The following is a 72089-nucleotide window of genomic DNA, read 5'->3' on the forward strand; positions in this document are numbered from 1 at the left end:
TCCTGAGGTTCCTTGGAAGGACGACGTAAGGCTAAGCAATCGATGTCAGTACGGTTGTTATCCGCCAACTGAGGTCCCATCCGTACACTAGACTAGATTGTCAGTGCCGTACGGGAAAACCAATGTCATGAGCAATTGAAAGAGAGCAGAACAGATAAATTGAGAATGAAAGAAAGCTTGATTCCATTGAATGAAAGCTATTACAGAAAAACAAGACGGTGTCGGAGGGGAGACACCAGTACAGAGAATTGTTTGCTTGCTTGAAAGTTTTGATTCCCCCTTAATAATGCTTAAAAAAAAATAAACCAAAGTTACATGACTAGACCTATGAAAGCTGAAAAATCACACTTAAAGAAAATGCAGCAAAACTACTCTATATTTACAATGAAAAGGACTTAATCTTCTACAAAGCAGAAACAAGTCCGTTGGCAGCAACTTTGTCTTTAGCATCAGGGTCTGGGCACGCGGCATTGTCTACGTGCGCGGCGCTGCTGGCATCTGCCTGTGGCTGTGCGCTGGCAATGGCTATCGGTAGGGCGACAGAGTCACTTGTGCGCTTGTCACTTGGAGCTGCCGAGATCACGAGGCCGACCGTGGCGACGGACGTTGGGAAGCTGGCCAGGACGCCACGGGGCGCGTCCAAGGGGTCATGGGGCATGGTTGGAAAGCCGCCCATGACATTACACACGATCGAAAAAATATTTGCACGTAGTGGTCCAATCTCCTCCAAATCCAATTCTAGAGCTGCTTCAAACAGAACATCTTTTCAAGATGATCCCAAGCCAGAACATCTACCGCCAAAATATGGAAGAGTTGTTTGAGAATGTGCTCCCGTATCAGCTTCTTCCACTACAAAGCAACATCTACATTATGCATTCAGATCTCTGCACTTAATCTATGCGAATGCCAGAAAGACCCATAAGACAAAAATGGGCTTTGGCAGCAGCATACCCTTGAAAAAGCATAGCACAAGCATGGCTGCCTTGACCATTTTATCCTACACATCTGAAGGGAACAAGCAGCACTCCCACCCCATACCTTGAATAGAATAAGCAAATAAAATAACAAGAGATGGAGTGACCTTCTACAATAAGTCAATCAACAAACACATTCCTGTGAGATTTGAAGAAAAAAAAATACTGAAAAAACATTACACATGTAAAAGTAAAAGACAAACTGTCACGACATTAGACGCCTTCTGTGTGTCCGGGTAATTTGTACCTTAAACTGGCTATTCACAGGGATAGTCTGCTTTAACCCTGCTGCTGTTGATTGGGGCTGCAAGAAGTAGAGTAGTAACAAGTGTAAAGAGATCTACAGATCAACACAGAGATAGGAAATAATGGATCCTGCTCTCCTTTTGGTCCTTGGGCTCACTTTCCATTTCTCAACAAGAACTTTCTTCATATTTGAGCAGCTTGTGATCACTGTGGCTACTCCAGCAGCAGTAATACCGGGGCAATAGACCATGTGACAAGTTTCCAGCAAGGTACACTTGTTAACAAGATGACTTAAACCTACATCTGTTATTCGACGACAGTGGGACAGCACAATATCCCTCAACAAAGGACATCCTTCACCTAGCTCCACCATGGCCATATCCCCCAAATCCTGTCAAAATTTGGTAAGTCAGTGTCCTGTGCTGAATGAAGATTAGCAACAATTTTTGCTCCTTCAAACATCTTGTATAAGGAAGCAATATGTGCGTGTGCAGTGTGGGATATACATGGAGCTAATCAATAAAGATTCCTAATCCACTTATCAACTGGTGGTACTCGTAAGTAAGCAACCAACTTAGGCTAGACCTTTTAATATATTTTTGTTACCTAATCACCTTAAATCAATTTATATAGTTAACAAATGAACCTAGACATGTTAAACATACACATACGGTCTCTGCATCATATCCATTGTTTATCCCACTCTATAGAAGTATAAGTGGACATACCTGGAGAACACTCACATCCAAGTAACTAAGTTCAGGGCATCCTCTTGCTATGGCTATTATTCCAGCATCCCCAATTTGGTGGCAGCCACTTACATTCAAATGATGCAGAGAGCAACCTTCAGCAATAGCCACAAGTGCTTCATCCCCTACTCTGGTAATCAAACAGAGGTTAATGACTTATTTGACCCAAAACATCTGTAATCAGGTCGTTAAGTAGCGAGCCTTTGATCAAAAAGCAGTTTAAACTCTCTGCCGTAGAAGAATATAACAGATGAACAATAATGAAAGAGAAGTTGTGAAGGCAAGGACCAACTAAATATAATTATTTGCTGAACCTCGCAATGTGGAACATTTCCAAGGGACTCGGGGCCAGGAAGCATTAAAAGAAGATGAAAATTGTGCCTAGACAAACTTCATCTTCAATGGACAAGCAACCTCTTGCAGCACCAGAGCATCAATACAAACATTACCATGTCCAAAAGGATAAATGCTCATCTCAAAGAGCACTCAAGTACAGATTTATATGACAATTGAAGAAGAAAGTAGTGCAAGCAATGGAGAGGTTGTTCCCAATTTTATCAGCAGAACACTTGATTGAGAAACAAACTAAAACTAAGGCAACGTTAGTTGAGAAAGAAAAACTGACATACCTATCACAGAACCGAAGGCTAAGGTCTGTAAGAAATTTACAGTTCTCACCAACAGCTATAATTCCCTTATTTCCAACCTATCAAACCAGATGAAAAGACCAGTATTATCAAACAAAATAACTGAGTTCTGAGCATCAAGTGCAAAGGATACTGCACAAGCCAGATTTCACTAACAAAAGATTTAGGGACAATTAACAGTCGCTGAAAACAAAAACCGTTTTCCACATCGGATACTAATAATGCACATGCCTCTACAGGAAACCCCATTCCACAGCTAAAGTGAAAATATAATAAAAAAGCCTGTCTAAAAGATTCACCAGCTAATGACCAATTACAAGCATTAAATTATTTGAAAACATTACCAAGCGAACAAAAGAAAAGGATAGCTGTTAGATTCAACTCCAAACTCAGAATCGGATACTATTTTAAATTCATTGAGCAGAAAGCCCAATGTTTCAAAAGCATTGAGATACTTGCAAGAATATTAGTAGGTAAAAGTTGTCTATCTTCGCCAACTAAAAAGAAAGGGAGAACAAAACTTTAAGAACCAGTTTAAACCAGTAAGCAAATCTACAGACGCAGCAGAAACATGTCCGCTAACAAAAATCTGAATCTGATATGTTCATATTACCCTTTAGGCCTGGAGGAATGCTCTTGTTTCGTCTGCTGATGTAATTAATTAAAATGATTCTGATCTTGTTTCTGGGTCCCCAGTGTACATGTGCAGCACCATCTTGGTGCTGGTTATCAATGAAATCTTTTAACGTTTACTGATTAAAAGAATATATGCCTCCAGCAATATGCAACAATGCATATGTAAAGGTATCTTGTGATTTAAACAAGACTAAAGAGCAAGAAGGGAAGCCCTATCTAAGAGGAAATAATGAAGGAGAGCGAGATGATTAAAGTACCTCATAGCATCGACGGATGTGGAGCCTTTTGAGGTTACAGCATCCTCTAGCTATAGAACATATGGCTTCGTCCCCAATGCTCGCACAATCTACCAAATGCAAAGCTTGCAAGAACTTGCACCCTCTTCCGATCTCGGACAATGCGAAATTACCAATTCTTTGACAGTACAGCAGAGCCAACTCAGAGAGATGCCTAGTTGCATAGCCAAAACTCAAATTAGGACCTTCTCACATATAAAAAAATAAGAAAAAAGAACTCAAAATAGGGCCATGACAGAATTTTAAGAGGTAGAAACTATATGTCAAGTAATGAATAAGACTCATGAATGTCATAAGGTTTAATAATAAGATGCGTCAAGTACAATGCAAACAGCAGTGATCGGTCAATCTGCGGAACCAATCAACCACAATTCAACAGTTTTCTAGTCATAATAGATTAATTTTGTATCTTCATTTTAAAGAAAAAAGTGATGGAAAAGAAAGACATTCTACAATGAAAAAAAGACACAAGCTCATTAAAGACAGTGAAAATTCTGCCAACCGTTTATGAACACAAATATTTTTTACTGCCCACATACTGTAAGACAGTTTGAAGGTTGTGGAATGTATTTTCTTTCAGCATCAATTCTCCAAGTCAAGAGATTCAGAACCTAGCTGTAAACATGGATGAAACCATCCCTTGAAGTTCGGAAGAATATACACCCTATGAGGTACCTATTCTGATGGAAATAGAATAATATGATTATAGCATAAGCTTTTTTGAGATGTATGATTATTGCATAAGCTTTGGAATACCTGAAATCAATTTGGTCTAAATTGGGATAACAGCTTATGTAGAAAATAATTTCCAAAATACTGTTAAACAAAATGACACTCAAAATCTTATTTAAGCACTCCATAATTGATCTGCTATAACTGTTCTATGAAGCACTTTTTCGTTTAGTTTACAGAATTAAACTCAAGCAAGAATATTGCATTTCTATTTGATAGAATAGCAATTTTTTATTAAAATAGCGCCTACATTTTAGGTGCAAAAGTACCATAAGCACCATTTTTAGCTCCATCTAAAGTGCTTATTTTTTCAAAACTTCTAAGTGTACTTCTAAACATTTACCAAATACTCAAAGAAGGGTTTTTCATGATAAACACACTTATTCAGCAAAGCACAGCAAACATGACCTTCGAGAAACACAAAGGTTACAAGAATCTATCTTGATTTCAGTGAACAGAGATAAGGCAAACAAACACTCAACATTAGGTCTTTTCCCCCCTCTAAATAGCTAACATTCAACACTAAGGTTTAAAGAAACTCAAAATAAAGAGCTAGGCAAAAAGTGTACGTGCAAGATCTTGCAATAGACTCTAGTCCATATGTTCCTATATTGTGGCAGCCATTAACTTCAAGATGCGTGAGCCTGGAGCAACCAACTGCAACCGCCTCTAAGCCTTTGTCACTTAAGAAAGTACAATCATTCAAGGTAAGAGACTTTAACTGTTTGCATCCTTTACCAATAGCACACAGACTCCTGAAGGAATATAAAGAAAGATATAGGTCAGATTGTGAGAAAACCTCTCATCCCTCTAACACATACTTTGTTAAATTTCCCCTAGCAAGTATTGCCATAAAAAAAGATAGACATGCACACACACAATTTCATCCAAGTTACAGAGTTTCAAATGTAAAGACTAGATATTTAGATTGCATAAATCTGAGAAAAGCCAACAGTTAAAAAGAAATTATTTTTTAGGGCCTTGGATGCAGATATACATACAAAAGCTTACATGAAAATAGAAGTTATGATCAGGAGAATACTCAAGCTTGTAAACTTTTAGATATTTCAGTTGCTGATAAGTAAAAAAAAAATAAATCCAAATAGAAAAGATAATATAGAATAAACAACTAACTTGTCCGTAAATATTTGGAAACTGTAAAGAGCCAACAACTCCAATGATAAACAGCAAGTGCCAACGCCTTGCAGAGCATCATCTGTAACATTGATGCATTGTAGCTTCAGAAACTTCAACTGACGGCATCCTTGGGCAACAGCAAGTACACCTTTGTCATGGATAAACTCTGAGTCTAGTGACAAGGACTCCAAAGATTTACAATGAGATCCGACAGTTTCCAAGGAGGTGTCAGTTACTTTTGCACAGGCAGCCAGACTGATCGATTTCAATGTATTACCACAACCAGCAACCAATTTAATCAAGCCTGCATCAGTTAGGCCTTCACAGAATCGCAAATTCAAATCTTCAAGTTGCCTGGAGAACTCCCCAACAGCTGCTAAACCTTGATCACCAACATAACAGCCCTTTAAAAGGAACAGGAAAAGAAAGCTTCTAAGACCTTTGGTCCATCACGCACATCATATCATCCGATCCCAATACAGCTTGAAACAGATCAACAGATTGAACATGTGAAGAAACCAAAGTTCTAAAGACCGGATATTTACCTGTAAATCCAAAGACTTCAAGGATATACACCTCTCAGCTATAGACCTCAGCCCCACATGTGTCACATTAGAGCACCATATTAAGCTCAGATTTTCAAGCTTAGTAAAGCCAGCAGCAACAGCAGCCAACCCAGCATCTGACAAACAGTAAGATTCAGTTTCATTGTCTTCCGAGCCATTTGTTTCAGCCAGGGAGTGGATGCTGAGAGATGAAGCCACAGAATGATCAGTGCCACGTCTTCTTCCCTGCAACGGGCGTACAAAACAAACAGTAAGTTCGACGTTCATGATGAATGTAGCTTCCACTGAAGCACAAAAAAATATCTGCAGTACACAATGTCTAGCACCATCTGGAAAATATCCTAACAAGTGTGGAACAGGAGATACTAGGTGCTTGTCTCAAGATATACAGCACTCTGCTTGCTAGTAAAATCATTAGCAATTTAATACTCCCAATCAATGATATCAAGTACACACGACAATGAGATACCCAACTTCAATTTGAAGTTAATACACATCTTCAATTACAAGTTAATTTCACATATGGTAACTGATCTTTACCTTACCAGTAAAGTCATAAAACTATTTTATCACATGAAAATAACTAAACTTTACCCAATAGCAGTAAAGTCACGAAACTATCTTTTTGTCACATTAAATAACTGAAATACGGGTGAGTTACACAGAAAATACAAATGACTCGAAGGTCAAATTTTCTGTGTCGGGCAATCATTTTTTCTTCTTTCTTTTTTGTTTCATTTAAATATTTTTAATTGTCACATATTTCATGAAATATGTGGTAGTCAAAAATTTTACACGGTGGATTTTTTATTTCTGCCGTTTATATTTTCTGAACCAGAAATTTGATCTTCTACAACTTTTCATTAACAGGACTGATAGCTCTTCATCCTTTTGGAGATCTGTATGAAAGAATAAAGTTGTAACAACAACAACTATGCCTCAAATGTCAAGCTAGTCGGGATTGATTATATGAACCGTCATTGTCCATTCCGCTCCCACTTTAACACATTTCATTACAATATTCAATCGCTTGGGGCAATATCTTCGTTCCAATTGCTGGATTTGGGGGGAAATTGATATAGACAATCTGCATAAGATAGAAGGCTGGGTAAAAAATATTTGCGTGCATCACTGAAGTAGTTTTTATTGATCACCTCTTAATTCATTGTCATGCAGTGGGATTTCTCATCTATGTTTCTCTCTTTTTGACATTGGATCAGTAACTCTGTTCAGTTCAAGTATGCATGAGTCCAGGGGTAAGGACAAACAGCAGGAAAATTGGATATAAGCAGTAGACTATGGTCCCCTGACAGGCTTATTAGCTAAATGAAAATTGGCACAAACAATATGCCCAGTAACTTCTCGCTGCCTCGTGTGGACCTCGCTGAATGAGAGAAATTATAGATGCATTGAGAACTTGCCAGAACCAGTTCCTGAACTGAAATATCCTTGCCTCAGATAACTCTTTTTTCGGTATAACGAAGCCTGGGCAGAAGGAATTAATTGTACAGCTCATTGGTTCTTTTGATCCTAGCCAATTTTGTCCTATATCCTTCATTCTTTTGAGCGTCAAGCCATATGTTGACTCCGCACCTTGGTGGTGCCCATCTGGTATATAATATCCTGTCTCATTGATCAAAAGAATATTTGCATCGCATAGAACCAAGCATCAAAGGCTTGGTATGGAGCACCATAATTCAGCTACCATAATCTAATCTGATTTTATTTCATGTGAGAAAATGAGGATTGACATGAGAAATTGGGATCTCCACTTCCCAACTTCATTTAAACTTTAAATTCCTGAGCCAGATCTTGAGTTTCCATCCTCAAATACCAAAAACCTAGTCTTTTCACCAGTTATATTTAGAAAGGAATATACAGTAGCAACATAAATGAAAAATGTTGTCAGGCAAACAAAAAAAAAAATCTTTCCAAATCATTAAGAGTACAATCAGAATTCTTAAGCTCAATGTTCCCGATTGCAATGCAATACACATCTAACACCCATCAATTTCGGAGTAACACTCGAAATACCTATTCTAGATGTTGTATTAAAAGATAACAAAAAGTGATAAAGTGAAATCAAAGGCTTACAAGTTGAACCGGGAGAGAAATGGACAGTCTCTCGTCGATAAATACATTGCGTACATTGACGAAGCGGCGAGCGAGCAGCCTGACAAGGGCGTCGGGGCAGCCGGAAGCACCAATTCGTAAAGTGAGACGACTAAGGCGCTCGAGACGAAGCCAACGTTTGCAGACGAGTGCACATGCGTCGCGGCTTGATTTCGATTCCAGCTGCCGGAAAATCTCTATAATTATTTCATCCGGCAGGATTTGGATTTGATTGATCCGATCACGCCCTCTCATCTGAATCTAAGTGACGTTAGAAATGAAATTCGCAGCTGAATACATAATATACAGGTTTTGTTTAGATGCGTAAAGAGAGGAAATGAGAGATTCGATGAGTGAGGGTGAGGGTGAAGGTAGAGGATATGGCTTTGGTTTTCAGGTAGTCGGTGGATTTGCCCGTCGGTTGTTGACGTGGAGCGATCGGCGTAAACTAAATCCCCATTTTGGCCTTGGGAAAATTTATTCCCATCTTGGATAATTATTGCACGCATACGGGTTCTTTCCGTAATTGCAGAATACTACTCTGTACTACATGTTAAGATGAGATCGCAAATCAATCGTAAATACCAATACCGAATTGTACATGTTACAGCACTTTTTGATACTAATTTTACAGTAACAAAATTAATCTAAAAATTATACTTTGTTTGACAATAGAGCATGTCACACATAATATTAGAGCGACGGGATGAAATAGGGATTAGCATCCGGTGTTTTGTGTGTGTATATGGGTAAAATCGAGCTCGATATTCGATCGAGCTTCCGAATTCCTTGATTAGGCCAGGGCCGAAATATGTATGATCGTGTGAAGTCGAGCTCAAAGATCGGAACATGTTAATTATGATCGAACCCAAACCACTATCAAAATTAGCCATCGAAATCATCAGATTTACCCTCGAGTTTACCAAATGCGTGACCGATTTTGTTCCTAACGGTCTCGATTGCCAACTCATCTGATAGGGGTCCGTAATTGTCGCCATTAACCAATCATTATGGCGAAAATCACGGAACGGCTCAAAAAGGGGACCAACGGTCAGCAAATCAAATATTTTTGCCTTTTATAGAACAATAAAATAATATCTCAAAGGGTAGATCTCCACTAATATATAAGGGGGACTTGACAATTCATAAAACACATTGAAACTTATATCAAAAGGCAATATACTGTTGTTTCTATCTTTGTCATAGTCCATTGCACTTCAACATCAATAATATTATCAGTTATATTATTTCTGGCTCGGGGGAGATTAATCTCACAAGGTTAGGGTTGCTCAAACTTGTGTGGTTTGCATTTACCTTTCTATCTTTTATTTTCCATAATTGATGTGATTTATCACTCTGTATCAAATTATATCACGTGTCCTTAAAACCACGTACAAATTCAATTGTTATCCGATTTTTAGGGGAAACAGTTTGGCGCTCACCATGGGGCTAAGGATAATAGTGGTTATTTAATACAAATCTTCATAACACACACTACTTTACGCTTGCTCTTTGAAGTATCTTTGATTTCAGGAAAAAAAATGTCAAACTCTCAATTAGCACCCCTGCATATCGACAACGGGTCCAGTCATCAGGGTGAGAATAATAACATAGCGTCCGGTAATGTAGGGCCACCCACTGGTCCCGTTGGAATTTCGATCGCAAATTCGATTGATGTTAATTCATATGTGGCGATCTACACCAACTTGCCTACCGACCCCGAAAATAGCATTCGTGGTGGGACCCGATCGGCGACCCGAAACACACAAAAACAATGAAGAAGACGGGATCATCCTACGGATGATCTTCGAAATGCTGCAAGCTCAACAGGTAATGATAGCTCAGTTGTAGAGCCAAAGCCAGACGTCGAGCAGGGTTGAACCCGATCCGCCCCGTGAGGTCACCCTCATAAATGAATTGGTCATAGTAAGGTCAAATGAACAAGAATCGGGTACTAATCCCGAGATTATAAAGATGATCGAGGAGCTGACAAAGCGGATAGAATCAGGGAAAAAGAAAATCGAGGCGAACAACAAAAAGGTGAAAACCTAAAATTCCAGGGTGGATCAAATCCTAAGAGCACCTCCGATATTGAAATGACTGGATTCCAGGAAGTTAGTGCAAAAACCTTTTCCCCTGAATGCGGCTCTAAAGCCAATCCCCAAAAAATTTTGTATCCCTGAAATACCTAAGTATAACAGAACGACCGATCCAAACGAGCATGTAACTTCTTACACGTGAGCCATCAAAGGGAACGACTTGGAAGACGACGAGATAGAGTCGGTTCTACTGAAAAAATTTGGGGAAATCCTGTCAAAATGAGCTATGACATGGTATCACAACTTACCTCTTAATTCTATTGATTCATTTGTTATACTTGCAGACTCCTTCGTGAAAGCACATGTTGGTGCAATCAAGGTCGAAACTAGGCAATCGGACCTTTTCAAAGTTAAACAGAAGGATAACGAGATGCTCAGAGAATTCGTGTCCCGTTTCCAAATGGAATGAATGGATTTGCCGCCCGTCGCTGATGATTGGGCTGTTCAAGCTTTCACTCAGGGACTCAATATTTAGAGCTCAGTGGCTTTACACCAACTGAAGCAGAAAATCTGATAGAATACCATGCCGTTACCTGGGCAGATGTACATAACCGGTATCAATCAAAAATCAGAGTCGAAGATGACCAACTCGGGTTCCCCATCGGAGTCTATTTATCCCATCAGAACCCTCGACAGAGTCAAGAGAGATATTGATCATGAACCAAGATCAAACAGGGATCGATATCTACCATATAATGGAGATCGAAGGAGCAGTGGGTCGGGGCGGAACCCCTAAGAAACGACAGAAGAAATGATCAATGTCGAAGCAACCAGGGGCTCATGACGAAAAACAACTTTGACATGTCCATCGGGCCTAAAGAAGCATCGAGGCTATCAGAATACAACTTTAATATCGATGTTGCCGCCATCGTATCTGCTATCGGGCGCATCAGTGATACCAAATGTCCTTGACCTCTACAATTAGATCCATCTCAAAGGGACCCTAACCATATGTGCAAATATCATAGAACTCACGGTCATAGAACGGAACATTGTCGATAGCTAAGAGAAGAAGTAGCCTGTTTATTCAACAATGGGCACCTTTGAGAATTCTTGAGCGACCGAGCCAAGAACCACTTTAGAAACAGGGATTCTAACAAACAGACAGGACAAGAAGATACCGAACCTCAACACATCATAAATATGATCATCGGTGGAGTCAACATCCCACAAGGGACGATGTTAAAACGCACCAAAGTATCCATCACTGGGGAGAAACGAACTCGAGACTACATACCGGAAGGAATTTTATCTTTCAGCGACAAGGATGCGGAAGGGATCATACAACCTGACAATGATGCACTGGTAATATTTGTACTCGTAAATAAAACTCGAATTAAATGTGTGTTGATTGATCTAGGTAGCTCGGCCAATATCATTCGGTCGAGGGTCGTGGAACAGCTCGGTCTATGAGACAAAGTCGTGCATGTAGTTTGAATTCTAAACGGGTTCTAGATGGCATGTGAAACCACTAAGGGGAGATAACATTACCGGTCAATATCACTGGAACCATACGAGAGGTCAAATTTTATGTGATCGAAGGAGACATGAGGTACAACGCCCTTCTCGGAAGGCCGTGAATCCACAACATGAGGGCAGTGCCCTCAACTCTTCACCAAGTGTTAAAATTACCTACTCCGGAAGGGATTAAGACAGTTTATAGGGAACAACTGGCCGCAAAAGAGATGTTTGCAGTTGAAGAAGTTATTCTAATATCAGCACTTACAACATCGGGGGAACCAAATTCAGGCACAAACCAAGAGGCCAAATAGCAGTCACCGACACCGGCCACGACCCAATCAGATAAGCAGGGGACTTATGAAGACAATGATTACGGGGTCCCCCGATCTTTTATAATCCCCGATGACTCCGACACAACCAAATCAACAGTCGAAGAGCTGGATTAGGTTATATTGGACAAGCATCTGCCCGATCAGAAGGTATACCTGGGCACAGGGTTAACTTCTGAGCTCAGGAAAAAACTTATTTAATTCCTTGTAACTAATATATATCATTTCGCGTGGTCCCATCTTGATGTGACAGGGATCCCACCGGAGATAACCACTCACAAACGAAGCCTGGACCCGAAAATCAATCCGGTCAAGCAGAAGAGGAGGCCTCAGTCCGAGGTCAAACAAGCTTTCATCAAGGACAATGTATCTAAACTCCTTAAAATAGGGTCAATTCGGGAGGTTAAATACTCGAATTGGTTAGCAAACGTAGTGGTAGTCCCTAAAAAGGGAATAAACTAAGAATGTGTGAAGATTACAAAGATTTGAATAAAGCATGCCCCAAAGAGTCTTTTCCTTTGCCCAACATCAATCGTTTGATCGATACCACGGCCGGCTACGAGATCCTTAGTTTTCTCGATGCCAATTCCGGGTATGACCAAATACGGATGGACCTGGGTGATCAGGAAAAAACCTCCTTCATCACTTAATATGGCACATACTGTTATATTGTAATGTCGTTTGAATTAAAAAATGTTGGTGCCATATACCAACGCTTAGTAAATCGGATGTTCGAAGAACTAATAGGAAAATCAATGAAATTTTACATTGACGATATGTTGGTTAAGTCCCTATGAGTAGAGGATCATTTAAAACATTTGCAGGAAACCTTCAGCATATTGAAGAAATACAATATGAAGCTGAACCCGAAAAAATGTGCGTTCGGAGTTGGATCGGGTAAATTCCTCGGGTTCATGGTATCCAACTGAGCAATCGAGATCAACCCCGACAAGATCAAAGCCATACAAGATATCACGGCCGTAGACAACGTAAAGGTCATGCAAAGACTATCCGGGCGCATAGCCGCTCTAGGGCGATTTATCTCGAGGTCGTTCGATAAGAGCCACCGATTCTTCGCACTGTTGAAAAATAAGAATAACTTCTCATGGACTCCTTAATGTCAACGAGCTCTGGATGAGCTCAAAAGATACTTATCGAGCCCACCGCTGCTTCACACACCAAAGACAAACGAATAACTATTCTTGTACTTGGCGGTCTCGGAGATAGCAGTAAGTGGAGTCCTAGTTCGGGAAGAACGAGGTACGCAATTTTTGATCTATTATGTTAGTAGGACCTTAGGTGAGGCAGAAACTAGGTACCCTCACCTAGAAAAATGGGCGCTCGCCTTACTAAGCGCCTCCAGGAAATTAAAACCATACTTCCAATGTCACCCCATATGTGTCGTAACAGCTTACCCGTTAAGGAACGTTATGCATAAGCCCGAACTCTCAGGGCAATTGGCCAAATGGGCCGTGGAAGTAAGTAGTTACGATATTGAGTACCGGTCCCGGACTGCCGTTAAGTCATAAATTTTGGAAGATTTCGTGGTCGACTTTATGCCGACCTTAATACCCGAGGTCGAAAGAGAGTTATTGATTAACTCGGGGACTTCTTCGGGAATCTGGACCCTCTTCACGGACAGTGCCTCAAATGCGAAAAGGTCTGGGCTTGGCATCATACTAAAGCCACTGACAGGTAATATAATTAGACAATCTATTAAGACTGTAAAATTGACTAACAACGAGGCCGAATATGAGGCCATGATTGCAGGCCTCGAATTAGCCAAAAGCTTAGGGGCAGAGGTGATCGAAGCCAAGTGTGACTCACTCCTTGTGGTAAACCAGGTTAATGGGACATTCGAGGAGGTCAGAGAAGAACGAATGCAGAGATACTTGGACAAGTTACAAATGACATTACATCGATTCAAAGAATGAACTTTGCAACATGTACCTCGGGATCAAAACAACAAAGTTGATGCCCTCGCTAACTTGGGATCATCGGTCGAAGACAACGGGATCAACTCGAGAGAAATTGTGCAGCTTATGAGATCGGTGGTGGAAAAAGGCCACGCCGATATCAATTCAATGAGCTTAACTTGGGTCTGGAGGAATAAGTACGTGGTATATCTCAGGACCGGAAAACTGCCGTCGGACCCAAAACAATCGAGGGCCCTACGTACAAAGGCAGCCCAGTTTAGTTTATCCAAGGATGGAACCTTAGTCAAAAAAATGTTCGATGGACCGATGATGATATGTTTGGGACCAGGGGATACCGAATACGTTTTGAGGGAAATCCACGCAGGTACCTGAGGAAATCACTCGGGCACCGAATTATTGGTTCAAACAATAATCACAGCCGGTTACTACTGGATTGACATGGAAAAAGACGCAAATTAGTTCGTTCAAAAATGCGATGGATGCCAAAGGCATGCTATGATGATTCATCGAGCAGGAGAGCCGCTACATTCGGTCTTGTCACCATGGCCGTTCATGAAATGGGAGATGGACATCGTTGGTCCCCTTCCACGGGCACCCGGTAAGGCCCAGTTTATTTTATTTATGACTGACTATTTTTCTAAATGGGTGGAAGCACATGCATATGAAAAGGTCAAAGAAAAAGAAGTCATCGATTTTATCTGGGATCACATTATATGTCGATTCGGAATACCGGCCGATATTATGTGCGACAACGGAAAATAATTTATTGGTAGCAAAGTAAGCAAGTTTCTTGAAGACTATAAAATCAAAAGGATCTTATCCACTCCTTACCACCCCAGTGGGAACGGACAAGCAGAATCCACCAACAAAACCATAATCCAAAACCTCAAAAAGAGGTTGATCGACGCCAAAGGAAAATGGAAAGAAATGCTACCTAAGGTCCTATGGGCATACTATACAACCTCGAAGTCCAGTACCGGATCCACACCATTTTCTTTGGTTTATGGCACCGAAGATCTAATACCGGTCAAGGTTGGAGAACCAAGCATCAGATTCTGACATGCAACAAAGGAATCGAATGGCGAGGCTATGAATACGAGCCTAGAACTATTAGATGAAAGGCGCGAAGCCGCCCTTGTCAGGTTGGCCGCCCAAAAACAGCGGATCGAGAGATATTATAATCGAAGGGCCAACCTTCGATATTTCAATACTGGGACTTAGTATTAAGAAAAGTTACACTGAACACCCGAAATCCGAACGAAGAGAAATTGGGGCCAAACTGGGAAGGACCGTACCAAATTATCGAGATCACTGAAAAAGGATTCTACAAGCTCGGAACAATGAACGAAGAGCAATTACCGAATAGCTGGAATATATCTCACTTTAAATGATATTATTGTTAAGGTATGTCCTCTTCTATTTTTCTTTTTACATTTCAAATTGACACTTGCAGGCAACGTACAAAGGATGATATGAGATGCTAGGTCTGAAAGCACGCGTTGCACTCTTTTTCCCTTAAACTAGTTTTATCCCAGTTGGGTTTTCCGGCAAGATTTTTAACGAGGCAACAAGTAATCGTGCTAACTTAGAATCGAAGGCTGGCTACGAACCGGTTATAATGATCACGACAGCATTCGAGGCCTCTCTTCGGTCAACCTCGAATACTAGGGGCCAATATCCTCGGATATCGGATTTAACAAGGCATTTCGACTTCGTGATTGAAGGGTCTCGATCAACAGGATTTATTGTAAGGGCCAAACGGTCAAATGAACCGTGCCCGCTCAAATCACTCGAGCCCTAGCACAAAACGTGTATACATCTACAACTATTATGCACAAGAATAAAAAATGAGGCTCTTCTTTGCATATAAATATCTCGTCCTAAAAAACGTTACTTGCATTTCTCACGGAATTTCCTATACCTGATCCCCTAAAGATATCAAGCCTAAGGGCCAGCTTAATTTGAGTTCGAACATTCACTTCACTCGGGGACTATAGGCATTGCCTAACTTAAAAGGCTAAGGTCGTTCTGAGTTAATAAAACTTGAGGGCATAAAGCTTATTTGGCATTGCCCGAATTTAAAGGCTAAGGCCATTCCGAATTAAAAACACTCGAGGGCATGAAGCTTATTTGGCATTGCCCGAATTTAAAGGCTAAGGCCATTCCGAGTTAAAAACACTCGAGGGCATGAAACTTATTTGGCATTACCCGAATTAAAATGCTAATGCCATTACGAGTTAAAAATACTCGAGGGCATGAAACTCCAAATTTAAAGGCTAAGACCATTCTGAGTTAAAAATACTCGAGGGCATAAAAGCTTATTTGGCATTGCCCGACTTAAAAGGCTAAGGCCATTCCGAGTTAAAAATACTCGAGGGCATGAAGCTTATTTGGTATTGCCCGAATTTAAAGGCTAAGACCATTCCGAGTTAAAAACACTCGAGGGCATAAAAGCTTATTTGGCATTGCCCGACTTAAAAGGCTAAGGCCATTCCGAGTTAAAAACACTCGAGGGCATGAAGCTTATTTGGCATTGCCCGAATTTAAAGGCTAAGGCCATTCCGAGTTAAAAACACTCGAGGGCATAAAAGCTTATTTGGCATTGCCCGACTTAAAAGGCTAAGGCCGTTCCGAGTTAATAAAACTCGAGGACATGAAACTCATTTGGCATTGTCCGAATTTAAAGGCTAAGGCCATTCCGAGTTAAAAACACTCGAGGGCATGAAGCTTATTTGGCATTGACCGAATTAAAAGGCTAAGGCCATTCCGAGTTAAAAACACTTGAGGTCATAAATGCTTATTTGGCATTGCCCGAATTTAAAGGCTAAGGACATTCCGAGTTAAAAACACTCGAGGGCATGAAGCTTATTTGGCATGCCCGAATTAAAAGGCTAAGGCCGTTCCGAGTTAAAAACACTCGAGGGCATAAAAACTTATTTGGCAGCGCCCGAACTAAAAGGGATACGACCATATTAATACGGCTCGGAGACGTCCAAGACTCATAACAAAAATAAGGCCTTTGAAAATCTCTCATAACCGATTTTAAAAGCTATTCTTGACAAGCTATAAATCTAAATTATTATTAGGGGAAAGTTTTTAGTAACAACGAATCCCTACAATGCCTTAACACAAAGTAAAGGCAAGGTTTGATCGAACCTTCGAACATAACCTAACCATTTCATGCTAAGGCATTTCGACCTTTGCGAATACAAATAAAGCAAAGGAAAGATTCAAAAACTATGAAAAGGAAATGCCTTATATATATTTCAAAAATTTCTTTACAAGGGATGAATAGCCCCGATGAATATTTTTTACAACAGGCCGAACGGCCTCAACAAAAGACAGTACAAAAGGTAAAAAGACCCTAAATGGCCTAATCTTCATCGGGGGCTATATCATCGCCTACAGGGTCTTCGCCACCATCAGACCCACCCGACTCTTCAGACCCCTTAAAATCCTCCTTGGGATAAGCCAACTTCCGAGCCTTGGCTTCGCAGATCTTGGCATTCTCGATTTCAGCCAATATATCAAAACTCAGAGCATGGACTCCCTCGAGGGCCTCCCTTAGGGATTGCCACTTCGCATGTTTTACCATGTGTCTCGCTTGTTCCTGAATGGCCTCGGCATCGGCCTTGAACTTGGCCACTTTTTCATCAACCTCGGTCTTGGCCACGACAACCTCTGACTTGGCCGCCTCGAGCTCCTTGGCCAAATTCTCTTGACCAGAAACAGCCGAAGCCAACTGAGAATGGAGTCCCTCGATCGTATTGGCCTGCACCGAATATTTCTCCTTTATAGCCCAAAGTTGAACCTTAGCCGAAGCCAACTGCGCCCGAGCAGTCTCTTTTTCCGAGGCCAGGAGGTCCATATTTTTCTTCCATTTTTCGGCCTCAGCCTTCACCATGTCCACCTCCACCTGGAGCTGCCCGATCTGGTCAAGTTTCTGTTGAACCTGTGGGTTCGAGTTGTTAGCCAATATGTCTGAATCATCATCACTAAGTTCGAATATTCGTATTACCTGCTCGACCAAACCGGCGTGCTCCTTTCGAGCCGCTTCTAACTCGGCCTGGAGCTTCACACTAAGAAGCTTGTAAGCATCTTTCTTCTCGGCAAGCTCCCGACTCTCGGACTCGTGACGCTTGAACTCCTCCCGATATTGGAGAAAGGCCTCGTGATGAAGCACCGAGGCCTGCAAGCACAAAGAAAAATATTAGGATTAATCATTATTGAATCTAAGTACATAATGAAAGGACATTCGAAATTACCTGATTCAGCGCCTGTTGAGCTTCGTTGAACAGGCAGAGCGCTTCCACCTCGTTTATTCTAGCTTGATCCTCTTCGGTCACCAAGCACCGAAGGTAACTAGAAATCCCCATCGGGGCAGAGAGAACCCGGGCGTCCTCTGGAATAGACATAAAAATTACACGTCTCCGAGTAGGATCAACACTCGGAGCGGGGAACTGATTCACTAATTTTGGGCTCGAAGAAGACCCGACAGCTCCCGCGGACGATATCTTCTTTGGTGCCGGTAAGTCACACAATCCGGTTACATCCTCCGAAGTAGTAGAGTCCAGGCCATCGAAGAAATTGTGGAAAGAATCGGCTGCTACTTGGGCCCCTTCGCCGAGGTTACCTTTCAACGTCTGAGCCTCGTTTACCATAGAGTCGGTAAACGAAGGTGATCCAGAGAGATCGATCACCCCAAGCACCTCCTTAGGCACATTACCTTCCAACCGAGAAGTACCGGTCATAATCTCTTTTTCGACCTCCCTAGCCCGGGGCAACACGGTCTCGACCCTCCCTAGTTCGGAGACCTCAGCCACTGCTTCTTCTACGGCCTTCATGGCTTGAGGTAGTTTGGAACCGCTTCTCACGCGGGTCACCAATTCAGAATCTTCTTCTTCTTCGGACTCATCTCTCAACCGATGGATTTAGTCTGATGAGAGTTCTCGGGCACTGGCTTTCTTAGGTTTACGCGCCAGCCGCTTCCTCAGTCATTTCTTTTTAGGGATCGAGGAACTCAGAGCTTGTATTCTTTTCTTCTCTTTATCCTGCTTAGGAAGAGGGAGATCGGCGTATATATCATCATCAACTGATGGGGGCATCATTTCGACGTCTTTTGGTAGACCTACAAAAAGAAAATAAAACTATTCAGAAATTGATGATGCGAAAGTAAAATCAAATATAACTTAGAGAAGAAATTCTCACCATGATTACGGACCTCCCATCGACCCTTCGAGAGCTCACGTCATAAGCGCTCGGAATAAGGTCTCTGTGTCATAATGCCCTCGACCCACTCCTTGAGTCGAGGAACGACGTCCGGTATATGGGCAGCAACTGCATCATTAATTCATCACATAACATCGATGAGAAGGGATGAAAAAGAAAAGCAATAAAAGAAATCTTGAAGGCGAAGTTATACTTACGTTTCATATTCCGTTTCTCATGAAATGGCATATCCGCAGCCGGGATCAAGTCCGAGGTCCTCACTCGAACGAATCGGCTCAACCAGCCCCGGTCCCGATCCTCGTCGATGCTCGAGAATATAGCCTTAGTGGCTCGGCGTGCGAGCTTGATTAATCCCCCTCAGTAAAGTTGAGGGCTGTACAGGCGCATGAGGTGGTCGATAGTAAATGGACACCCCTCGATTTTTCTCACGAAGAAACGCAGAAGAATTACAATCCTCCAAAACGAGGGGTGGATCTTCCCGAGAGTTACCTCATACCTTTTGCAAAGGGCTATGATGACTGGGTCAAAGGGACCGAGCGTGAAAGGGTAAGTGTAAACACTTAGAATACCCTCCACGTAGGTGGTGATCGATTCCTCGGGGGTAGGGATCACAAAAAAATTATCTTCCCAGTGGTAGTCTTCTTTGACCTTATCGAGGATGCTAGCGATAATAGTGTATATATACCTCAAGACCGGCTCGCACCTACCCGGTACCAAGGGGGTGTTCTCGATCTTAAAGTCGGCCCCGATTGGGCATCCTGAAGGGACAAACCACTTTAGAGGGGGTTCCGGTGTTGGTTCCTCAGTAGCAGCAGGTGAAACATTTTCCGATGGTTCCGAGGAAGAAGGGTTTTCTTATTGAGGAACAGATTTTGAAATCTTTGCCATTTTTTCTAAATAGAAAGAAGAAGATGTTGGTAAAAGAGGAATTGTAATTAGCGGGTGACTTATGAAAAAATTTCAAAGAACTCACAAGGAAGGAAGTTCTTAAGCTTAAAACTAGAAAACCTGAAGATGAAGATGGTGAAGTTCTCTTAAAACGCAAGAGCAAGAGTTGGAATGGAAAAGGTTCTAATGAATGGATTAAAGGGTATTTATAGTATTTCCAAACAGCGGTTCACATCCCAAGATGGCCGACCATTAACTGATACACATTTAATGCCTCGAAGACTGGACCGACGGGATATTTTCACTATTCTTATTACTTACGTCATGAATTCATTGCCATGTTTTATCAAAGTAAGAATTGAAAGCTCAAATCGTTTCCCATCATTTGCTCTCCGAAAAATAAGGGGATTTTGACATCATATTTGTGTCACCTGCGTCGTGATACATAGAAGTAAGAATCTGAGGCTTATATCGTTTCTCGTCATCTACTCTCCAAAAAATGAGGGGACTATTTGTATACGGGTAAAACCAAGCTCGATATTCGATAGAGCTTCCGAACTCTTTGATTAGGCCAGGGCCGAAATATTTATGATCGGGTGAAGTCTAGCTCAAAGATCGGCCTATGGTAATTATGATTGAACCCAAAACACTATCAAAATTAACCATTAAAACCATCAGATTTGCCCTCGAGTTTGCCGAAGGCGTGACCGGTCATGTTCCTAACGGTCTCGAAGAAAGCTTTGCCAACTCATCCGACATGGGTCCGTAATTCTCGTCATTAACCAATAATTATGGCGAAAATCATGGAACGGGTCAAAAAGGGGACCAACGGTGAGCAAATCAAGGACTTTTGCCTTTTATAGAATAATAAAATAATATCTCAAAAGGTAGATCTCCCCTGATATATAAGGGGGACTTGACAATTCATAAAACACATTGTAACTTATATCAAAATGCAATATACTGTTGTTTCTATCTTTGTCATAGTGCATTGCACATCAACATAAATAATATTATCAGTTATATTATTTCTAGCTCGGGGGAGATTAATCTCACAAGGCTAGGGTTGCTCAAACTTGTGTGGTTTGCATTTACCTTTCTATCTTTTATTTTCCATAATTGATATGATTTATCACTTTGTATCAAATTATATCACTTATCCTTAAAATCACGTACAAATTCAATTGTTATCCGATTTTTAGGGTAAAAAGTGTGATAAGAACTTACTACCAAGACCTAAAGATAAGTTCTACAAAGTGGTGGTTAGACCGACTATAGTGTATGAGATGGAGTGTTGGCCAGTCAAGAACTCTTATGTCTAGAAGATGAAAGTAGAGGAGATTAGGATACTGAGATGGATGTATGACCATAGCAAGAGAGATATGGTCAGGAATGACAATATACGAGACAAGATAGGAGTGGTCTTCATGGTGGACAAGATGCGGGAAGCGAAGCTGAGAGAATTCGGGCATATAAAGAGGAGATGTTCAGATACTCCAGTGAGGAGGTGTGAGAGTTGATGATGATAGGTTTGAGGAGCAATAGTGGTAGGCCGAAAAAGTATATTGAGGAGAGGTGATTAATCGGGACATGGCGCATCTTCAGCTTACCGAGGACATGACCCTTAATAGGAGAGTGTGGAGGTCAAGAACTAGGGTAGAAGGATAGTAATCAGTAGAATGTCTTTCCTATCATTTAAGTAGTAGTAGCATCATCTTCATATTTCCGTATTTCTAAATTTTTATTACTACCTGATTGCTTTTGTTCTAGTTTTCTATATTTTGTTGGTGTTACTGCTTCTTTGACTTTTATACTATTGTGTTTCTTTCTCTATTCTGTTGTAATTGATTATACATGCTTGCTTTGAGCCGATGGTCTATCGAAAATAACCTCTCTTCCAACACAAGGTAGGGATAAGGTTGCGTACACGCTACCCTTCTCAGACCGCACTTGTAAAATTGTCCTCCCTCCGTTCCAATTTATGTGAACCTATTTGACTGGGCACAGAGTTTAAGAAAAAATGAAGACTTTTGGAATTTGTGATCCTAAACAAGTCAAAAAAGGGTCCAGAGTTTTTGTGTGGTTATAAAAGCTTCTCATTAAAGATAAAATTGTAAGTTTAAGCTAAATTATTTCTAAATTTAAAAAGGGGCCATTCTTTTTGAAACGGACAAGGTTCACATAAACTGGAATGGAGGGTGTAGTAGGTGTATAATTGGTTTGGTAGTAGAGCAAATCAGTTTTCAAGATACTGTTAAAGTTCAGGTTTAAAATAACTACTAAAATGTTTGTCAAAACAACTTTTGCCGTAAAAATTAACACATTAAATAATTACAGTACTTTTTAACAGTAAGACTTATCACGTACTTGTTCAAGTAGTTCAGAGGCATAGGAGGTGGCACAGATTTGATTTGCACAAATTTCTTAGAATTCAGATCTATGGCGTAACATATTGCAAGTAATACCATCTTTTCGCTATTTAAATGAAAAGTTGGAAATTAAAAAATAAATAAATTTGACACATACACAACGTTAAACCAGACATTCTATTTTTGCTAATTAGTCAATTGAACAATGAAATAACATACTGATTTATCTCACAATTCACTCGTTGAAGTTTATTCCTTCTTTTTTCCAGAGAATCCTTAAGAAGGAAGTAGGGAAATTGAGGGATAGAAGTCCATTGAACAAGGATAATCAACATTTTTTTGGGTGGGGGTGGGGGGGTTTTGGGGGGGGGGGGGTTGGTTGTGGAGAATATTCAGACATCTATTCCGGATTTAACTTCAAGCAAGTACCATACACTAGCAAAGCTAGATACAAATTACTACTACATTTAATAGTAGACAAATATAACAACATCGACATTTTATATTTACATAACAAAGCTTGATACAAGTTGAAGAGACACATTATTACCAGACAGATAACTACATATTGATCATTATATAAGGATCAATAGAATTCGCGGTCAGGGAAGAGCAATGGAGCCACAAGGGACCAAATATATAGTCCAGCAGTAACCAATTCTGTACATATGCGAACCCAAAGAGATGTCCAACCAACATCGATTAGGTCTGAACTCTCAGAACTGCTAGTCCACCCTGAAAGAAGCATTGCAGAATACATGCTAGCCAGAGCAAATATCAGATGAAAGAATGAGTAGGAATAGCTCACTGGCCGTGGTTCGGTTGATCCTTTCCCAGATTCTAGCTCCTCGGAAGCAAGAAGGGATTTCTTCTCACCTATAACAGAAGATTGGTACTTGTCAAGAATTTTTTCGTGGAGTAGCGTAAAATATGCAGATAGAGAAATTCTACAGCAAGATATCAGCAGCATCACGGGCAAGACTTTAGATGACTACTGCTCATGAATGGATGGATCAGAACAGCTTGTGTGAGGTGTGATGTACTAATATATTGTCGCTTAATATTAGAGTTCTGTTACTTGAAAGAAACAATGGGTATGTTTCACTATTCTGTATGAGTATATTTCCGCATTTTAGTAACATTTTCACCATCTTAATTCACCTAGGCACATAAACACACAGCTACGACTAGTAGTACATGCTAGAAGATCCATTGTTAAGAAAGCACCAGCAATAGTCTACCTAGGTTATTTAAAAAAGAGGAAGGAGAATACACTGTGACAATAACTATAAATAGCTTCTCCTAAATGTCATCACCACCCATTTTAGTCAAGATTGACAATAACCAGACAAATCACAGGAATATTCATTTTTTTTTTTTTGACAAGGAAATCACAGGAATCTTCATGAATTGAGAAAATGGGTTTACAAATCTTAAGTCATTCACTGAGCTGCAGAAGAAATAGTACGAGCATAAAGAGGTTTTAGTACCTGATCTGGGAGAAGATGGAGGAGAGAGAAAAGTAGTTGAAGATCCAGCACGAAGAGCAGAATATAGAACTGAGAGAACAGTTGTAAGCATCCCGAGAACAAGGGTACTTGTTGTTACAGCCTTTGATTTGTTAAGCCCATTGCAGACATAATCTCGAGGTTCGCTAGAAAGACCAGTGTAGCAAACATAAGCACAGTAAACAGATATCACAGAGGCCGGCAATAGGCTGCCATTTACCTGGACATAGTTATAGGAGAAAGATGATTAGCATAAGTCAAAACACAAAAGAACAAAATTTAGGTACCAAAAGTGATTCTTCTGAATGCATAGAATAGGCAGGTAACCCTAAAGGAAATGTTTGACGTATACATATGCATATAAGTATATGCATGTCATCTGCATGAGATAATCGACTTCGTAATGCATAATGCATATGAAGCATTTCAATATTTTTAAAAAGTCATCCTCCAGGGAAGAAGTGTTAAGGTGAAAAAAACAGCATCAGCAGAGAGAGCATTTACCTTTGGGTGCAAAGCAATAACAGCAAATGCAAATGCAAGGATCATGGTCATTACAATGAAGAACACGTTCAGTCCACAGTCATGTCCAGAAGGATTGAACCACATAAATAAGATTCCAGAAAAAGCAAATGTTGCAATATAGCATCCCGCAGATATCACAAGTAAAGCAATATACCTGCACAAAATATGTCAAACTCTTAAAGATAAAATAAGGTCCACGGATAAAATTATTAAAAAAGATAAGAAATTGAACCAACCACTTTTGTTCATCTTTTGCAACCCATGAATCATTCCATGAGTGTGTAGCATCTAACAGTATTATTACTTGGATTAACAAAAACAACCCTGCCCCAAATTTCGAAATAAAACCTGCAAAGGCAGAAAATAAAATCAATCAGGTAAAATGAAAATAAAATACAAATTTTGACAGTAAACTATCTGAACAAAAGAAGGACACAATATAAAAAAATAGAACAGGATTTGAACCCACAAGCTAGAGGAAAGTGTACTTATTGGAAGAAGTAAACTGGAAAAAGAGTGGTCCAAAAAAAATGGTAAAAAGCTGAATTAAGTGTTGTCAAAGGTGAAAAGCGCAAAAAACTCTAAGGTCCATAGGTCTTTAACGCAAAGCGCAAATAAAGCGTGGACTTTGATGAAGAAAGACGCAAATGGAGAAAAAATACAAATATGTATGTGTAGTCCAAGACTAATAAATGGGAATAACAAATATATGGACAAAGAAATTGAAAAAGAATTACGATAAAATGAAATATCAATTGATTAGTGTCGCCTCTTCAGGATTAAGCTATTGGCAAGGAAAAGTATGCCTTAGAGCCTTGATGACGACACCGAAGTACCAGCAAAGCGAGACGAAGCGCTCAACATGTTTTGAGCCTCGCTTCAGGGCTTAAGCATGCCTTTGACAACACTGGGTGAACTGTTGTCAGGAAAAAAACGTGAACTGTCAAAACATGCCAATTCCTTTACCTAGTTGATATTCTGTTCATCATGTATTTACAACACAAAATTATGATTCCTAGAGACATTATCTGATAATTTTGAAGAAAAATCTTTCTAAGGTATGGTAGATCTGACAGAATTGAAATCCCTAGTCTTCTAACTTCTGAAAGGAGAATATAAAATGACAGTTGATGATTTTATGTAGATGTCATACTTAAAAAAAAAAGATTTAAATGTTGACTACTAAATTAATCTCAGTACAAAAAAAGAAAAATGATTTAAATGTTTACTAAATTATTTCAGTTTAAGGGCATAGAACTGACTATAAACTGTTATGACACCGTTAGGCAGGAAAAACATAAGGGCAACAAGCAACACCCAGATCACCAATTTAGCAACCCATCCACCGTGATGCCAGGAGTCACGCTTATCATTTTGATCCTTGACACCAATCATTATAAGTGCAAGCAGTCCAAAAAACAAGAAATTCCCCAAACTGACACGAAGAACAGCTTGTGCTTGAAACCATTCCTTCGAGTAATTGTCTGAAGTGTTTATCCCTACAACCAACAAACATATGAACGAATTAGCAAGAAATGCAAGTATTACTTTCATCATTGTAAAACAACAAGTAGCAAGAATAATATGAGGGATCTCAACAGATATCTCACTTGGACTATTGGCTTATTTAGAGACAACACAGATTTAGATACAGAAAGAAATCTGAAAAGAATTTATTTTGAACTTCCATCAATTCTTTGTTCCTTTTTTCCTGGCAAAGAACTAATAATTTGACACATTTCTTTTTAGCCAGATATATATAGAAGGAGGTCTAATTTGCAGTCAATTCCTCTGCTGTTTATTTAATTTGATGTGCTTTTCAACAGTTTCCAAACGATATCTCCTAACCAGCGTTTCCAATCAAAACCTGTAACATTATAAGTTATTTGGCAATATTACTCTCAATAAAGAAATACAAATAAATCAAAAAGTGGGTGGTTGATCGCCGCCTCCTTGTCCTGGAGGCTCTTTGGCAAAGGAGGAGTACTTTTCTAATTAGCTAATTTCTTTTCAAATCAGTTGATTCTTTTGGAGTTTCAGTACTTCATTCAAAGTCAAATCCATCATCATCTACCAAATTTTAATTACATTATCACATTAGCATTTTTTCACTGAAGGAGAAAAAAGGGCAGCCCGGTGCACAAAGCATCCGCATTCACGCAAGGTCCGGGGAAGGGCCGCATCCCGAGGGCTGTGATGTAGACATCCTACCCTAACACAAGCATTAGTGGCTGCTTCCATGACTCGAACCCATGACCAGAGACAACTTTTTACTGAAGGAAACTTTGTAACAAATCATAAAACCTAGCAGGTGCAGTGTGATGTGAAAAATGAAGAGGACACGCAAAACAGGAAAAAAACATGATATCGTTCGTCCCTTAAGTTTGTATCTTCATTTACTGAAGTAGCATGCATTGAAAGATCTCAAGTATACTTAGGAGTATATATCATTTGAGTACCATATCAGGTAGAACTTCCTCCTTCTAAGTCCCTTCATAGAAAGGAGGATGCATCCGACAGAACTACTTAAGGATAGAAAAATCTAGAGAAGGAATCAACTAGAAGCAAAGCAACAAAACAACCAGTAACCGAAGCAACCATTTTATATCTTCCCCTATTAATATGAAAACCACTTCGCCTTCAAATAGCATAGCATGTACCCCAAATTGTTTGCATGCAGTCAGTCAACCATGTAAAGCTGAACACTGATCACCAAAGAAGAGTGGAATCTATGGCTTGCTAGTGAATTGTGTGACCGATCTCATGCTTAAGCTGTTAGAAAGAGCACACTTTAGTTTACTTAATTATGTCTTTAACAGCTAGAAAAGGTCTTCCAGAGAACTACAGTCTAATGTTCTCCCAAAGAACCTGCTTAACTATACAAATTTAAAATCAGGATAGTTTTGCCATAGCAAAATGCAAATTTTATCATTTACGATTCTGTCCTAAATACAACTGAGGATGGAACTTAAAGGTGAAAGGACGGATCACAACCCTAATTGCCAGAAGTCTGAAGCCTAACACTCCATCCTTTCCAATTTATACGGTACTCTTTCCATTTTGGAACATTCCAAAATGTTTGACGCTATTTTAATTTCTTATAATTTTCACACCTTTCAAAAATCCAATTTCAATAAATATTTGAACTTTAAACTTTGATGCGATGCTTTCCTATTAAACTAACTTTTCATCATTACTATAATATATTTCTTCCACTATCACATACCATGTATAAGTCAGAGTGCTTAGGTACTACCAGCTACGTCCCAATAGTAACTAAATTTTTGAAGGCGGAGAAAAATAAGATCTCCGACCGGCTATTCAACAATTTGAATCAAGCCATAAAAGCTAACATAAAACAGTTTGAAGAGGTTAAAAAGAGACAGAAAAAAGGGGATAATTTACATGAGAAATTCTTAAGGAGAGGAGAAGCGACTTCTCTGAGAACCCAAGAGACGATCAAGGAAACACCAAATAGGGCACAGTAAGCAAGTCTAGCTGAGCTCCTTGTCACACCTGACGCCACCGATGTGCAGAGTCCGCATGTCAATGACGCGCAGCAAGATGCCAAACACGACATCTCTCAACTTTCCCTCCGCGTGTTGTACTGAAGAGATCCAGATGGAATTGGCAGGTCCTCCCTATTGGAATATTCTAGCTCTTCAGTTCGGAATTTCTCGACGATTTTAATTTATTGTCCGTAACTTCCTTGTTTGAATGAATATCTTATAGGTGGAAAAAAATGTCTTATAACTTAAACTGGGCTTCTTGTTAAAGGCTCAAGTCAAATAGTTTGTATAGTTTGGCCCAGTATCAAAGTAGGTTACCCAATAGAGGGTATCAAAACTCAGACCAAACTAGTTTAGATCAATTCTTTTGTCCAACTTCATGGTGGAAATGACATCAGGTAGCCACTTTTAAAGTTTAAAATATATTCCCAGTTTGTAATATATTTAAAAATTATTCAATTTGCTCGAATTTCAGGACACAACGTCCTGAAATTTAAATCTCAAGTTCAAACTTTAGGACATCGTATCTTAAAATTCAAAAATTGTGTTCAGAAATTCAAATCTTATGTCCTGAATTTTAAATTATTAGTTCGGAAATTTAGGACAAAGTGTCCTGAAGTTCAAATTAGCAGCTCAAAAATTCAGGACACTAAGTCCCGAATTCCGAATTCAGGATATTTAGTCCTGAAGTTTGGTGAATTGGCTAATCTTTAAATACTTTATAAATTGTGGATATATTTTAAACATCGGACGTAAAAGTGGTTAATAGTGCACTTCATCCAACCTCATGGGTTTGCTTCAAACATTTGAATAGAAGTTTGGGCGAAGTGCACTAGTAGCCACTTTTATGCCTACTATTTAAAATATATCAATAATTTATAAATGTATTTAAAGATTATGTAATTCGCCCAATCTTCAGGACTAAGTCCTCATTTGTTTGCACTTAATGGAGGTCTGAATCTTAATCATTCAGATCTTCAAACATTAAGTGTGTTTGTTTTTAAAGTGTGAATCTTAATTATTCAGATCTTAATAATTAAGTGTGTTTGTTTTTTCAACTTCACAACCACTTAATGGGTATGATTAGGTATGTATGATTAAGATACATAATAGAGACTTAATTTCATCAAGATGCTATCATCCATATTCATTATTAGCTGTTGTCACTGCCTTCCATTATCAACTACCACCATACCACCCACCACTAACATACTCAACCACCACTACCATCATCCTCAATCATAACCGTCACCGTTATCGACTACCACCATCCCCACCACCATCATTCTCAATCACAACCAACACGCATCCACCTCAACTAACTACCATGTCACCATCAATAACCATAGCTAGCACTGTTCGTCATTATAAACTACCACCACTCACTACCACCTTCCTCTATCACAACTACTACCATCCACCACTACCATCCTCAATAATAATTGCCACCACTACCAATCACCACTAGCTACTACCTTGAACTACCACCATCAACCAAAATTATCATCAACCAACGCCTCTAGTCGACATTCTCAAGCACCATCGTTAGCCATCACCACCAACAACTACTATATTTTAAAAAATTATATATTTTATTGATAGAATATTAGATTAATTAGTATTTCATTTGAATTTTATGTTTATTAATTTTTAAATAAAGATAAATTTTATACATTCAAATTTTAAAAATCAAACAATCTTAATCATTTATTATTCAGATCTTCATACGCATCTTAATATTCACACATGCATTCAAATTTAGATAACTTAATCTTAATACACATCTTGATATTCAGATGTGTATTCAGATTCAAGCGTGTTAATCTTAAAAAAATGAGGCCTAAGTATCCTGAATTTTTGAGTTGCTAATTTGAAATTCAGGACTTAGAATCCTGAGTTTTTAAACTACTAATTTGAAATTCAGCACTAAGTGCCCTGAACTTTAATGTTCAGTATTAAATGTCCTGAATTTCTGAACTACTAATCCAAAATTTAGGACATTAGATTCGAATTTCTGGACATACTTTTCGGACTTTAGAACATGATGTATGAAGTTTGAACATTGAGGTTTAAACTTCAGGACGTTGTGTCCTGAAATTTGGGCAAATTGACTAATCTTTAAATACATTGTAAATTGTGTATATATTTTAAACAACATGCTCAGATGTGACTACTAGGTGTCATTTCTACCACAAAGTTTTGTACAAAGATTTTTCCCAATATTTTGAGAAAACCATTGCTAGTTTTGCAAAACATTGGTTGAAAATAATTTTGCATAAATTGAATATTTTTCCAAAAACTCTTATTCAAAATTTTCAAGCAAACGATGTTGCGTAAAATGATGAAGCACGAAACTACTTGTAGAATCATGGAGTTACATTAGATTAATAAACTATACTCTTTAAAGTAAGGGACAAAAATTACTACTCCATTCATTGGAGGACAAAGTAATAACACTAACTATTGACTAGAAGTGAAAAGATTGTTGTGCGTTGTTTCTCGTTGACCATCCTGTCACTTCTTATATAAGTAAGATCTCTCGTCCTTAAGACTCATGATTTTGACTCACGTACTATCAATATGTTAGTAATAAGCTAGAGTAAATCTATAAGAGATCAACGAATTTTATCTTGTCATTATAGAGATTTTCGTGTCATCATATTTGATCTATTTCACCTAAAAATAGTAGATCATACCAAGAAGGTGGATTTTCACCAATAGGATTCAAAAAATAATAAATAAATAAAAAGGCAAAAAATTTAAAGAAATTCAACGTCTAATATATATATATATAAAATTAATTTTATATATACAATATAATTTTCGGCGAAAAAAATTCGACTGAACCCTTTCGCGCACACCTAGCTTCTCCGGTGGATCATACAAATAAGTGTGTAATGGCTAGTATTTCAAGCCATATATATTGGCAGTGGTATAATGAAAAAAATATCTATGTTACAGTTTCACGACTAACAATATTATTGAAACGTGCAGCACATTCCCTGCAGAAGAGGCGTTGAACTCCGTGATTGCTTAATTTGTCTTTGTCAATGCCTTCCTTGTTAGTATTTAGAAAAACAGAATGTTGTGATTGTAGTGTCTCAGTCGGTCACATCAAACATTACCACTTCCATGCATTATTAAACGTACACATCACCCTATCGAGATGTGCCCATTGCAAACTTCCGCACACCATTATTCATTTTTGTCTTTAAGTTCAACGAACAGTCCTACTATTCAGATTATATACAAGTTGTCTCTTACCCTTATATATTGACATATCACCCTCCACAGAATTAGGTAGTACGTTCGTATAAGTAGTAGTAATATTTACTAAGATTATATCAAAATCTCAACAACAGGGACTAAAATTTTGTTCAACTCATCAGCTTAATTTGAGCACGCAGCTGAAATTTTTATAGGTTCAAATATGCAAGTCCCTATTAATTATGTGTTGATTCCTTTGCCTCAAAGTGAGGAATGAATCCTTCCTTGCCATTCTTTGGCGATACCATTTATCTATAACTCGAGAATTGCAAGTTGCAACTCAATAGGAGTAAATCTTATACATTATATTCCTGGGATCCTATATGTCTCTCTTTGAAAGGTGGAACTGTCCATGAAAAGACAAAACATATGGTGGGGTTAAGAGTCGGATGCAGTATAGTATATATATTTTAAATCTATGGATTTGATGGAGCAAACCCTATCTAGAAGAGAGGAAGGAGGAAGATGAGCAAAGAAGGAGGAAATGAGAAAAGTGATATTATGTTATTAACCACCCAAGCAAGATACAAACGACCCATGTTTATACACTTCACAAACTAATATTTAATCTCTAACTAACTATCATTAAATAGTCTAAACTATCCCTAATACAGTAATACCACATCAAGTCACCCCTTTCATAATACTCCTCCTCAAGCTAGGTGGTGCAAACACATCAAATACACCTAGCTTGGAACTCAAATATTCATGTTGAATTCTGCTTAACCCTTTTGTTAGCAAATCTGCCTGTTGTTCTCTTGTACCTACATATTTGGTTGCAACTAATCCTTCTAGCACCTTTTCTCTTATAAAATGATAAACTATATCAATGTGCTTTGTGCTTTCATGAAATACTGGATTTGCAGCAATCTGTATGGTTGCCTTGCTATCACCGTGAATGTTTACAGGTAGCTGAATCTCAACTCCTATCTCCTTTATCAGTCCTACTAGCCATACCAATTCTGCAACTGTGGCTGCTAGACTTCTGTATTTTACTTCAGCAGAGCTTCTAGAGACTGTTGTCTGCTTCTTAGGCTTCCAAGGCACCAAAGAATCATCTAGCTTGATCAAGAACCCTGTCACAGATCTCCTTGAGTGCTGACATGTAGCCCAATCTGCATCACAGTAGGCCTCCAGTGTTCCTGTGTTTTTGCTTAACATCAGAACACCTTGCCCAGGATGATTCTTGACATATTTAACAACTCTTATTGCAGCTTCCATATGAGACCTTTTTGGTTGTTGAAGAAATTGACTTAGCATTTGCACACTGAATGCTAAATCAGGTCTTATCACAGTCAAATACAACAGCTTTCCAATTAGCCTTTGATAGACTCCTGGATCTGGTAATAGTTCATCCACAATATTACTTGTAGTTCCCAAATGATCATCATACTCCTTTGTTGTCAGCTTTGTATTGAACTCTCGTGGAGTGGCTACAAGCTTTGCTGCTCCAAGGCAAAGCTCAGAAATGATCTCTAAAGCATACTTTCTCTGATGCATGATAATTCCATTTGTAGATCTTGCAAATTCTATACCAAGGAAGAATTTCAACTCTCCCACATCTTTCATTTAAAGGTTTGATGTAGAGATGGCTTTGTCTCCTCAATCAACTGCAAGGAAGTGCCAGTAACTAGCATGTCACCTATATAAACTAATACTATCACAGTGGCTTCATTGGTCTTTTTGATGAACAAAGAATGGTCATATTGGCTCTGAGCAAAATCAAACTGATATAAGGCTTCTATGAGCTTCTCATTCCACTGCCTAGGAGCATGTTTAAGGCCATACAGGGATTTAAGAAGCCTGCGTACTGGCTGAGACTCCCCCTGGCTTCTAAATCCTGGTGGCAGTTACATATAGATCTCATCAAAGAGATCACCTAATGAGATCACTTTGAAGGAAGGCATTGTACACATCCATTTGATGTATATGCAACTTCTGAGCTGCAGCTATGGACAATACAATTCTTACTGTCACCATTTTCACAACAGGTTAAAATATCTCTTGGTAGTCAATTCCCTCCTTTTGACTATATCCCTTAGCTACCAGCCTAGCTTTAAATCTTTCCACTTCACTTGAGGCCTTGTATTTGACTTTATACACCCATTTGTAACCAATTGAAACTTTACCTGTGGGAAGTGGAACTATATCCCATGTGTGATTGCTTTCTAGTGCCTCAATTTCAGCTTTCATAGCTTCTATCCACCTAGGGTCTTGACTAGCATCAACAAAAGTGGTAGGTTCTACAATAAAGGAGAAGGCTGATAGATGGGCATGGCATTTAGGGGATACTGCAGTATAGGAAACATAGTTTGCAATAACATAAGGAATAAACTCATGAACATTCAATAACACAAAGTCCTTCATCCAAATGGGAGGATTCTTGGGTCTGGATTATTTTCTGACTTCATTTTCTGCAACTGGTGGATCAGTGGGAGCTTGTTGAAGAAATGAATGTTGCACTTGTGTATGATCAGAAGCTTCTTGAGCTGTTGGAACTAAGTCACTTGCACTTTCATCTGCAAGTTCAGCATCATGGATAATTGCTTCTGTGTCATTAATTGTATCTCCCATGTCTAGTTGTGGCAGTACAATGTCATGATCATCATGCTATCTCACGCCAGGCACATGTGGAGTTCCTGTCAACTAAGGAGAATCTGGTGCTAGATCAGACTGCAGAAAGAGGCGAATGTTTGCTTCTTGCATGTCTAAATGGGAAGACAGTTTCTTGGAAAATAACATCCCCGTTGACAAAAAAACAATGGTTAGTAAGTTTTAAGAGCACATAGCCCTTCTGAGTTGCTGCATATCCCATCATTACTGCTGTTATAGCTCTTGGCATCAATTTGTCCCTTTCTTGAACTGCTTTGGCATAACATAGGCATCCTAACACCCTTAGATGCTCTAGAGATGGTTGTCTATTGTACACTTTTTGAAAAGGAGAAACACCATTAAGTACTAATGAAGGCATCTTATTGATAACATGAACTGCAGCCAGAACACAGTGCCCCCAATATTTTAGAGGTATATGAGCCTGAAATCTCACTGCTCTAGCAACTTCCAGAATGTGTCTATGCTTCCTCTCAGCTACTCTATTTTGCTGAGGAGTATAGACACAGGTTCTCTGATTAACCATCCCAGGACTATTGAACAACTCACTACAAGTGGAGTTAACAAACTCCAATCCATTATCTGTTCTGATCACCTTAACATCTTTATTAAATTGTGTTTTCACATAGGACATGAAGAATTTTAGAACTACACGCACATTAGACTTGAAATTCAGTAAAAATAGCCATGTCATTCTAGAAAAATCATTTACCAAAGTCAAAAAGTATTTATTTCCATCAACTGTTGGCAGTCTATAAGGACCCCATACATCTGCATGAATCAAATCAAAGCATTGTCTACTTTTTATACTACTGCTAGGGAATGAAAGTCTAGTATGCTTAGCTAGTGGGCATACATGGCATTTATTCACAACTGTAACACATTTTTTAGAGTTAACTGGGAATAGTTTCTTCAGCAATCCAGAAGGTACATGTCCTAGCCTCATATGCCACAGATCAATGTCTTCCTCTTTTTTTGATTTTAGAGTATCCTTGACTGTCAGTGTTGTTTCTGTATTTCTCTTATCTGCATGTGAGATTAGGACATAGAGACCATCATGTTCCTTACCAATCTCCTTCACCCTCCCACTGTGGAGACCCTGAAATAAACAAAAGTTAGGGTAAAAGGCAACACAACATTGTAAGACTTTTGTTGCCTTGGACACTAACAATAGGTTGTATCTGAATTTTGGAATATGTAAAATATTTTTGAGTGTACTTCTTGTTGAAATAGGGCTAGTACCCATATGTGTAACACAGACTACATCTCCATTGGGTAGGTGAACTATCTTAGAGTCACTGGGTTTGATTTCTTCTGACTTAGATAGTAGCTTCAAATCAGACACCATATGATTGGTAGCTCCTCTATCAATAATCCATTCTGGAGGCTTATAGCTTACTAATAAGACACTGCTAGTACCTGTTTCCATGTTTGCTAAAGGGGCTGATAGAGAACTTTTGTTTAGCATCTGCAGTATCTGCTCATATTATTCCTTAGTGAAGGTGCAAGCCACTGGCTGTCTGCCTGAAGAACTATCCCTTGAGCCTGAAGACTGCCTCTACATTTGCAATCCTGGTGAGACTTGAGTCTACATGTGCTGAGTCTGAGCCTGATTTTGCACTTGCATAAGTGGTTGTACCTGTGAATAACAGGACAAATTTGGATCTTCAATGCAGGCATTGTAAGCAACAGCTCCCCCTTTTCCTCTTAGACTTAGACCCTTGTGGATAACCAATGATCTTCCAGCAATTCTCCCTGTTATGCTTATTCTTTTTGCAGAAGTCACAGTATTCATTGTAAGTCTTTTCTGCTTTGAGTAATTCCTAGGCTGTTGAGAATTGTTGACATGGTAACTGTTAGGTTGAAAATTGGCTTGAAATCCACCAGGCCTGGCTGAGTACAAGACAGTTGACTCTTAGTTCTCATTCAAGATTGGTGATGTTAATCCCAGACTTCCTGCTATAGCAATTATAGACTTTTGATTTTCATCACTCATAATAATTGAGAATGCCTGATTGACTGTAGGTAAATGGTTCATTAGAAAAATCTGGCTTCTTGCTTGAGCATATGAATCGTTCAATCCCATAAGGAATTGATACAATTTTTGTCTCTTCATAAAGGCAACATAATCCCTAGATTTCTCACAATCACAAGGAGCTGGTACTAGGGGTGGCATGTGGGCCGGTTAGGACCGGGACCGGCCCAGGACCGCAAGCCCACATGGGCGGTGGGCCTAAACAGTCCTAACTGGATAGGACCGGAACCGTGGGGTGGTAGGCCGGGTAGTGGGCCGGTCTCATAGGGGAGGCCCGCGAGACCGGGACCAGCTCAGAAGTGGGCCGGTTCAAGCGGTCCTAAATGGATAATTTTAATTTTTTTTTGACCGTTTGGCCATTTAAAAACCAGCCGTTTGTTCTGCCAAAATAGTCGTTGGCTATTTGCAAAATACCCATTTAACCCCCCAAATTTTGTTTTAACCCCAAACTTTTTATAATTACACTTTTTCCTTATTTTCAACTATAAATACCCCCTCATTCTTTTATTTTTCTCACAAAATCATCAATTTCTCTCAATCTCTCTCTAATATTCTTCTATAATTGCTTACTTAATTGTTACAATTTGTGCAAAATTGTGAAGTTGGTGAATTGAAGTATTCAAGTCTTCAACGATAATTATTTTTCAACAAGTTGTTCGTCAATTCGATAAACTCGTTCCAACTCTTAAGTTTTAATATTATAGTTTTGTTTGTTTTATTTACTTTGCTTGATTAATTAAGATGGCTTATTCCCTAAAAATAATATTTAGTAAAAACAAGAAAAAATCCAAGAGTGGTAAATCTAGTGGCCAATCTGTTCCTCCTCCACTTCCCCCGGCTCCCCGGCCGAAACATGTTACCCGTCCTATACCTGCTATTCTTGATAGCGATAATAGTTTATTACAATTTACCGAGAGTCAATTTTACCATAATATTGCCCCCGGTGAACAATTAAACCATGAATATATGAATGCTCTTTATGGTAATCCAACTATTGATGAAAATGATGATGAAGAAATAGATTTTGATAAAACGCAACCGGATGACGATACACCCACTAGTCCTGCTCCTGAAGTTAACCCAACTAATAATAATCCAAATGATCCCCCGTCTGACCCTCCTATTACTGCCCATATTTTTTTTAGACAACCTTCAAAACGGGCAGAAACATCTCTTGTTTGGCAATTTTTTACTCAACTAAGAGAAAAAAATAGGGCTAAGTGTAAAACTTGTGGCAAAGAGTTAGTTTTTCAATATGTTGGAAGTCGGGGGGGACGGGAAGTTTGACTAGACACATATTGCTACACCCTCAAGATAAAGCTAGATATTTTCGTATGAAAGCTTTGGCTGAGGGGACAAGTGCACCTAGTCAGGCTGACCTTAGTACCGGGTCAAATCAATTTCAATCGGGAATTAACACTGTTACCGGTGGTATTTTATATTATGATCCAAAAAAAGATCGGGAAGAATTGGCAAAAATGGTTACTGTTATGTGCTTACCCTATAGCTTTCCTTCTAACCCTCACTTTGTGCATTATATTAGAAAAGTTTATAATCCTACTTATAAAGGTTTTTCTCGCATAACCGTAAAGAGTGATATTTATAAATATAAACATGAATATGAACAATATTTGCGCTATTTATTTACTCATATAAATTGTCGTGTTGCTATTACAACTGATATTGGTAGAAGTGGTAATGACCGTGATTACCTTACTGTTACCAGTCATTGGATTGATGAGGATTGGATAATGCAAAAGCGCATTATTGCTTATAAAATAATTAATTCACGTCACACAGGGCAGTTTATTTCTAGCACAATTATGGATATTTGTAGATATTTTTGCATTAGTGATAAAATAATGTCAGTTTCAATGGATAATGCTACTAGTAACACAAATGTTGTAGCCTTGCTTACCACTACACTAAGTCCTGCATTTAGTAACATTTTTCATGTTAGATGTATTTGTCATATTTACCATTTAATTGTGGGTGATGGTATGCGAATTTTAAATGTTGAAATTGAAAAGGTTAAAATGGCTCTTAATTGGTTTTTTTATTCAAACCGTAGAAGTAGACTTAGAGAATATTTTAAAAGATGCGATGAATTTGGCCTAAGAGAAAGAAAGATTCCTAAACCTTGTTCAACTAGATGGAATTACATGTATGAAAGTTTAGTTGTTGCATATGAATATAGAAACCCCATAAACTCAACGTTTAATGCTCATGTAAGTGATGATGATGAGCACATTACAAATGCGGATTGGGCTAATGTTAAAATTCTTGTAAATGTTTTAGAAAAATTTTATATTGCTACAAATAAATTTTCTGGGCAATATTATCCTACTATATCTAACTGTTTAGTTTATATTGCAGAACTTGCAAATTTGTTTGATCATTTTTCAGAGGGTGGGGAAATTTATCAACTTGCTATTGATTTCATGAGAAAAAAATTTAAAAAATATTTTTTTCCTATTCCCCCTATTTATGGTGTTGCTGCATTGTTAAATCCTACTATGAAATTAGGAGGTCCTCAATTTTGGTATGAAACTGTTTATAATGGTTTAGCACTTGAAGATGAGGAGTTGTCTAAACTTCCGAACGCAATAGCCTCAATTAAAATAAATGTTCAAACTATTTATAATGCTTATCAAGTTGCATTAGATCATGCTAGACCAAATGTTCCAACTCCTTCTTCTTCTAGTTCTCAATCATCTAAAAGAACTGCGGGAGTAAGAACACTTAGTGCTTGGGCAGGGTTCAGGAGTTCTCAAGGTTCTAGTACTAGTGATTTTTCACAACTAAATGAGCTTGAAGTTTATTTGTCACAGGGAATTGAGGAAGTGAATCCCGACGGCTCCTTTAATATTTTGGAATGGTGGAAGGACAAAGAAAAACACTTTTCGATTCTTTCAAGGATGGCCCGAGATATTTTAACTATTCAAGCTTCAACAGTGGCATCAGAGAGCGCTTTCAGTCAAGCAAGACTTCAACTCGGTGATTATAGAGCGTCTATGAGGGAGAGCTTGGAAAAATCAGTACTTTTCAGAGATTAGATCCGTTCGGAAAGAAGAAATTTTGGACTCGCTGAATCACAACCAGAAGTAGACGAAACTTATGAAGAAATGCTAGCTGAACTTGCGAAGGATGATGCTTCGCCTGGAAGCGGTGATGACCAAGCTTCATTTCTGCCACTATCAACGGAAATTCCTCCGGACCTTGAAGGATTTATGAAATTTGTAAGAGATACCATGTAAATTAATATGTAACTTGTATTTTGGCACATCTTGATTAGTTTCTTTTTCTTCTCAATGGTGGTATTAGCACCTTGTTGTGCTCATTCCATAGGGGGAGGAAGACTAAGAAAGATATTGCCATAATTTTTTAATGCTATAATAAAAATATAACGTATTGCTTTGAATATCTCTTTACAATATTTTTGTCTTTTTATATACCTTAAGCTATACATATAGTATAATATAGTATATACTATACTCCTCTCTCTCTCTCTCTCTCTCTCTCTCTCTCTCTCTCTCTCTCTATATATATATATATATATATATATATATATATATATATATATATACATCTTACTATATACATAGTATATAAGCCATATTCGATAGTATACATCTTACGATATACTATATATACATCTTAATATATAGTATATATGATATATATATATATATATATATATATCTTAAGCCATATTCGATAGTATATAAATATATATATATATATCTTAAGATGTATATATATTAAGATATACTATATATACATCTTAAGATATATATATATATATATATATATATATATATATATATATATCGAATATTAATGTATAAATCTTAAGATGTATATATAGTAAATCGAATATAGCTTATATATCTTAAGATGTATATATAGTATAGTATAGTATATATATTATAACGCATTGCTTTGAATATCTCTTTACAATATTTTTGTCTTTAAATTTGAATTAAAAAATTTAGGTGACAATTCTATAATATAATTTACTAGGAATTGCCTTAGATATTTTTATTACCATTTTTTTCTCTAACTTGTATAAAAATAATTTAAAAAATATAAAGTTTCCGTTGGGCCCACTTGGACCCGCTTAAGATCGTTTGGGCCCACTTAGGCCCGAGACCGACCCACTTAACACGGGACCGCTAGTTCGTGGTCCCGGTCCCGCACTGGTTCCAACGAGAAGCCCGCGAAGTCCGGGACCGCTTAGGATCGGCCCGCCTAGGACCCGCCCACTTAGGACCGGGCCCGCGAAGCCCACTTAAGACCGGGTCCGGCCCCACATGCCACCCCTAGCTGGTACTAATGCCTCAAATTTATCCCAGAGGTCCTTCATTTTAGTGTAATAGACTGAAACAAAGGAAGTGCCCTGGTATAGTGTTGCAATCTCTATGTGCAAATTGAAAGACCTAGAGCCATCTACCTTATCAAATTTCTCTCTTAGGTCTTCCCAAACAGCTTGTGCACTAGCTCCAAATACTACTCCTCCAACAAGTTATGGAGTTAGTGCATTCATTAGCCATGAAAGTACAATTACATTGCACCTCTCCCATTGTTCCCACAGATTTTCACGAAATTTCTCCTTTTCCCATGTTCTTTCTACAAGCCCTAACTTATTTCTTCCTCGCAAAGCTATCCTCATAGAACGATTCCATGTAGTATAGTTATCCGTACCTGTTAGTTGAAACGAGATCAGTTGAGCTCCACTCATATCGGCAGATCCGAGACACAACGGGTGATTGCGAGGCAAATCAACTCCAAATTCTTCGTTAGCTTGAGTACTACCACCAACACTTGCATCTACACCTGCAACGACATTAGTTGGGGTGTTTTCAACAGCGTCTCCCATGGCTACTCTGCTTCAATTGACGAGAACTTTGTTGTTCGATATTAGCAATGCGGATCAATAAACGAGACCATAATTTCCTAGTCTAGTTAGCTTTAATACCATGTTAAATCTATGGATCTGATGGAGCAAACCCAAGCTAGAAGAGAGGAAGGAGGAAGATGAACAAAGGAGGAAATGAGAAAAGTGATATTCTGTTATTAACCACCCAAGCACCGTACAAACGACCCCTATTTATACACTTCACAAACTAATATTTAATCTCTAACTAACTATCATTAAATAGTCTAAACTACCCCTAGTACAGTAATACCATATCAAGTCACCCCTTTCATAATAATATATATTGTTGGGTGTACGAACAAAGTCCCACATTGGTAGCTGAAAAGATTGGGAGCCTACATATAAAATGTAAGGATCTCTTAGTAAAATCGTGCGGGTTTGACCCAAAGCAAACAATATCACATCATATTAAAAATGTATTTGGGCTAGTTTAGCCCAATATATATTAAACGTGCATTTCTGGGATCCGATCTGTCTCTCTTTGGAAGGTGCAACTTCCGTGAAAAGACAAAATATATAGTGGGGTTAAGTGTCGGATGCATACTAAGTTCTAAGTAGACAATTGCAAATGTGCAATGAATTAAGTTGTGAGAAGATAAATATACCCATCAAATTAAAATTCTAGTTTCGCCTTTGGACTTTATATATAACCTTCCATGGAAGATAAGGTTTGACATTTCTTAAACAGTCATTTAATTACACGAGTAGCATATATGTGGCAGGCAAGAATTTGGTATTCCTCCATGTTTAAAACACCAGATTTATACATGAAAGGGCATGTTAGAAATATGGATGTTGTCTAAGCAAGCAACAGTGCATTATGTCCCTACGTACTTCAAAGTCTTCTTGTTGGATGGTGGAATCCTCCATGTGTTTAAAAGTCTAAGATCAGCTAATTATTACCTCAGGTTGTGTCATGTACTATATAAACACAAGGAACCTTTGAGTTCACATAATATAGCAGCAAATTAATACTTAGTGCAATTGAGAGGAAGAATTAATGAGGAAGCTCAGATTTGCAAAGTTGAAAAGAATGGTGAAACAGCAGAAAGGGAAGCTCTGGATTATAAGGATTTGCATAACTATGCTATTGTGTCGGGACAACTACTCTTAGGCTCTACATTCTATTAATGGTCGAGTTATTTAGCTATTTGCCTTAAAAATCTCTCTTTCTCTCTCGTGCAAATGTAAATAATATTTTGTTAGTATTAATAAAAATCTTTTCTCCTTGAAGAGGTATTATAAGTCTCCGATTTGTATTTTTGTACCTATTATGTTAATTAATTCGATTTGAGAGGGAAATTAATAGTCATGTATGTCACTTGTCAGTATATATGCGTACACCATCTTTATATATTTAGCATACAAAATTCTTACTGTTTGTCATAGCAGCAAGGAACACAGATTCACTGTTCTTCTCTCTGTTTTTGAAGTTTATTGGTCTCTTGATAATTGATGTAAAGATTACTCATTCATGAGCTAATTACACAAAAACCCTCCCCTCATTGTTTTATTCTGCCAATATTATGCATGCATGTTGATATGTTCTATAGTTTATATATGAGAATTATATGGATCAATCCAATAGAAAAATGCAGTAGACGCTGTGTCACAGACCTTAGCTTGTATGTGATTAGAAGGAAATGTCACAAAAATAAGACTACCTACGAAAATTGGGTGCACAAAATTCTGTTGAGAATTCATGCATTTTCCTATCCTTGCATTGATTCTTGTTCGATTATGTAAATAAAATGTAAAAGCACGCTGTGCATATTTGGAAAACATTTTACATTTAAATCACCTAATTAAGTTGTTTCTTTTTTTTTCTCTCCGTAAGTGTATCCGATAACAGTAAATTCTATTGGTCGATGGAAAACTCTTTTGAATTCTCCTTATGCGCGAGAGTTGTGTCAAAAAATGGATTAGAAGATGTTAGAAACGTCAGAGTAGCCTAATTATCAATTTTGTTTCCCTCTTTTTTCTCCTTCGGAAATAAGCAAGGGGCTAGCTAGACGCGCGCATTCTATTGGATGGCTAAGAACACATGTATCCCATTAGATTATCTTGGGAGAGTCATGTGGCAGAAAATAAAGCCATAAATACTTCAATTCAAGCAAAATATGGTGCGAGGAAGATTTTGGTATCTTTCCATTCTGATTTTAATTCATATAGTATATCACTACAACGAAGCGAAGAAGGCGGCGTGCCTGAAGTTAGTGGGGAGCATAAGTGAGGAGGAGAGGCGTGCGTGCATGGAGATGTATAAGGTAGTTAGGAAGGAAGCTAAGTTGGCGGTCACGGAGACTAAGACTGCAGCTTATGGTTGTATGTACGAGGAACTGGGGAAAAAGGCGAGGAGAAGAAGCTATTCCGGCTGGCCAAGTTGAGAGAGAGGAAGGCTCGGGATTTGGACCAAGTGAGATGCATCAAGGACGACGATGGTAGAGTATTGATGGAAGATTCCCAGATTAAGAAGAGATGACAGACTTACTTTCATAAACTTCTAAATGAAGAAGGGGATCGGGATATCGTGCTAGGTGAATTGGAGCATTCCGACAGTCACCGTATCTTTGAGTACTGCAGGCGCATAGCTATGAGTAAGATGAGTAGGGGCAGAGCGACAGGGCCTGACGAGATTACAGTGGAATTTTAGAAGTGTGTGGGGAGAGCAGGTTTGGAGTGGTTGACTGAGTTATTCAATGTTATTTTTAAGGCGAAGAGGACACCAGATGAGTGGAGGTGGAGTACGGTGGTTCCATTGTATAAGAACAAAGGTGATATCCAGAGTTGTAACAATTATAGGGGTATCAAATTACTGAGTCATACCATGAAAGTGTGGGAGAGGGTGGTTGAAGCGAGGGTGAGGATGACAGTGTCTGTATCCGACAACTAGTTCGGGTTCATGTCGGGTCATTCTACTACAAAAACTCTACACCTTGTTAGGCGGTGTAACGACCCGACTTATCGTTTTAAGAATTTAAGCCCCGTCTGGTGGCATAAGTACCTGAGCAACTTCTTATTATGTGTATTGGATTGCGTGCGTGGTTGAATTCAGTTATCGGATAATTTGGAGTGATTTGGGACACTTGGTCCCCAAAACGCAAGCTTAAGTCTTAGAATTTTTACCGTAGTCGGAACTATGTGAAGACGACTCCGGAATGGAATTTTGATGATGTCAATAACTCCATATGGTGATTATGGACTTAGGAGCGTGTCTGAAAAATTATTTGGAGGTTTGTAGAGGAATTTAGCTTGAAATGGCGAAAGATGAATTTTTGGAAAGTTTGACCGGGGGGCTGACTTTTTGATATCGGGGCCGGGATCCGATTCTGGAAATTGGAATAGCTTCGTTATGTCAATTATGACTTGTGTGCAAAATTTGAAGTCATTCCAGATTGATTTGATGTGTTTCGGTATAAGATATAAAATTTAAAATTTCAAAGTTCATTAGGCTTGAATTGGGATATGATTCGTGGATTTGATGTTGTTTGATGTGATTTGAGGCCTCGAGCAGGTTCGTGTTATGTATTGGGACTGGTTGGTACGATTGGACGGGGTCCCGGGGGCCTCGGATTTGATTCGGGGTGGTTCCGGACCAAGTTTGGATGTTTTGATGCTACTGGTTGCTGGTTCTGGTGTTGTTCTTCGTGTTCGCGAAGAAGGATTTTGATGTTGGGACTTTGTTCTTCGCGTTCGCGAAGAAGGAAATTTTGCTGTTTGTTGTCTGACTTTAGAGGCTCATATCTCGTAATCTATACGGAATTTGAAGATGATCTAAAGATTAAAGTTGTAGCCCTTTATGTCTAGTTTTCAGAAAGGTAAACCGTATTATATTTGGAGTTGTGTAAAAAAAGTTAAGGTAGATACACTATAGGCTGTTCGGGAAGAGTTTGGAAATCTCTGTTGCACAGGGCTGACTTTGGAAGCTTATATCTCGTAATCTATAAGGAATTAAGAGATGAGCAACAAATTATAGTTATAGTCCTTGGATTCTAGTTTTCAGAAAGTCAAACCATTTATCATTTGGAGTTTTGTACAAAAAGTTATGACTATTATACTAGAGATTGTCTGAGAAGAGTTTGAAAATGACTTTTGAAGAATTTGTTCATCGCGAATGCGAGGGGAGTCTCGCGAACGCGAAGAACAATCCCCTGGGCAGCAGAATAAAGTCCAAATTCGTGTCATTCTTCCATTTTTGGACCAAGGAAGCTCGGGTGAGGCGATTTCTTGAGAGTTTTTCAAGGAAAACATTGGGGGTAAGAATTCCTAACTTGATTTTGGTTAAATTACATGAATCTATTATTGTTTTTATCACTAAATTAATGAATTTGGTTGAAAAATTTAGAAAACCCTCTTGGTTTAAATTTAAGATTTGGAGGTCAATTTGTTATTGGAATTCGATAAAATTGATATGGTTGAACTCGTATAGGAATGGGTGTTCGGATTTTATGAAAATTATGTCAGGTTCCGAGAGGCAAGTCCCGCGTTGACTTTTGTTGATTTTTTGGAATAAAATTTTAAGTCGACGTATTATTATCCGGAATTATTTCTGATGAGTTTTAATGAAGTTGTACAATTAATTTGGATAGATTTGAGTCCGGAGGTCAATTCAAGCAAGAAGGCTATTTTGGAATATCGGCCTAACTTCAAAAAGGTAAGTGTCTTGCCTAACCTCGAGTGGGGGAATTATCCCTTAGGCATCGAGTCTTATGTGCCGTTTGTGAAATGTGAAAAGCCGTGTACGCAAGTACTCGGGCTTGTATGTGCAAAATATATTGGGTTTAAGTCTTTGGCATATTGTGTAGTAAATTGGATAATTGTTGGCATTTATTTAATCTTCTATTTGCCATGCCTAAATCCTTATTGGTTGAACTTGTTTTTATATAACAATTTGATGTGATTGTTATTTTAATATTTATGTAATTCCGTGATTTTGTTGATTTGATAATTCTGGAAATTTAATTTCATTTTGAATTTTCCCTATGCAAATAATTAATTAAGCAAGTTTAAGAAGAAGCGTTAGTATAATTATCTAAATTTGGATTAATGAAGGCTTTGATTTATGCTGAATAATTTCTATCTCTGTTGATTGTTTTTGTGGTATTATATACATTGTGTGGAGTCTTCGGCTATTTGTTGTGAAATTTATTGATTTGGTTGTATCTTTGGAATTTGATTGTGGCCATTGGGCAAATTGTGATATGAATTGATTTTGTTATGTTGTCGTGATAATTTTCCGTATAAATTATTGTGTTGTGTGAGTTGTTATTTTGAGGATACAAGGGTGGCATTTCACTGTTGTTATTTTGAGGATATAAGGGTGGCATTTCACTGTTGATATTATGTGGGTATAAGGGTGGCATTTCACTGTCGTTGTGTTTGTTAGAATATTGTCTGGACGGAGCGATAAGGGTGGCAATAGGAGCGATAAGGGTGGCAATAGGAGCGATAAGGGTGGCTATTGATATTATCTGAGCGGAGCGATAAGGGTGGCTATATGAGCGATAAGGGCGGCAATAGGAGCGATAAGGGTGGCTATTGTGAGGGACGATATGTGATGATATGGGGTTGTGGTGTTGATGATTTTCATGTGATGTTGGAATTTTCTTGTGTTTATTTTTATACTTTGTGCCATTTATCTTGTTGTTGGTAAATTGATAACAATCTGATTTATATTGAAATTGAGAGCATGTGGCTATTGCCAGGCAGATTATAAAATAAAATGTGTGCACGAGGTGCCGTGAGTAAATAATGAGGATATTCGGCACGTGAATTGTCTGTGCAGTTGTGATATGAAATGTGGGCACGAGGTACTGTGATGAAATGATAATGATAATTGGCACGTGAATTGTCCGTGCAGTTGTGATATGAAATGAAGGCACGAGGTTCCGGGGATATATGATGATTAAACTATGGGCACGAGGTGCCGTGAAAATATGAAAATGGGCTGAGATCCGTATTTTTATGATTATGAAATGAGGTGTCACATGGTGACTTTTTAATTGAAAGAATTATATTCAAAATATTTATTTGGAAGGATTTTTATTCAAAAAGAATTATATGAAAAAATTGTATTTCAAAGATATTTATTTGAGAAAATTATATTTGAAAAGATTGATTGAAAGAATTATATTTGAAAAATAATTATTTGAGAAAAATTATATTTGAAAGAGAGTTATCTGGAAGAATTATATGTGAAAGTCAGTTGTTTGAAGGACTTGATTTAATTGGGTGTAGTTGTGTTTATTAATTATTGAGTGATATTAATGGTACTCTTATTGTCTGCTATGCATATAACTGGTTGTTTTATCCTGCCCTTATTGTTATTTGTTTCCTATTATTTTGTATAATATATAATGCACAAGTTATTAGACTAGTGAGTGTCTTGACTGTACCTCATCTCTACTCCACTGAGGTTAGTCTTGATACTTACTGGGTATCGACCGTGGTGTACTCATACTACACTTCTGTACATTTTTGTGCAGAGCCAGGTATTGGAGATATCGGACTTGAGCAGAGTTAAAGCGGGATCGTAAGGATTCAAGGTAGAGCTGCTTGGTCGTCGCAATCCATTGGAGTCTTTTCATTTCATTGTACTGTTAATTTGTAATCAAACAATATTGTATATTCAGCCCTCGTGATCATTCCGTGTATTCAGTTAGAGTTCGTGACTCAGTACTATCAGTCTTGGGAGGTTGTATATTCATATTTATTCCGTTGTTAGTTTTTATTACTTAGTTTCAAATAAACAATGGCTTCAAAATGCAATTGAAAACGGCTTACCTAGTCTTAGAGACTAGGTGCCATCACGACGCCTGTGGTGAAATTTTGGGTCGTGACAGGCGGTTGGTGGAACAGTACAGAGATAGGAAGAAGGACCTGCACATGGTGTTTATTGACCTAGAGAAAGCATATGACAAGATTCCTAGAGAAGTTCTCTGAAGATGTTTGGAGGCAAAATGTGTGTCATTTCCTTACATTATGGCGATTAAGGACATGTATGATGGGGCTAAGACTCGGATAAGAACAGTAGGAGGCGACTCTGAGCATTTTCCAGTTGTTATGGGGTTACACCAAGGCTCTGCGCTCAGTCCGTTCTTATTCGCCCTGGTGATGGACGCGTTAACACCCAATATTCAAGGGGAGGTGCCATGGTGCATGCTATTCGTCGATGACATAGTTCTAATTGATGAGTCACGAGTCGGTGTTAATGAGAGGCTGGAGTTTAGAGACATGCTCTTGAGTCTAAGGGTTTCAAGTTGAGCAGGGCGAAGACGGAATACCTGGAGTGTAAGTTCACCGCTGAGCCGGGGGAAGTAGGCATGGATGTGAGGCTTGACTCACAGGTCATCCCAAGTAGAGGCGGCTTCAAGTACCTTGGGTAGGTTATCCATGGGGGAGGGGAGATCGACGAGGATGTCACACACCGTATTGGGGTAGGATGGATGTGGAGGTTAGCATCTGGAGTCCTGTGTGACAAGAGAGTGCCACCGATACTCAAAGATAAGTTCTATAAAGCGGTGGTTAGACCGGCCATGATGTACGGGGCTGAGTGTTGGCATGTTAAGAACTCACATATCCAGAAGTTGAAAGTAGCAGAAATGAGGATGTTGAGGTAGATGTGCGGGGCACACTAGGATGGATAAGATTAGGAATGATAATATTCAGGAGAAGGTGCGCGTGACTCCCATTGATGACAAGATGCGGGAAAAGAGGCTCAGATGGTTTGGGCATGTACAGAGGAGGAGCCCAGATGCTCCGACAAGGAGGTGTGAGCGGCTGGTTGTGGAGGGAACGAGAAGAGGTAGAGGGCGGCCGAAGAAGTATTGGGGAGAGGTGATCAGGCAGGACATTGCGGGGCTTCAGATTTCTTAGGACATGGAACTTGATAAGAAGATGTGGAGGTCGAGTATTAGGGTTGTAGGTTAGGAGGTAGTTGATTCTTGCCTTACTTCGTACCATTGTTAGACTAGTCTGGTAGGATTTTTGTCTAAGCTAACTAATGGCAATGTCGTGTCTTACTATTTTGCTTTTCAGTTCCGGACCTATTTACTAGCTATCGCTTTTTCTTTGCATCTTTCTTCTGGATTTCATATTGTTCCTATTTTTCCTATGATTTCTGTGGTGATACTGATATTGTCTCCTTTTGTCCTTTTGTCCTTTTGTCTTTTTGTCTTTTGTCCCGAGGGTCTTTCTGAAATAACCTCTCTACCTCTTCGGGGTAGGGATAAGGTCTGCGTACACACTACCCTCCCCAGACCCCACTAGGAGGATTTCACTAGGTTGTTGTTGTTGTTGTTGTTATTGTATATCACTACAACAAAAAAAAGACTATTTTGGCGACCGCCAGAGTCACAACAAAAGCTCATAAAATCGCAACTATTACTTCTACTAGCGAGCTTAGCGTTGCCATAAGTAGGGGTGTTAATGGATACCTAAAAATATACGAAACCGACCGAATCATACCATACCGAACCTTATTTAGATTATTTTTTAATAAAATCGTATATTTTTATATAAATCTATAATCTGACCGATAATTGGATAGATTTTTTATTTTAAGAAAATAATTCAAAGAAAAATACCAAGCCATACCCAATAAATTACATGTAAAAAATATATTAAAAATAAAAAAAAGGTATTAAGTTTTTCCTTGGGCCTTAGAATTATGAAAACAGTTACAAGACAACAAGTAATTAAACTAAAAAACCTAATTCCTAAGCCGATTATACTACTCCTATTAAAGCTAAATGATTTCCAGCATATTTACTAGCAAGACACAAGGTATTCTAACAATTACGAGTAGCAAACTATAATGTATTGAATATGTTTCCTTTCATATGATTTAGATTTTTCTTTTGAATATTTAATCTTCTATAGACTTTATTCATGAGTCCCGGCTGTCACACCCCTTTTTTACCCCACAAAATATATGTGTTTATGGATTGTTGTGGGTTAAAGAGTTTTTCCAATTAAAGTGACAAATTTGAGTAGGGATTATTTTATTTATAGAGTCACCACTTGAAATTGATTTTTTGGGTGTTCCAAGTCACCTTTTTATTTGAATCCCTATTTAAAGGAAGATTTGACTTTTTTATTATTGGTCTACAAAAAAAAAGTCCGGGTAAGAAATTCTGTTGACCGGAGAGAAGGTGTAAGGCATTTTCCAAGTCCCTGGTTCCAGTACGGTCGCTTTATTGACTACAATTTGGCTTAAATTAATTTTGGATGAACTGTGATTTATTGATTTTCATGTTTTATCTTCTGCTTTTAATTATTAAAATATAAAATTATCTTTGAAACAAATCACCTGTACGTGTACCCGTTTTGTTTGGTGTACCAAAGTTATGTCACGCGTACGTGTACACAACTAATAATACTTTATTTAATTATTAAGATTGTTGCGTCCAAATTTGCGAGAACGCATACCTTGGTTTTAATTTTGGTAATCGTAATTATAATTTGATTAATTAGTACTAGCTAGCGTCGTGGAAAGAGATGTCACTTATTCTTATTTGCATTTGGGTCCGCTCCATTGTCTTTTTGTATGACTGCCTTTTTGCTGGAAAAAATAGAGGGAAGAAGATGGTATTTTATGGGTGATATTTTTACCCCCTCACGTGAAGAAAGAAAATGGGGATATGTGGGGGGTTGTGTGTGGGGGACAAGCAAAGTATGGAGGACAAACATGGGGGACAAAGGAAAGTGGAGTGGGGACACGCCTGGGAAGATGGGAGCGGAAAAGATGGAGTGAGAAGTGAGGTATTGGTGAGATGAGTGGAAAAAAATTCAAGCATGGTAAAAAATTAGGTGCTCACACCGGCTTGGTTAAGATCTTTCCACTCATATAATTTATATTTTCTTTGTATTTACTTAGTTTCTTTTACATTGCTGTAGAATAGTTGATTGATTTATACTCTACCATCTTTCATGTTTTCTTAATCAATCACCCTTTTTTTTGGTAACTAACAAATTTTGAATTAATCATGAGTAACTTTACATATCCATAGCCTGCTTATAACTCAACAGCTATAACTCTTACAGATTCTAAAGCCTACACTAAATGTCTATATCAAAACATAAAATGTTGCACCATGCTACTAATCCCAGTGGTGGCTCGTACGTTACATATGTAGGCTAAATCACGTGCAATACTATCAACTCCTCTGCTTCTCTTTTCAAACAACCGCATGTTCCTTTCTATCCAAATGAAGTGAGTTATCTCAGCATATACCATCCTAAAGACTTGTGCTCGTTGTGTTTTACCCTTACCACATTGTATAACCCATTGCATATGTTATTCTCAATTTCCCCTAGCCACATCCTGCCTTTGCATCCATTGCAGGATTCTATGCCACAACTCCTTGGTAAATCGACAGTTGACAAACAAGTGTTCCCTGTTCTCATCATGGTTTTGACATAAAGAGCACCCTAGATCTATAAATAGCCCCCATTGTATCAACATATCTGCAGTCAGCAATCTCCCATGTAGTTGCAGCCACATGGTAAATATAGATTTTGGCCTGGCATTGTTTTGAAACATCAAGCATTTCTAGTTAACTCTTGGTCTGTCTCCGAACAACTACAAGTAGAAGCTGCTGATCATACTCTTTCTTTGTTGCTGCTGATGCTGCACCTGTTGGAGTGTTGTTCTAGCATTTAGGATCTGTCTCATCATCCAACTTGCTTGTTGGGGAATTTCCACCTCTTCAAAGTATTTGTCTTTGATGTAGAAAGCATGTATCCATCTTATCCATAGTCGATCTTTCTTGTTTGCTACATCCTAGCAGACTTTAGCTAGAGCAGCATTGTTCCATCAATGCAAATTAATCAGGTTTAGGCCCCCACTTGATTTAGGTGTACACATTCTATCCCAAGCTACCAGAGCCTTTTTTGTGATCACATTTATCCCAGACCAGATGTAGCTTCTGCAGTATGAATCAATAATCTTCAAGACCTTTGAAGTTAGAGTAAACAACTGCGACCAATAGGATTGAATACCAAATAACACAGTTTGAACAAGCTATACTCGACCAGCATATGATAATTTCTTTGTTGTCCAGGAAAGGATCTTTGCAACTATCTTCTCTATCAAAGATTGCCATTATTAATGAAAGCTTCTTGGTAGCAAATGGGATACCAAGATATTTGAAAGGCAGTTCCCCCAATGTGAAATCAAAATATTGCAGTATATCCATTCTTACAGTCTGAGGGACTCCACCAAAGTACACTGAGCTTTTTCCCAGATTTTCTTGTAGCCCCGATACTTGGGAAAATTGACTAAAACATCTATGAATAGCAGAGATTGAAGGAATGTCACCTCTAGCAAATAACATAAGGTCATCTGCATAACTAAGGTGTTTGATCCCTAGTTTGGCACATCTTGGATGAAATCTAAAATTCTTTACTTCTTTGAGACTATTGAGATTTCTACTGAGATACTCCATAACTATGGCAAATAGGAAGGGGGAGATAGGATCTCCCTGCCTTAAACCTTTAGCAGCATCAAAGGGTGGGTGGATTCACCATTTATCATGACAGTATAGTTAACAGTGGTAACACACTCCATTATCCATGCTACAAATCTCATAGGAAATCCCAGCTCTATCAGGACCTGCTCCAAAAAACTCCACTATACTGAATCATAGGATTTTTGAAGATCAATATTGATCATACATCTGTCAGAAATATGTTTCCTTGTGTATGCCTTTACTAGCTCATGTGCTAGTATGATGTTATCAGCTATTCTCCTACCAGGGATGAAGCCATCATGTGCCTCACAGATGATAGAGGCAATGACTTGTTGTATCCTGGCTGCTAGCATTTTAGATATGAGTATATAAAGCATGGTGCAACAGATAATTGGTTGATAATCTTTGACTGTATTAGGACTGGGTATTTTAGACACCAGTATGAGAGTCGTGCAGTTAACAACTTTATATAATTTCCCAGTAGTAAAAAAGTCTTTGACGACTTGAGTAACTTCACCTTTAATGATCACCCATGCCTTCTTAAAGAAGTAGGCATTGTATACATCAATTCCTGGTGCTTTATCACTATCAATAGCATATAATCCAGCATAGATTTCTTGGTCAGTAACCTCAGCACATAGAGAAATCTTTTGTTGTTATGACAGGACTGGTCCATTTCTCATAACCAGTCTGTTTATAGCAGGGAGAGAATGTGCTGCTGATCCCATTAGTGACTTATAAAACTCAGTGATCTCCTGCTTTATGCTGTCAGGGTGAGTAAGCTTATCACCTGTGAGGGCCACAATTTCATTTACCTGTTTCTTCTGGCTTCTTTCCTTCATGACAACTGCAAAATACTTGGTGTTTGAATCACCAAGCCTAATCCATTTTGCTCTAGACTTCTGCTTCAATACACTTTCTTCTATGAGAGACCATTTCTCTAAATTCTGTAAGAGGCTCCTTTCTTCTTCAAGCAGTGAATCATTACATGATGTATTGATCTTCTCCTGTATGTTTCCTAATTCCACTCTGGCATGTTCAATCTTTGAGCTAATAGTTCTGAACTGTTCATTATTTAAAGTTCTGAAATATGGTCTTAGGGCCTTCAGCTTCATCCAAACATTCTTTATCTGGCAAGTAGCATATGATTGTCCCCAAACCCTTTCCATAATATCAATAAAACTATCATGCTCAGCCCAAACATTAAAGAATCTAAATGGTACTTTGCCATATTTTGGATCTGAGTGTAAAGTTAATGTCATGGGAGTATAGTCAGAAATAAATGGCAACCCGTATTCAGTAGTCATATGATCCCACTACATCATCCATTCAAAATTACCAAGTACTCTATCAAGCCTGCTACACACTCTATCTGCACCATGTTGCTTGTTCGACCATGTGTAATACTCTCCTATCCAGTGCAGTTCATTCAGTGATAGTGAAGTCAGGTAATCAGCAAAATCCTGAATTTCTGTATAGTTTATAGGATTATCCAGAAGTCTGTCATTAGAATACATTACAACATTAAAATCACCACATAGGAGCCAAGGTTTGGTAATTCTTACTACTAACTCCTTTATAGATTCCCATAATTATTTCCTTTGTTCCAGAGTATTACATCCATAGATAGCTGTAATTTCACAATTCACCACACTCATCCTATCATGTACTAAACAATGTATAAATTGAGCTTCTGTTCTCAGCAATGTAACAATATACCATTGGGCATCCCATATAAGCCACAATCTTCCATTTGGTGCATGTTAATATTTTGTAATATAGTTCCACCATGGGATTACATTTAGCATCACCTTGCTTGCACTATCTTCTTTGACTCTGGTTTCAACTATAGTTGCTAACTTTATTTTCTGGCTACTAATATATATTTTTAACTCTTTTTGTTTGTATCTCTTATTTACACCCATGATATTCCAGAAGATCCATTTTATTAGCAAGACATGTTACCCCTACCCTTATCAGGTGGTAGGGTGTTAACAATCCAACTTCCACTTTGTAATGTCTCAAAGGCATTTTTTACTGATACAGTTGACAGTGCTGGAAAATTTACCATATTCAGTTCAGGCATAGTTCTTGCAGCTTTACCCTTATCTACTGTTACATCCAAATTGTCCTTGTGTTGTTGTATAGGCGTTTGAAAATTGCCCTGCTTCTCTTGTGCATGAGCGCCAACAGTTATCTTCAAATTTCCTCTGCCCTGTGGACCTTCTTTCTTCTGCTGAGGGAGAATGTCTTGTGCCTGTTGCTGATCTTGGTCCCCTGGTTGGTTAGCCTGAATGTCTACTCCTTTCAATGGGCTTTTGTATCTCCATTCCATTGTTACCTTCTTAGGATCTCTTCTCCTTATAAGTTGCTTCTCTTGCTGATTGTTTGGTCGTTACTCTATGCCATAATTGTGCACTACCACTAGGCATTTCTGGCAATACTCAGGTTTTTAGTCATATCTGACTAGCTGCGTGAATTGCCTGCCATTAAGATCCATAACCACTAACTCTAGAGTCAACTCTTTAGTAATGTTTACTTCTATCATCATCCTCACAAAAGACACTCTAGTTTTCTTTGTAGTACACTCATCTGCATAGATAGGAGTCCCAATTGCACTAGCCATTCTTCTTAAAGAATTATGACCCCAACAGTTCATAGGCAACTTAGGAAATGGGACCCACAAAGGAATCTCTGTAGGAAACTCCTCATTGAAGTCAAAGTCTAGTGTCCAAGGCTTTAAAATAATAGGTCTATTGTTGATCGCATATGGCCCTGAATAATAGATTTCCTGCATGTCTGCTTCATTCTGAAATTTAATGATGTAGTAGCCCTCCTCATATAGGTATAACTCGGGTTCAACAACATTTGCCCAATTCATCCCAATATATCTCTTTATAGTGTTGTAACCTGGCACTTCCCCAATGATATAAGCTATCACTGCACTTATCCACTTCTCCGTCTCTAGATCAATTTTGTCTTTGTCTAATTGCACTACAATTTGGCCATCAATAATTTGTGGAGGTATGTAAGATAACGACATACCATTTTCAACTGCTCTGTTCCTTTGAAATAGATTTGTCCATAGTTTGGGCTTCGTAGCAACTGCCTCATCAGGCTTAGATTATCCACAATCACCGATCCATTAGCAACACGCACATGATTCACTGTCTCATTGCTAGAGATTATTGTTCCGTTACTTGCATGTTGGATATGGTGCTCCTCAGGACTGTTGACTTCAGTTGCTATTGGAGAAATGTTCAGATCTAGCCTCTTTTTAACGCTAGAGCTTGTTGATGATGATCCCGCTTCACAGCTCATTATCCCCATTGCCATTCCAGTTTCCTGCACCACCTGTTTGTGAGAAGGTGTGCCTAATTGATCCTTCTCCATTCCATCAACTTGGATTCGAGCACCCACAGAGCTACCAAAGATAACTATGGGGTTATTCTTGGGCATACCACGCCCTCATCCCCGTCCCCATCCTCTTCTGTTCTCCATGGATGAGCACAGTCAGCACACATTAACTATCATGTGCCGAGAGCATGAGCGAAGGAAAACTTCTTCCCTAAACTATTCCATCACCCTTTAAACAATAAAAATGCCTAGAGAGTTTTGCTAAGTCTTATAAAAGAACGTATGTTATTGCATTCTACTTCTACTAGTGACTTTCACATAACAATTTTAAAAAAATACCGAAAATTAATCGAACCGTACCGATAACGAAGAGAAACCGACATGATTGAGACGGTTACGAAAAATATAATTTTGTATACATAATAGAATAATTGAAAACTTGATATGGTATAAATTTTATAAAATAATCGGTCGAACCGAACCATTGACACCTATAGCTGTAAATACTTCCGAAAGTGAATCTTTTGTGACGACTTGTTCGAGCGCCACCAGTGTACCAGTCACAAAAGTTAATAGAATAAGTTTACAAAAAAGGATATGCAAGATAGGTCGCCACAAAACTGTTATCGCTTAGGCCTAGTCGCAACAATAACTATTTTCGCACATTTGTAAAGCTATTGCACCCCCAACCCAAGTAGCAACCTGGACGAAGTTCTGTCGCTAGGAAATCCTATTTTTTCAACAGCTACAATGATTCAAAATTCTTATAAATTTCCAGTGACAACCTAATTTTATGAAATTAATATACATATTTAATTATTTCTATCAATTTCCACTACTAAAACAATCTTAAATTCCGACGGAATATTTCCGACCAAATTAAGGCAGTCGGAATTTCCGACCGTTTCGTCGGAAATGTTATTTAAAATGAATGTTAATTTATTTTTTATGTTTGGCTCCAAATGTGGAATCTTTCCATCGCTCAATTACGCAGAAAATATCACGATCATATTTTTTAGGGGTTACGACCGACTCGGTCACAAAAGTAAAAAAAAAAATATTTCGACCGACTGGTCCGAAATTATCAACAAAAATGAGGTATGACTGGTCAACCATTATCAGACCGAATCGATCGCAATTTGAAAATTTAAAAATTTTAAATTGCGACCGATTTGGTCACAATTCTGTTTTAGTACAGCCTCCCCACCCGATTTTTCCTCTTTCTTATTTCTTCACTAATTTTTTTCCTCTCCTCTTCTGCCTCCACTCGCTTTATTTCTTCTCTAGAAGGTAATAAAATCAATTTCTCTCTCACTCTCACTCTCATTCTCACTCTCACTCTCCCCCAACCAGTCGACTCCCCTCTCCCTAAAAATAATTTCCCCAACTTTTTAAACCTGTTTTTGGTGCAGTGAATCCAGCGGCTCTTCTCCCTTCCGGTGGTGGTCCGACAATGTCTTCTTACCTCCGTTAGCAGGTCAGGTAGTCCTCTTCTACATGTAATTATTTTTGCATTAATTTTTGCAATATAGTATGTATAAATTAGCTATATAATTTGCAATATAGAATATATAAATTAGCAATAATTTTTGCAATATAGTATGTATATCACTTGTTAAAATTTTGCTCTTTTTGATTAATTAGCTATTTTTTCTTTTTAGTTAGATGTTCTTGTAAAAAGAGCTAGCATACTTGTATATATCCAATAGTAAATCAATAAAAAAATTAGAAGCTTATGGGTATTTTCTCCAATTATGAAATTCTTGTTTCTATAAAAAAAATAATTTAAGTGCTAATACTTCTCTATTGGAGTTGAACAATATTTTAAAGAGTTAGAATTTGTATACATTCAAGTTAGATTAGTTAAGAGTTGAACAACTTAGTGTAACGACCCGACTTATCATTTTGAGTAATTACTCTCCTCTCTACTATTTGAAGTCTCGAATAGCTTCATATGATGTATTATGACTTGCAAAATTTGAGGTCGATCGGACTTGATTAGCTATATTTCGACATCGATTCTTCAAGAATACGTGGTATCCCATTAAGCAAAAGAGCTCTAAATTCAGTTTTGATTGAAGCATTAGATCCGTATTGATATTTTGGAGCCATAGCAAAAAGAATCATTGAATTCGGACATCGTATGAGAGAGTTATGCCCATTTTCGTATCGGAAAAGATTTTCCGTCGCCGCGAGCGCTCAGGGTAGCGTGGGGCGCTAGCCCTGGTGCTGGAAATTTTTGGGTACTGAAAACAGCACCACAGGCAGCGCCCCATGCTACCTGTGACGCTCAAAAATACCAGAGGCTCTATAAACGGGTTTTTTTTTTTTTTTTTTTTTACCTTTTTGACAAAACTAGAGTTGGGGAGCTCAGTTTGGGCGATATTTGGGAAATTTTCACGAGTAAACATTGGGGTAAGTGTTCCTTATCCTATATTGATTATATTTCATGATTCCATACTCATTTACATCATGAATCCGTTAATTTATAGAAGAAAAATTAGATTTTTGTAAAATCTTCCAAAAATGTAAAATGAAGATTCGAAGGTCAATCCGATATCGGAATTTGATAAAATTGGTATGGGTGGACTCATAATTGAATGGATTATCGGATTTTGTGAGTTTCATCGAATTTCGAGACGTGGGCCCCATGGGCGATTATTTTTTGTTAAATTCGGATTTTGTTGGAAAATTAGTATTTTCGTATGGAATTAATTTCTATAATTAGTATACACTTAAAATTAAATTAATTTGTTAGATTTGAGGTGTCCGGAGGTCAATTCAAGCAAGAAGGCGATTTTTGAAATATCGGCCTAACTTAAAAAAGGTAAGTATCTTGCCTAACCTTGTGTGGGGGAAACTACCCCTTAGGATTTGAGTCATCTATGTTAATTGTAGTCTGTGTACGCGAGGTGACGAGTGCATGCTCGGACTTATTTGTGGGAAATTGACCTTTTAGGGTTCTTAGGTCCTTATATTCACTGTGTATGAAGTTGTTCTTGATACGATTGAGTCATTATTTGCTAGTTTCACCTCTACATGCTTTGATTAGAGATAATTACTTTAGGATTCATCCTTACTGTCTACTTGATCCTGATTTGACTTAACTGAAGATTTTACCTCCTCTATCGTCATGCTTTATTTTCATAATTGCTTATCTTTAATTGAAATTATTATTATCTCATTCTATAATTGTTTAGTCTTAATTGAAGTTATGATTATCTTTTGTTGCTTACCCTTACTTGAATTGTTGAATATCCCTCGTAATTGCTCAACCTCAAAAGGAGTTTAGATAACTTATATCTTAGTTGACTTTCCTTTATTTTGAACCATTTGACTCGTGTTGGCTTCTTATTGTTGACTTGAATATTGTGGAATCGTTGCTACATTTTTTGTTTTGTTTTCACTTGTTAAGTTGTTATCCTTGTGCCTAGCATTCTTTACTGTAGTTATTCCTTGTGAATGAATTCTACCGTTCTTATGATTTAAATTTTTGAGTTGATTCACTCGTCGTACTTTGCATTTATGACATTATTGCTTTTGTACTTGTTGTGGTGATGTACGACCTTTCTGTCATGTTATAGTTGTTATCTCTATTGTTTGTGCTGCATATTTATTTTGGGACTACGGACGTATTCCGGGAGATCCTCCAGCACTGCATATTTATTTTGGGACTACGGACGTATTCCGGAAGATCCCAGAACTGCATATTTAAATTGGGACTACGGACGTATTATGGGAGATTCCCTTGTCTTGCATATTTACTTTGGGACTACAGACGTATTCCGGGAGATCCCCATGTCTTGCATATTTACTTTGGGACTACGGACGTATTCCGAGAGATCCCTCGTACTGCATAATTAATTCGGGACTACAAGACGGTATCCTGATAGATTTCCCTTGTGGTTATATCTGTGTTCGGAGCTGATAATCTTCCATGCTTAAGTGTCACAGGGTGACTTATACTCGAAGGATATTACTTGAAAAGTTATATTTGAGAAGTATTTATCCTGAAGGAACTATGTTTGAAGGATATATATTTGAAAGGATTATACTTGAAAAGTATTTATCTTGAAAGAACTATGTTTGAAGGCTAATTATTTAAAAAGTTTATATTTGAAAGGTTTTTATCTTAAAAGAACTATGTTTGAAAGATATTTATTTGAAGGAAGTATATTTTAAAAATAATTTCTTGTTGGAAAGGATTATATCCTAAAGATCTCAATTTAAAATAAAAACTTACGGGTGAAAGTTTACACTTTAAGGATTTGACTAATTTATTGGGGTTTGTTGGCTGAGACCTGATGAGAAAACTATTGCAGCTGCTGAGTTACTACTTGCCTTTACTGTATTGTGATTTTCGGATTTGGGTTGTGTTTTCGTTCATTCTTTTGTGTCTTATTCTGGTGTTCCGCTGTTACTTGCTATTTTTCCTTCCTTATTGCAGTTGCTATGTCGTTAGCCATATCGCGGGGTCCTTATATAGATGTCATGTTCTGACATCCCTACACTTATGCTTGTTCAGTTTATTCGACTAGTGGATGTCTTGACTAGTCCACGTCACTACTTTACCGAGGTTAGTCTTGATACTTACTGGGCACCGTTGTGGTGTGCTCATACTACACTTCTGCATATTTTGTACAGATCCAGGTATCGATTGTTAGTAGTTGTGCGGATCCTTGCTGAGAAGACTCAAGGTAAACCTGCCGCTATGTTCGCAGGCTTCGGAGTCACCTTCCTATTTTGTAGTCATACTGTTTACTTTATTTCAAACAATTATATTTAAAAAATTATAGTAAACTCTATAGAGCTTATGACTTATACTACCGGTTTGGAAAAATTGTAAATTCTGTAAAGATTTCCATATCGAGACTGTTAGATTTCCTCTATTATTGTTGTTATTCAGTAAATGTTAGACTTACCTAGTCTCTAAGACTAGGTGCCATCACGATACCTAACAGAGAGGAATTTAGGTCGTGAAAAGTTGGTATCAGAGCTCTAGGTTCATAGGTACTACGAGTCATAAGTGAGTTTAGTAGAGTTTTACGGATCGGTACGGAGAGGTCTGTACTTATCTTCGAGAGGCTACAAAACTGTTAGGAAATTTCCACTTCTTTCAATCCTGTCGTGCGGAATTTGTTGAATTTGTAATTTTAGCCTTTGTATCTCTATTTTCTCAATGATGGTGAGGACACGTGCTACCGGATCAGCTGAGCAGACACCCGTGCATACTGCTAGGGCCGCAAGAGGTAGAGAACGAGGTAGAGGCCAAAGAAAGGAACGTGCCGCGACTAGAGCACTTGTCAGAACAACAGTTGAGGAGCCGCCAGTAGCTCCAGTTGGGGGATATGTACCAAAAGCACTTGTTGTTACCCCCGGACTTCAGGAGACTTTAGCACAGTTCCTGAGTATGTTTGGTACATTAACTCAGGCGGTGTTGATCTCTGTTGCATCAAATATTTCGCAGATTGGGGAAGTAGCTCAGACTCTAACCACGACTCCAGAGGAGCATGTTCACATTGGTCAAGTTACGGGTGTAGTACCGGTACAACCGGTTCAGCCTGAGGTCAGGCCAGGGGCATCAGAAGAAGAACAAAAGAGAATTGAAAGGTTTAAGAGGTATAGTCCACCTACTTTCAGTGGCACAACTATAGAGGATGCCCAAGGATTTCGAGACAATTATCACTATATTCTCCGCACCATGGGTATTGTGAAAATGAACGAAGTTGCCTTTACTACATTTCAACTACCAGGTGCAGCATATCTTTGGTGGCAAATCTATGAAGAAGGTAGAACAGTCGATGCAACACCACTAACTTGGGCTAAATTTTCGGAAAAGTTCTTGAAAGAATTTGTTCCCCAGACTCTCCGAGATGCGTGGCGCACAGAGTTTGCACGATTGCGTCGGGGCACTATGACAGTGTCAGAATATGCTATCAGGTTCAGTGAGTCGGCCCATCATGCACCTATCTTGGTTCCTACAGTTAGAGAACGAGTCCGCAAACTCATTGAGGGGCTCGAATTTGATATTAAAAAATGCATGGCTCGAGAGTTGTAAACTGATACTACATTTCAACAAGTAGTGGAGATTGCAAGAAAGATTGAGGGTGTTTTAGGCGAGGAAAGGAAGTCTAAGGAGGCCAAAAGGTATCGAAGATCGGGAGGGTTCAGTGAATTTTACCCTTCAGCTAGGACCCATTATAGCGGAGGCTCGATCAGCCGGCCAGTTCAGTCCGCACATCAAATTACTCGGGGTGCTCCAGTAAGTTCTTATAGTGCACCACTGACACGAGATTATTATAGTGGTTATTCTAGTTATCCGGCACAGACTCAGTACGAGCAGCCGCGACCTCAGAGGGGCTGTTATGAGTGTGGTGACACTAGGCACATTATGAGAGATTGTCCCAGACTCGAGAGAGGTAGATTTTATCAGAACACTCAGACTATGGGCCTCAGTGAAGCTACTACCCCACGTGCATAGCCAGTTAGGGGTGGAGGAAAGATGGGTAGAGGGAACCTAAGAGGTGGAGGCCCGACCCGTTGATATAATCGTTATGATTTGGCTGAGACCGATACACCAGATGGTGTCGTTACAAGTATGATACTGATTTGTTATAAAAGGATAATTCTCCTTAATTTGATTCGGTTCTGAATATTGAGGTGAGTCCCCCTATTATGCTCCGCTTATGGGTGAGCATCATAATTTTGTGAACCATTTATATGTTTATCCCTGATGGAAGGTTTGATGATGTTAGCCCATGTCTATCATTTTATTTTTGGGCACCATTGAGGACTATAAGTCAAAAAGTAAATTTTATTACTCACTACAGTGGGTTTTGATGTGATTTCGGGATATTTGATTCCAATTTTATGAATTTTATGCCCTATTGGAATAAGAGGTTCATTATGTGTTGTAAAAATTATTTACAAATTTATGGAAAAGAAGAAAGAAAAGAAATTAAAAATTTCAGTTGGCACAATGTGCAAAATACTTGTGATTCGGAGTTGAGGATGAGATCCTCGCATTTTTATATGATCTGAAATATTGAAACCAGGCTACAAACCACGGTGGAAGTTATATAAGGACGAGGTCCTTGTGATGAAATATTTATGAGTTTAAATTCTCCCTTTGTGAAGTTAAATTTGTACTATGGTACTAATAGGGAGTTATGCTTGATAGGCTTATGTGATAAATATTTTATGCGTTTCTGTGCCATAATTGTACTATAATTATTGAGCTTTAGCCTACGAGATAAGTGCCCAGGTGGCGTTAAATGTGACTCATTAATTCGGATAAATAATTATGAGGTATTCATGCCTCGCATGTTGCTGTCAGTGTTACGAGAAGTTGAAATGAGATTTTGGTTAATATGAGGTTAATTGGCGATGTTGTAATCGATTATGAACAACTATTAAGACCAGAGATGTGGCGATGAGCATACATATGATGTTCTTCATGTCCTGATATCATTATGTTAATGCAATGCTTGTAATGTTGAGATTAGTTTTATGGATATATACCTTGTGGTATTTTATTGGGTTGTGAAGGTGTTGTTAGGAGTTGTTTTGGTGTTACTCTGGCAGGTGGATAGACCCAATTATAGGGGAGACTCTACCGAAATTTCTGAAAACTTTGGGAGTTAGTAAAACTTGGGGGAGTGAGATTTGCAAAAGAAGAGATAAATTATGTTATGTGTTTGAGGGCGAATGATCCTAAGCAGGGGAGAATGTAACACCCCAAAATTATTTTGAAGTACCTCAACACTATCAAGAAAGTTGATGTGTGCGTAGGCACGAATTGCTATAGCCAGTTGAGACTAATACCATGCGTTGATATAAAAATCAGGCCTTTTGAAAATATTTGAAGCACAAGAAATTTAGTCTTAAAGTTTACAAATATGGATAAAAGGAATAATCTCAATTGAGATGGTGTTGTCGGGCTTATGTCGAATAGGGTGATGTGGGACCACCCCTGGGTATGCGCGCGGTAAGATGGAATAGTGATTTGATGGCTTGGAAAAAAACTCTTGGCACGTTCGAGGACGAACATATGTTTAAGTGGGGGAGAATGTAACGACCCGGCTTGTCTTTTTGAGTAATTACTCTCCTCTCTACTATTTGAAGTCTCGAATAGCTTCATATGATGTATTATGACTTGTATGCAAAATTTGAGGTCAATCGGACTTGATTAGCTATGTTTCGACATCGATTCTTCAAGAATACGTGGTATCCCATTAATCAAACGAGCCCCAAATTCCGTTTTAAATGAAGCATTAGATCCGTTTTGATATTTTGGAGCCATAGCAAATAGAATCATCGAATTCGGACATCGTATGAGAGAGTTACTCCCATTTTCGTATCGGAAAAGATTTCCCGTTGTCGCGAGCTCCTAGGGTAGCGTGGGGCGCTAGCCCTGGCGCTGGGAATTTTTGGGTACTGGAAACTGCGCCACAGGTAGCGTCCCACGTTACCTGTGACGCTCAAAAACACCAAAGGCTCTATAAACGGGTTTTTTGACCATTTTTGACAGAAATAGAGTTGGGGAGCTCGGTTTGGGCGATATTTGGGCGATTTTCACGGGTAAACTTTGGGGTAAGTGTTCCTTATCCTATATTGATTATATTTCATGATTCCATACTCATTTACATCATGAATCTATGAATTTATGAAAAGAAAAATCAGATTTTTGTAAAATCTTCCAAACATATAAAATGAAGATTTGAAGGTCAATCCGATATTGGAATTTGATAAAATTGGTATGGGTGGACTCGTAATTGAATGGTTTGTCGGATTTTGTGAGTTTCATCGGATTTCGAGATGTGGGCCCCATGGGAAATTTTTGAGATAAATTTGGATTTCGTTAGAAAATTAGTATTTTCGTATGGAATTAATTTCTATAATTAGTATTCATTGAATTGAATTAATTTGTTAGATTTGAGGTGTTTGGAGGTCAATTCAAGCAAGAAGGCGATTTTTGGAATATCGGCTTAACTTAAAAAAGGTAAGTATCTTGCCTAACCTTGTGTGAGAGAAACTACCCCTTAGGATTTGAGTCATCTATGTTGATTGTAGTCTGTGTATGTTGATAGTAGTCTGTGTACGCGAGGTGACGAGCGCGTGCTCGGACTTATTTGTGGGAAGTTGACCTTTTAGGGTTCTTAAGTCCTTATATTCACCGTGTATGAAGTTGTTCTTGATACGATTGAGTCCCTATTTGCTAGTTTCACCTCTACATGCTTTGATTAGAGATAATTGCTTTAGGATTCATCCTTACTGTCTACTTGATCCTGATTTGACTTAACTGAAGATTTTACCTCCTCTATCGTCATTCTATATTTTCATAATTTCTTATCTTTAATTGAAATTATTATTATCTCATTCTATAATTGTTTAGTCTTAATTGGAGTTATGATTATCTTTTGCTGCTTACCCTTACTTGAATTGTTGAATATCCCACGTAATTTCTCAACCTCAAAAGGAGTTTAGATAACTTATATCTTAGTTGACTTGCCTTTATTTTGAACCATTTGACTCATGTTGGCTTCTTATTGTTGACTTGAAGAATGTGGAATCGTTGCTACATTTTTTGTTTTGTTTTCACTTGTTAAGTTGTTCTCCTTGTGCCTAGCATTCTTTACTGTGGTTATTCCTTGTGAATGAATTCTACCGTTCTTGTGATTTAAATTCTTGAGTTGATTCGCTCGCCGTACTTTGCATTTATGTCATTGTTGCTTTTGTACTTGTTGTGGTGATGTACGAGCTTTCTGTCGTGTTATAGTTGTTATCTCTGTTGTTTGCGCTGCATATTTATTTTGGGACTACGGACGTATTCCGGGAGATCTCCCAATATTGCATATTTATTTTGGGACTAGGACGTATTCCCGGAGATACTCCAGCACTGCATATTTATTTTGGGACTACGGACGTATTCCGGAAGATCCCCAGCCCTGCATATTTAAATTGGGACTACAGACGTATTCCGAGAGATCTCCCTATCTTGCATATTTACTTTGGGACTACGGACGTATTCCGAAAGATCCCCCGTACTGCATAATTAATTCGGGACTACAAGACGGTATCTCGATAGATTTTCCCTGTGGTTATATCTGTGTTCGGAGCTGCTAATCTTCCATGCTTAAGTGTCATAGGGTGACTTATACTCGAAGGATATTACTTGAAAAGTAATATTTGAAAAGTATTTATCTTGAAGGAACTATATTTGAAGGATATATATTTGAAAGAGTTATACTTGAAAAGTATTTATCTTGAAAGAACTATGTTTGAAGGCTAATTATTTGAAAGGCTTTTATCTTGAAAGAACTATGTTTGAAAAATATTTATTTGAAGGAAGTATATTTCAAAAATAATTTCTTGTTGGAAAGGATTATATCCTAAAGATCTCAGTTTAAAATAAAAACTTACAGGTGAAAGTTTACACTTCAAGGATTTGACTAATTTATTGGGGTTTGTTGGCTGAGACCTGATGGGAAAACTATTGCAGCTGCTGAGTTACTACTTGCCTTTACTGTATTGTGATTTTCGGATTTGGGTTGTGTTTTCGTTCATTCTTCTGTGTCTTATTCTGGTGTTTCGCTGTTACTTCGCTGTTTTTCTTCCTTATAGTAGTTGCTACGTCGTTAGCCATATCGCGGGGTCCTTAGATAGATGTCATGTTCTGCCATCCCTACACTTATGCTTGTTTAGTTTATTCGACCAGTGGGTGTCTTGACTAGTCCTCATCACTACTTCACCGAGGTTAGTCTTGATACTTACTGGGCACCGCTGTGGTGTGCTCATACTACACTTCTGCACATTTTATGCAGATCCAGGTATCGATCGTTAGTAGTTGTGCAGATCCTTACTGAGGAGACTCAAGGTAAACTTGTCGCTGCGTTCGCAGGCTTCGGAGTCACCTTCCTATTTTGTAGTCATACTGTTTACTTTATTTCAAACAATTATATTTAAAAAATTGTAGTAAACTCTGTGGAGCTTATGACTTGTACTACCGGTTTTGGAAAATTATAAATTCTGTAAAGATTTCTATATCGAGACTGTTAGATTTCCTTTATTATTGTTGTTATTCAGTAAATGTTAGGCTTACCTAGTCTCTAAGACTAGGTGCCATCACGATACCTAACGGAGGGGAAATTGGGTCGTAATACTTAGACGCAAATAAACGTTTAGGGTTAATTTTCGTATTAGAATTTTACTATTTGTGTAAATGAGAATGTACTAGAGCTTTATAGCAAGAGTGTAATTGTGAAAAAAGTTATAATGCTTTAGGGTATTTTTTTCCGGCTCTTCGTTTGGAAATTCTCCATGCCCTATCTATGTGTTAATTATTTATTATTGGAACGAAATAAAGAAAATTCAGTCAATTAAGTATTAAAGCGCTATCGTATGCTAATTTGAAATAAATTAGATTAATTTAGATGTTTTAGGACTTATTTGTCTTATAATAGTTTAATGTATCTATTAATATTGAAACCACCCAAGTATTATAGTAAAATATATATTTAAACTATTTAGATTACCTTTGGGAGAATCTAACTTAGTAACTAGTATAAATAAATAAATATGTCAACTTCTAGATTTTTTTTCTTTGTGTAGATGGTATTTGCACATCGTAGATGGATGTATAATAGGATTCATCCCAACCGTGTGGGGTTAAGGGATGAATTTAAAGGAGTTGTTAGATTTATTGCTAAGGCAAGGACACTTGATGATTTTCGTATTGTAGGGACGATTAGGTGCCCTTGTATGAAATGCAAGTTTGTTAAATTATTGGGAGAAGATGTTGTTACATGTCATCTTTTTAAAAAAGGATTTATAAAAAATTATTATATGTGGACTATTCACGGGGAGAATCTTGATAGTGTAAATAATGTTGATTTTTATAATTCTTTTGGTGGTGAGGAGGTTAGTCCTGTAGTGGAGAATAATGTTGAAAATTCTAGATTCAGTGACATGATGAGGGATGCCTTTGAGATGTTCCCAAGGGCTTAATCTGAACCAAATGAGGAGGCTAAGCGATTTTTCAAAGAGTTAGATGAAGCTAGTTGTCCGTTGTATGAAGGCTCAGTGCATTCCAAATTGTCTGTTGTTGTTCGATTACCTCAAATTAAGTCAGATAGTTCAATTTCTCAAGCGGGCATGAATTCTATCATTAGGCTTATTAATGAACTTAATCCGAGTAATATTGACCTACCCAAAGATTTCTACACGACAAAAAAATTGGTTTCCAAGTTGGGTCTTTAATCATAAAAGATGCATTGTTGTGAGAATGGTTGCATGTTATTCTATAAAGATGATGCATCTCTAGAGAATTGCAAATTTTGTAACAAGCCTCGTTACAAGGATGTCATAAATGATAAAAAGAAGAAGATCCCAGTGAAGGCGATGCACTACTTACCCCGTATACCAAGGTAAAAGAGGTTGTGCGCATCAATGAGCTCCGCTCCCCATATGAGATGACACTATGAGCATAGAAGGACATATGGTGTTCTATGTCATCCATCAAATGGAGAAGCATGAAAGCATTTGATAGGGTGTCCCTGGACTTTACTAATGAACCAAGAAACATTAGGTTGGGATTATGCGCTGATGGATTCACTCCATTTGCAGTCTCTGTTGCATCATATTCATGTTGGACGGTGTTTGCTACGCCGTATAATCTTCCACCCGAGTTATATATGACAAGTCCATATTTGCTTCTAACTTGTATTGTTCCAGGTCCACGCAATCCAAAAATGTTAATTGCTTACATGCAGCCTTTGATTGATGAGTTGAAGTTGTTGTAGCATGAAGGTGTGGAAACATATGATGTATTAACTAAGCAAAACTTCATATTGCGTGCTGCTTTGATGTGGACTATAAATGATTTTCTTGCTTATGGAATGATGTCCGGGTGGTCAACTGCCGAAAAATTAGCTTGTCCGACTTGTATGGAAGATATAAAGGCATTCACTTTGAAACATGGAGTTAAAAACACATGGTTTGACTGTCATCGATACTTCTTGCCAATGGATCATGAGTTCAAGAGAAATACTAGTGCATTTACGAAGAACAAAATTGATTATGAGGAGCCACCGTCCGTCTTGTCTCCTGAAGAGATTGGGAACAAAGTTAGGGATCTACATAAGGTAACAGAGTATCCCTTGTCTGATAAGAAACGTGGTTATGGTGTTACACATAACTGGACTAAAGCAGAGCATATTCTGGAAGTTACCTTATTGGAAGTACAATCTTCTTCGGCATAATCTTGATGTCATGCATATTAAGAAGAACTTTTTTGACAACTTGTTTAATATTATGATGGATGTCAACCTAATTTTCTGAAAATTAATATACATGTTTATTTCTATCAGTATGCCTACCAATATTAAAAGCATATAATATTATTCAACAAATACCAACAATATTTCTCAGCTGAGTATTATAGATGCTTTCATTATTAAAAAGTCAATTGAATATACAGTATATAATACTCAATTGTCCTTTGTCTTTGTACGCTTATACATTTCACCCAAAAAAAAAACATTAAGTGCCTTCAACTCTTCCTTTGTTGACGCCATTTAAATCGTTTAAGAACCTTGTCCTTATTATTAAGGAGGTGCATAGAAGCAAATTTCTGGAGGATTTCATGTTAGATATCAACTTACAACTAACACCACAAAGAAGATGCAGCCTAGACACAATAGTTTTTTCATTCGAACTAGAAACACCATGGCTTTTGTCAACAAGGAGTCATAGTTCACATAAAAGATATGCACTCACAAAACTATGTATCAGCTTGCAGTGAGACTTGTTCCTTGCCCTCTCAACATTACTGAGGCTCTGAGGCTACCAAACTACGACTCTTTATCTCTTGTTCCCAAGAAGAGGCTCTCCAAGACTCCCTTGCGTCCTTCTTGAGTTGGAAATGTCCTCGCTAAACTTTTTGGGGTTTTGTCCTTGCTTGCTTTGCCCTCCCTGTTGAATCCAATTAAAAACATCAGTAATTTATTATGCATCAGCTTTTTGCAAACAATAAAACAGAAAAGTTCATTCACAAATGCAGAAACATAGGACTCCCCTCTCCCATCACCATTATTAGTACGATCACAAGGTAATGATCTATAAGGAGAAGCAAATATCAAGGAGGAAAAGTGCTTTAGAGATTACCAGTAAAGCCACTTAAAACTTGTCCCCTCCTCCCCCCAAAGGTGATATATAAGAATGCATAATCAAAAAGAACAATTAAAGTATTATTGAAGGATATATTTAGAAACAGAATGTGCTGCTAATCTGCAATGCAAGAATTTATTGCAAGTTGATGATTTCAGGGTCCCGATCTGATACTCCACTCTTTCGTTTTGTTTCCCTTTTATTCCTTGAGTGACTTCTCCACCAAGAAGCCAGTTCTTGCAAAAAGCAAAGCATAATGTGAATGGTGGGAGGTCACACAGAATCGACCTATTCATAGTGATTCTATGACAAATACATGATACCAACTATCTGTGGTTTGTCTAGTTCCTTAACTTCAAGAAGCCATTTTATTGACAATTGCAAAATAGCTCTGTGTTTTTTTTTTTCCTTCAAAAGAGAGGAATATACCTATCATAGAACTACTTGACTAGTTTTAGTTATAATTCAAGATGAAGCAGGTGCCTATGAAAAGCTCTAACCATATGCTTGGAATCACTAAGTATGTTGTTTACTATCAAATGATGCCACAGTCTGGATCTATTTTTTTTGCAACTGTGTATCTAGAAATAATAATGTTGAACATTAAATTTTTAAATAATTCACCATGTATCAATGAATATTGTCTAGTGTGTACACAATTTGCACTTACGACTCCCTTTTGGGCTGTTAACCTCCGAATTGATGGAGCTCGTGCCACTGATGAAGCTGCTGCTGCTGCAGCCACACGTATCCTGCAAAATTTTGAAGAAAGCTACAATCAGCTCTTCAATAACAGTCATTATATTGAGTGGGTGAAACTAAAAGTTTTCCAGCTCTCACACACCTCTTATGTACATCAACATACTCGTCAGTCTCGTCTACTATTTCCTCCTGCACCAATGACAATTTTTGAATGTAATTTCCATCAGTTAGTCAAATGTGTAAAAGAAGTAACAAGAAACTAGAAGAACCCAAGGTCACCTGTAAAAGTTCTTCAAAAACATCTTCCAAAGTGATAATACCTATTACTTCAGCATCCTCAATATCATCTGACGACTGATGCGATCCATTTATCAGAGCATCACCAGATGACTGCACTGCCGGTACTGTAGCCTTCTCAATATCAACGACGACACTATCTGACTTTTCATCCTTTGCCATCAAAAGAGAGGTAGTTACACTAGGATGTCCATTGGTGACTGCACTGTCGTCAGATTTCTCTTCCTCAACTACCAATGGAGGTTTTTTGGTTTTCCCTTTAAGCTTCACTACTGCAGCCATATGACTGCTACCCTTTTGGAACTCGTTTAGTATGTCATATAGTGGCATATCAGCTGGAACTCTGAAAAGATGATTGGAAAACAAGATTTAACTAGTTCATATACATGTTAGAAGGCAGCAAGTAGAGGAGTAAAAAGCTGATACCGCGGAATTCTGCGGATAGAAACAGCACTAACTGGTGTCTCGGTTTCCGCGCGAACAGTAAGAAGACTTTTTACCTAACATTACATTAAAACTATCACAATTTTACTGGAATAGCAAGATTACAAGTGCTCTGAAGGTGAGATCCAAAACTCACCAGTAAAAGTCCAATAATATTCTTCGGACTGCCTGAGTAGACTGGAACTCGGCTATGACCTCGAGCAAGAATTTTACCCATTGCTTCCCTATATTAGGGACTCAAAAGATCCATTAGTGAACTACTAAAATTCATCTGGAAAATATTTCCAGGGTTAACATCCAAGATATACAGCTGCTTTCAGTTTATATGCATAGAGAATTGAGAAGTAAAAACAAAATTATAACTTATTCTATCAAGCAATTCATGCACAGTGAGCTAAGCCCTGCCACAATAATAAATGAAAGCACAAATATTTGTTTGATATAACTTCTGTAAACAGCTACCAAGAAGTTAGCACAATATACAGCTCATCTGAAAGAGGATTTTTTCTTTTTGTCAAGTTGTCACACATCGAGGATTTGGGATTAGTCTCCTTATATGGTCTTGGCAATTCTCAGCTCATGAGCTAACTTTTGGGGTTGAGTTAGGCCCAAGGTCCATCTGTCAAAAACATTGTAAGAGTCAGACCCAGTCCAATTTCTGGTTAACCCGATGTGGGCCCCATATTATGTTGTCTATGCTCTAGTTGGTAGGTGTTAAGTTGTCCCATATTGGTTGTGGGATGTGAGATTGCTCTCATTATATGGTCATGTGTAATTCTCACCTCATGAGCTAGCTTTTGGGTTGAGTTAGACACAAGGTCAATTTCTTCACATTTTCTTTTGTTGGAAAGA

At 38.2% G+C, this 72089-nt stretch overlaps 3 protein-coding genes across 11 annotated transcripts in view; all 3 read right to left on the reverse strand.

Annotated features, from left to right (window-relative positions):
* Positions 1-159: 159 nt before the first annotated feature.
* On the reverse strand, positions 160-8589 carry LOC107806291 (uncharacterized). Of its 7 annotated transcripts, none has more exons than XR_012704810.1 (10): positions 8078-8589; positions 5963-6208; positions 5415-5821; positions 4850-5035; positions 3510-3702; positions 2599-2675; positions 1949-2099; positions 1222-1611; positions 952-1038; positions 160-849 (listed from the first exon to the last, which is right to left on the reverse strand). XR_012704810.1 is itself a non-coding variant. In XM_016630417.2 (8 exons), exons 1-8 carry the CDS (start codon positions 8348-8350, stop codon positions 1315-1317), a joined length of 1830 nt encoding a protein of 609 aa, XP_016485903.1. In that variant the 5' UTR covers positions 8351-8589; the 3' UTR covers positions 160-1314. The 7 variants fall into 7 exon arrangements, 1 of the variants encoding a protein (XP_016485903.1); XR_012704809.1 differs by having other exon boundaries at positions 952-1113; XR_001652640.2 differs by having other exon boundaries at positions 160-1038.
* Positions 8590-22788: 14199 nt separating this feature from the next.
* LOC107806293 (uncharacterized) lies at positions 22789-28159 on the reverse strand. The gene is made up of 6 exons (XM_016630418.2): positions 27846-28159; positions 25703-25939; positions 24677-24788; positions 24420-24594; positions 23898-24135; positions 22789-23283 (listed from the first exon to the last, which is right to left on the reverse strand). The coding sequence occupies exons 1-6, from the start codon at positions 28018-28020 to the stop codon at positions 22994-22996; spliced, it is 1227 nt and encodes a 408-aa protein (XP_016485904.2). The 5' UTR covers positions 28021-28159; the 3' UTR covers positions 22789-22993.
* Positions 28160-67984: 39825 nt separating this feature from the next.
* Positions 67985-72089, reverse strand: part of LOC107782795 (DUF21 domain-containing protein At4g14240) — a 7650-nt gene continuing 3545 nt past the window's right edge. For 2 of the 3 annotated variants that reach the window (XM_016603730.2, XM_016603731.2), the window contains 6 exons: positions 71374-71461; positions 71220-71293; positions 70776-71136; positions 70639-70685; positions 70465-70546; positions 69202-69599 (listed from right to left, as the gene is read on the reverse strand). In XM_016603730.2, the coding sequence (XP_016459216.1) occupies positions 69489-69599; positions 70465-70546; positions 70639-70685; positions 70776-71136; positions 71220-71293; positions 71374-71461 (763 nt within the window). In that variant the 3' untranslated portion in view covers positions 69202-69488. Of the gene's footprint in view, positions 68733-69201; positions 69600-70464; positions 70547-70638; positions 70686-70775; positions 71137-71219; positions 71294-71373; positions 71462-72089 lie in introns of those variants that run through there. The other variant, XR_001647326.2, reaches the window with a different exon arrangement.

This window comes from Nicotiana tabacum, chromosome 22, assembly GCF_000715075.1.
Source record: "Nicotiana tabacum cultivar K326 chromosome 22, ASM71507v2, whole genome shotgun sequence".
Lineage (NCBI taxonomy): Eukaryota > Viridiplantae > Streptophyta > Magnoliopsida > Solanales > Solanaceae > Nicotiana > Nicotiana tabacum.

Bases quoted from the DNA above. Each gene is read 5' to 3' on its own strand.
- LOC107806291 (XM_016630417.2), bottom strand. From the start codon at position 8,350: ATGAGAGGGCGTGATCGGATCAATCAAATCCAAATCCTGCCGGATGAA. The intron at 5,036-5,414 runs GTTAGTTGTTTA...ATATTCCTTCAG, and splicing joins TTCCAAATATTTACGGACAA to GAGTCTGTGTGCTATTGGTA. The intron at 3,703-4,849 runs GTACACTTTTTG...CTATGCAACTAG, and splicing joins TCTATTGCAAGATCTTGCAC to GCATCTCTCTGAGTTGGCTC.
- LOC107806293 (XM_016630418.2), bottom strand. From the start codon at position 28,020: ATGTCGTGTTTGGCATCTTGCTGCGCGTCATTGACATGCGGACTCTGC. The intron at 24,595-24,676 runs GTTGGTTCAATT...TATTTTGTGCAG, and splicing joins GCAAAAGATGAACAAAAGTG to GTATATTGCTTTACTTGTGA. The intron at 23,284-23,897 runs GTACTAAAACCT...CTTCTGTTATAG, and splicing joins TCCATCTTCTCCCAGATCAG to GTGAGAAGAAATCCCTTCTT.